The 72,089-nt window shown below is 37.0% G+C and overlaps 1 protein-coding gene and 1 long non-coding RNA gene across 2 annotated transcripts; both read right to left on the reverse strand.

The window, feature by feature from the left end:
- Positions 1 to 466: 466 nt before the first annotated feature.
- Positions 467 to 33,704, reverse strand: LOC5570352 (LIM homeobox transcription factor 1-beta). Its single transcript, XM_021843764.1, has 4 exons — positions 32,997 to 33,704; positions 5,450 to 5,654; positions 2,120 to 2,823; positions 467 to 1,398 (listed from the first exon to the last, which is right to left on the reverse strand). Exons 1-4 carry the CDS (start codon positions 33,100 to 33,102, stop codon positions 1,097 to 1,099), a joined length of 1,317 nt encoding a protein of 438 aa, XP_021699456.1. The 5' UTR covers positions 33,103 to 33,704; the 3' UTR covers positions 467 to 1,096.
- LOC110676324 lies at positions 18,115 to 19,036 on the reverse strand. The gene is made up of 3 exons (XR_002500272.1): positions 18,923 to 19,036; positions 18,596 to 18,844; positions 18,115 to 18,535 (listed from the first exon to the last, which is right to left on the reverse strand). It is a non-coding gene; the product is annotated as an uncharacterized LOC110676324 (long non-coding RNA).
- Positions 33,705 to 72,089: the final 38,385 nt, after the last annotated feature.

The following is a 72,089-nucleotide window of genomic DNA, read 5'->3' on the forward strand; positions in this document are numbered from 1 at the left end:
AAAAATGGCCTAAAGTTTGTCCTTAAAAGCACTCTTATAGAGGTCCGCCAATGGCACCAAGACGCCATGCTACGGCTCTGAATGTGAGGATAATGACCATAAAGTAGGTCCAGCCAAGATTTGCATAGGTCCAATAAACGTCGTAATCCAAGAGCAATAATGTTTGTTGATTGTTTCATAAATTACAATAATAACTCTTTCTACCAATCTCCTATTTAAAAATTTCAAATCTCATATTAATTCCAATAAATTGCTCCGAATTTCGACTATAGGCAGAAACCATTTAAACTAGTCCAACCAAATTATTTACTTTATAAGATTTACAGATCTACAAGCGTAATGAATGTTTTTTTTAATGCAAAACAAAATTTTGATTTTTTCATTAGACAAACAGTATTAAGAGGTAAATCATGATAGTGACAGTCAAGGATGTTCTTTCAAATTTCAATAATAAAACCATGGTGGCTCGGTTGAAATAAGTTTACTTTGCCTAAAATTTTACATTGCTTATTATGGATGTTTTATGTAGTTACTCACTATACCAAATGACTTGTTTCCTGTGTGGGTTTCGGCTTAAATAATGTGTATCTAACAAACAAAAATTTCAATGTAGTAGTCTTTTTTCCACTGAAATTTTGTATCAATCTATTGCAATATTTACAAAAACTTCGTTTGTATCAACATAGTATTTTAATGGTACGGAAAATACTAACCTGTCTTTTAGGGCGTATAACTTAGTTAAGTAGTTGAATTTTCTAAACTATCCATTGCTTAGCATGCAGAAGAATGAAATACAGCCATCTATATGTTCACTTGTTATTGACTAGCTTTAATATTCACGTTAAATAAGGGTATCTAATGGCCCAAACAATATAATCAGATCATGGTGATAAATTTGTCCTAACATGGTTTGGATCATCTGTAAAGAAATATAAGTTTCGCGCATGCCTTCATTGCTTAAAAAAGAACATAACTTTTTTGAACCATTGGGCCTTTAAAAATTATTTTAAGGTTGCCTACGTTTGTTATATCCCAATTTCTGCCGATTACAAAACTTTTTCCTTTACAAAACTCTGCTCATCATTTTCCGCCCACATCATTGTTCAATGGAAGTGCCGTTGAAATACGAGTTTTGCATCAGGTATAGCTTATCTATGTGCGTGATGTTGGTTCCCGGCATGAGACCGTTGATGTTGTTATTGTTGTGATTGACTAAACTTGCACTGGTGTTGGTATTTTTCGTGCTATTGTTGCTATTGCTGCTGCTGTTCAGGCTCGTTTGTAGGTCCAAGTTCTGCAGCGACATGGTGTCCGACGTCGCCTCGTCCAAGTTGTCGAAGCTCTCGTCCAGCGAAATGTCACTGCTGCACATGCTGGCGTCCGAATTTTCCGGGAAATCTGAAGTAAAATGATGAAAAATTATTTTTCAGTGACTAGGAAAAGGTAGATGACGGAAATGTATGGATAAAATATAAATAAACAGTATGTTCAAATTTATTCGTTTGGATAATTTCATGGATCTTGACAAAAAATATTTTTTCTACAAAGCTTGAATTATTTCTTTAATTTAAGAGTAACGTTAGCTGTAAAAGTCATTAGGGACGTTACTTCCTATTCCATTCAATAGTCTGAAAAACAGGTTTCTGGAGAAAAGGCCTCTGCAAACCTGTGCCCCCAGGAACCCACAAATAGTAATTCCGGCAATGAGCTTATTTCAAAACAGTTTTTGTAAGGTTTCGTTTCTTCTCAATTAATTTTGACACATCTTATGAAAAGTTACTTACGTTGAACTGAAAGAGTAATCAAGAATTACTGAAACATTTCAAATGACGCCCTATTCCCCAATCATGTAAAAAAATATTTTGAATGTAACAAAATCCCAAATAAAACCAAAGCAAAACAACATTTAAGATATATATATATATATATATATATATATATATATATATATATATATATATATATATATATATATATATATATATATATATATATATATATATATATATATATATATATATATATATATATATAAAATGCCGATGCAAGTGGTTTTAATGAAGGCATAAATCATAATGCAACAAAAAGTAATATTCATAGACTAGTTGAAAAGTCATACCTGGTGAATAAGGTAGATTTGGATTCAGGGGTTGACTAGTCGATCCAAACGATCCATCCACGCCCAGATAATGACTGTGATCGCTCACCGGCGATTCCAACTTGATGGATTTATCCTCCTTATCCGAATGGCTTTTGTCGCCATCGCTGTTACCGTTGCTTTGTGCCGCTTTGCTCTTCCGGGATATTTTCTTCATTTTGGCTCGTTGATTTTGGAACCACACCTGTACAACTCGGACCGAAAGGCCGGTATCCTTGGCAAGCGCTTCCCGAACTTTCCGGCAGGGTTTGGGCGAAACGTCAAACGATGCCTTGAACTGGCGCCGTTGCACCGACGTCAGTATGGTCCGCGGTCGTTTGGGGCCACGCCGGCCGTCTCGGGACCGCAAACCGTCCTCCAGCAAATAGTCGTCTTCGCTGAACAACGTGTGCTGATTGTGATGTGGATGCATCGGATGCAAGGTACTGTACATGTCTTTCTCCAGGTCATGTTGGCAAATGAGCTTGCCGGCTCGCAATGAGAATGGTTCACCCTTTTGGAGAGGCCGGTTGCAGGTATAGCAGAGAAAGCAATTCAGGTGGTAGACTAGCGCTTTCGCCCGCATAACCATTTCGTTGGGCGCAATTCGTTCACCACATCCATAACAATCGCGAGACACACTTTGTTGCTGCTGTTGGTGCTGCATTGGCGAAAGGCCGTAAATTCTGAAACGAACCGGAATGAGAATAACATCGTTATAGATATCATAGTAGTTAAACCTGTTCCCTGCTTGGATTTACAGGGTATGGCGGTCAGATATCGCGATGCATACAGCGGCAGATCGTTTGATGTGGTGACAAAGAAGGTTGCGAACGTGAACTTGATACCATTCCGATATGATGAAGAGATGTGGATTGTTGTCCGTCATGTTCTGGTCGGTACACGGATACATTCTGGCGGGAATTCTGGTTGCCGATACTCCAATTTGTTCAAAGTGAGCTGACTAAGGCGCAACCTTCTTTGTGCTCCCCTTCCTGGCGTTATCGTACAATTAATAAGTTAATGAGTTTTCATCAACTAGCCGCCAAAATGAACATAATTTGTGAAGGTGTAATATAAAGATATTATCTTGTGAAAGGTCCAAATGCTGCAGAAAATAATTGCCTTTATTTTGATTATTGATTACTGAAGAACTTAATGAATAGTAATTATGAAGCATATTGCGACAGAAAAACAGACATAGGGGAAGACGGGGTAAGACCGCCCGACTAAGCAACTTAATTCATATGTCAAAACTAAGAACCATGAAATACTTTTTCGACGCATCATGTTTTTTGAAGCCTTAGGCATGATTAAAAAATATCACAGGCTTCGTATTTGTAAAAAAATATCTATTGAAGCTTGAAAAAGTGATGTTTTATCACGATTATTTTTACTGACGGGGTAAAACCACCCACCCACGGGGTAAAAGGGACCAACACGATTTTCGTACAAAATTTTGCGAAAAAATATATTAGTTCCCTGTGATTCTAAAAAGCGTAATGTTTTATGAATTCTACATTGATTGACGTGGATATTGGATATTTTTTAGGATAAATTTATTCAAAAAACATAGATATATGTTTATCATAACCTTAATACACCCATATTTTGGAAAACTATGCGGGTTTGGCTTGTAAACAAATGCAAAATTGTGCAAAATTGATCATGTTACTTGAATAGTAATGTACAACGTATTTACAACATTTAAAATGTTTTAGACATTTTTTTTTGGTATAAATTAGGGGTGGCGGTCTTACCCCATCAACAGTGGTCGGTTTTACCCCGCTTGCGCAATCTTCACAACTAGGGCCTTATTTCAAAGTTAAATATTTACAATTCATATTTCACTTTACTGAACCATATTTTACATTTCTGTTAAAGCATAGACGGATAATTTATTATGATTTTCAATAAAAAATCCCTTCCAAAATCCTTAAGTGATCATCTATTAAATTTATATCAAATTCAATATCGACGAGCAGAAACTTTGTTTTTGATATTTGTTATGAAATATTTAATGTAAATATCACCCTAGATGTTTCGGTATGACAAATATCTTGTGTTTATGGAAAGTGCTAGGAGAACCTTTAAGGAAACCGACATTTTCATGCAAAACTTAACTTAACAAAAAATTCAGCAACAAACTGCGGTCCTAAAAAAAATTAACAATGAAAAAAAAAAAAAAAAATTTCACTAAGTGTCAAATTTGTGAAATATTTGAAATGTCATAACTTTTTTGTTTATTGGCTTACCATCACCAAATTTTTATGGTAGATAGCTAATATAATGGACCGTTTTCCCTCAAAAAATTACGTTGGTATTCCGATAGGGTTTTGAGATATTTTTTTGTGACAAAAATGATGTTTTTTAATGCAAAACAAATTTTTTTTTACTGTGTGTATTTTTTTTGGAATCTTTATTTAGTTGTCTAACTTTGTTTCTTTAGTTGTCTAACAATCGAACGAACCGTTTTTGCTGTGCAGCTTTTTGAATATTTTTGAACCATTTTCACATACACCCTTTTGAAAAGTTAGTCGTGACTCAACTTGAAGATTTGATATCGGAAAATGACGATTTAGATGGAACTGAAAAACTGTGCAAAGTTTCAGATATTTTTGAAATGGTCGATCAGAATCGACTTGCATGCCTCCGTGGAATCCCTCCATATTGATAGGTGGTCAGCGCGAATGTATCGACGAGCTGTTGTTGTCCACCAATGTTGGCGCCACCATTAAAGCAACGAGCTGTAAGATTTAATAAAAATATGTTTTACGAGTTCGTTTCGAAGGCGTGGTAAATGGCGGCGGCGTCGGTAGTAAAACGTGATACGACCGTAAAGAGAAGACATAGGAAACCGTCGTCATCCATTCGCGCAACCACCATTCAAGATTATGGGTGTTTATCTTTTGCCTTTTTTCTTACTGGTAAGTTTTGCTTCGGCATTTTTTTGTGTGAGCTGCCATGATAATGGCGATGGGGCAATAAAATAGGGGAAGGCGTGATGTGGTTTTCTGTGTTTTTCTTATTCTTGGAACGGTTGGTTTTGTGGGGGAGAATGGGTAGATATAGTGACGTATCTCGATGATAATCATAATCCTTGGCGCTAAAGTTTTTATCATGGTTGGTTTTCCGTGCCCAAGAAGTTTCCGATGTAGGTACAAGAAGAGTGGACGCGAAGATTTAAGGAAATTGGCTTATACAAGAAAGTTATCCTCTTAGTTGTGCTCGCGTTGTAAGAAAATTGAGATTTAGTAGAGCTTGGAGGGACCCGTGTTTACCGTTAATTCTGTTAAACGCAATCAAGCTTACCGATAGTAATCGTCTTTGCAGTAGAGTTTGGTGTTTTTCATGTAGCAGGACTGGTTGAGCTGGATGTGGCAGATGCAGCAAAGAAGGCACTGTTCGTGCCAGTACTGGTCCGGGGAGAGTTTCATAAAGTATCGGTCTTTGATTTTCTGGCCGCATCCTTCGCAGATTTCCTGCGTCTTTTCGCTTTTGATGGTACCAACAATGTCTGCAAAAGTAAACGAAAACAGAAAGTTGTTAGATTGGATTCATGTAATTTACAGATTTCCAGAAACATATCATTGTACTTATTGAAATATCTTCTTCTTCTTCTGACATTACGTCTCAACTGGGATAGACCGTAGAACGTTAAAGAACACATACCAGTGCAACTGGGATCCAGGGGACCATCGAGTTAGCTATGAAAACCAACTTTTACTATGGTTCTCTACCGGGAGGGAGGCACAGATACTACACAAGAAATATGAAACAATGTTTTTTTTTAAACTGCAAGATAACTCCAACTTGCACACTTAAACAGAGTGTAAGAGTTCGGTAAATAAAAGTACCGAATTCGATTTGTAAAACGCTAAATTACAGATGTATCGGTAATCGAGCAATTTTTGATTGCAATACTACCGAATTTCGGTGAATTCTCGTTGATCTGTCAACTTGTTTTTACTGAAGCGTCTGTGAATTCCCAGCATCAACGACAACGGTAATATACTCCACAGAAGTTTCGGTATTCGATAGACTAGTTTACCGGCAAATCTGCAAGTTGACAACATCTTGCTGTCATGTGTGCTTTTTCTGGTGGTGCGTTGAATCCTTCGGAAGTTGTAAGTAATCCGTGCAAAACCTATTACGATAAAGGTGAGCATGGTCATTTGTGATTTTTTTTATAATGATTATTTGTAGGATCTGCCATATACTAGCCAGATATCAGTTTTTCCTTCTCGTCTGGGAGGTAACACGGCGACTTGTATTCTTTCCATGGTACTTCCAACAAAGATGGCCCTCATCTTCAGGTGTGCTTTTTTTTTCTTTTCGGAACATAAACCACTGTGACCAATTTTTGATCTATTGTAGAATATCCCGTGTCCTTTATTTAGTGCATGTCGTGTTACCTTATCACTATTGAGAAGTGATAAAGTATTCGGTTTTCTTACAGTTGTAATTCCTAACTTGATCGCAGGAAAGGATTCTTATTGAAAATTTCCGTTATTTATACCCTTTGAAGAATGTGGTGGGTACTCTCTCCACAGGTGCGCCCCTTTATCAGTAAAAATCGGATCCCTTGATAAAGCCAAGAAATTACACCGATATTGTCCATGCATCAGAATCAAGTCCTTTCTTCTTCAAACTAGAGAACTAAATAAATAAAAGATTAGAAAACAAATTGTTGTATTCGACTCATTTTTTTTCCTTGTCTCAAGATCATTCTCGGCCATTGGAAAAACCGAGACTTGTCACTTTAAACAAGGTTTAAAAATGTAATAAGGACTAAAACATGTTTCTTTGATTACTATAAAAACCTGCTCTCTTCGTTTGAAGCAGTCAGGACTAGGGTTCACTGGTAGATCTTTACCCCATAACGCACCACAAAAAGGTGTTCTACTCGCGTTATAGGTATTCAGGCGTGCTTGATTCTGGAGGTGTCGTAATACTACTCAAATGCGAATTCAATTAAACGATACAATAAAAATTTTGAGAATGGATATGTAGTAGAGTAATTTTACCTATTTTGTTGGTATTACTATGCCTTGTTATTTTTTGTTGTGTACCTTCGATATTTCCGAAAAAAAAAACATGGAAAAAGGGCTTATGTGTTCTAGATTGTACCCCGTTTGGCATAAGATTGTTTGACATCAACTCGTTTGGCATAATAAGTGATTACAAATGAATATCGGCATTTTTTGAAGATTTTACCGAAATTAACACCATCGAGCCCATAGCAAAAATTTTTGGTAGGTACACAACAAGCGATCTTTACGGAATAACAATTTTCTCTACATCCCAGAACATAGAGAATCTTTGAACTTGTTGTGGTACACATATTTGAAAATAGTAAATTGGCAAAGGAAGTTCGCAGTTAATAAAAAAGGAAACGATCATAGAACATTTCGTTGCGGATCTAGCTCTGTCCTAGTTGGGACATAACACTTTATGAAAATTACTTAGTAAAAGAAGAGAAAATCTTCTCACAGTATAACTCAAATGAACAACTCATTTAAAAAATATGTGATTTTTGGTATCGATTGCAGCCCTTATATCAGTTGGTAACAACAATTTTTTAAAAATATAGCCCCAAATAACAGCCTATGTATTAAAGGATACATTTATTTAAATTTCATTTCAACATATATCTGGTAACATTATATTTAGGAAGAAATTTATCAAAAACTTCAGTGCAAAAAATTATTCCAATAGCGCAACTCAAAAGAAGAAAAATATTACAAACAAATACGGGTAATTTCTGTATAAATAATAAAACACTATTGGCAATAACTTTCCTATGCTTTAGTTTATTCAAGAGCATATGATTGTTGAATAAAGAGTCATTATGCCATAAGACTATTATACCAAACTAGCATTATGCCAAACGACTTTATGCCAAATGACCTATGACCGTTTTTTATGCATTTAATTTTCATTTTTATTGGAAAAATCTTAAATTTGCGTATTTTAATACTTTATATTTAATTAAGGTTTTGATAATTCTCGCGGAACATTACTAAAGGACCTATCTAACATTGAAAGGCTCTCTTTGTTTACTTTCTCTTTCATTAATAACTGTGTCACATTAACCTCTTCTGTTGCGTTTTTTGTATGAAACGCTAGTCAAGGAAATTGACTTTCGATCTATAGTGAAAAACTTTCCAAAATCTTTAGTATTCCACTGTTATAATCGAAAGAGAACGAGAGAGAAGAGAATCTCTCATTTGTACATAGGTCCTTTAGTAATGTTCCGCGAGAATTCTTTTACATAAGCATGAATTGATTCTTATTCGTTTTTTTTGTCATCTTTGATGAGATGCAAAAAATATGTTTAGATCAATTACGCGCTTTTATCATGTTTGTCCATTGGCTCACAGTGACAGTTCATGACCGCAGAATCTTTGCTCACCTTGATGTACAGAAATTTCGTATTGGTTTCTCCCTCCCAGGTTCTCTAACTCGATATCGAGATACGGAATATCTAGTAAGGTAGAGTTGACTGTATTCGTACACAACATATTTATTTCGCAGAGGTCGGCAAAACCAGGCCCATGACAACCATATATCGATACACAGTGTTCTTCGTAGCCAGGATGTCCCGGGCGATAAGTGAATATCGCCCACTGTAAGTTGTAAGAACTGTGAAAATAAGGACCATTGTTTTGTTTAATTGTTTGCTATGGTTTGATTATCAATTTTTGATATTGTTAAATCAGCTAATAATGTGCCAAAAAGTTGAAGCACATTTAACATTTCGATGGTTTTGGAAGGAGAGCAAACATTAAAAGGCATCCTGCAAGCCTCTAAGCAAGCAATCAGTGATTTGATTGCGACACTTGCTCCATTATGGATCATAAACATTAAACAAAACTTCGCATTCTGATTGCACTCTCGATTCAAATTACCCGAAAATGAGTAAACACATGGAGATGTTAACTACGCTAAAAGTCGTCTCGTGCCATGGGCCTGGGCAAAACAAACTAGCGAGAGCATAACAGCTGAGACCTCGGTGTAAATCTCGGTAAAAGTTCAAAATGCCGAGCCAGTCGTGCTGAGCAGAAAGGTACGCGTATCTGTCAAAGGATACAAACTCTAGTGGAATTAAATGGTATAGTAAATTCGGGTTTTCATCTACTTTATAGGTATTCTACTAAATAGCTCGACGATTTATTATCATCATTCTTCTTCTTCTTCTTTCTTCTTTCTGGCGTTACGTCCCCACTGGGACAGAGCCTGCTTCTCAGCTTAGTGTTCTTATGAGCACTTCCACAGTTATCAACTGAGAGCTTACTATGCCAATGACGATTTTTGCATGTGTATATCGTGTGGCAGGTACGAAGATACTCTATGCCCTGGGAAGTCGAGAAAATTTCCAACCCGAAAAGATCCTCGACCGGTGGGATTCGAACCCACGACCCTCAGCTTGGTCTTGCTGAATAGCTGCGCGTTTACCGCTACGGCTATCTGGGCATCATTATGCTATTCCAATTTGTTTAGTTATGTCAATTTTAAGAAATCGTCAACGATTCTATTTAGTTAAACCGTTATTACTTTTAAACTCGTGAGTGGGAAAACATACTTAAAAATATATGCTGATGTTCTGTGAAAATTTCATTCAAATCGCTCCATAAATAACTGAGATCAAATGCATTACTAGAAGTGGTATCCATTTTGAACCCGACAACTATGCCTCTATTCGTCTCAGGTTTGACGATTCAGAGATCGCTTTTCAATCCAAATGCATATTGAAACCCAAGAAATCTCATATTTGAAGGGCGTTAGAGAGCTATTTTCCTTCATTAAATTCAGGCGAATGTTCCGATGTTCCTGAAGATATGTTGGTTCCATTCCGATGGTACTCAGGCACATAGATTACTAGATTTTGTCAATTTATCAATGTTATTTTTGTATAAACATTAGCTTTCCAATTCTTGACTTCTGCTACAACAATTAGTCTATGCCAGTGATTTACAGCCTAGCTGAATAGATGCACCAAAGACAAATTAAAGACCTCCATGTCCCTTGCAGTTTCCCAAAATTTTATGGCTCATAAGGTAATCTAGAATGCTGTGAAAAGTGTACTGCGATCTGTCAAGCTTGGGTACCTTTTGTACTACCGAGGGACGAAATGCAGTACTAGAAGTGGTACCCAATCTGAGCTCGAGTGTGACGGACCTGGATGCACGTTCACCGCTACGGTGATTATTAGAATATATACAATTTTTAATACAGTAATTCCAATAGTACTCTTTTAAATCATCTCCCTGTGTTGCTTTCATCGTTTCAATCACTGATACCGAACGTTATTCCAACAAACCAGATCGTGTTTGTGTGTTCGATGGCAAAACGACGACAAACTCAAATAAACATGTTCAATTTATCCTCCCAAAGCCGAACATCGTGTAGCATTTTGTTTGTTTATGGGTGCATGAAAATTTTGTGGTGGCCTCCTCGAAGCTTTCACTGAATACGTATACTCATCCTATTTCCCCTACTACATTTTCCTACATATTTCACATCCCACTATGTAGAGGTATGAATGAAACGCGTGGGTTTCCATGGGAGCTTAACATGTGCAACATAACGTTTGGCGTCGGATGTTACAGAATGTATCGTCTGTGATAAGCGATACCGTTTGAAATGTGCATTACAATTTTTCTCTCACGGAGTATTGATTTTAGCTGCCGCGGTTCTGATAAGATTTTATTGGAATTGATGTAGTAGGAAATTTACAATCGGCATTTGAATATTACTTAAGTAATCACCATCACGCGGTAACACAAATTGTTGCCATTTTTCGATAAAAAGAAAAAAAAACTTCTTGTTTCTGAAGGTGCCTGGTTTGGATTCCCCGTCGGTCCAGGATCTTTCCATAATGGAAATTTCCTTGACTTCGCTGGGCATGGAGTATCATCGTACCTGCCACACAATATACGAATGCGAAAATGGCAACTCTGGCAAAGAAAGCTCTCAGTTAATAAATAAATAATGTGGAAGTGCTCATTGAAAACTATGCTGAGAATCAGGCTCTGTCCCAGTGAGGAAAAATAATAATACATCTTACTTTTGCTTTTATTTTGACTTACTGAGTAACTTGATTTCATTTAGCTATTTGTAAAAATGATTTTCGCTAAGAGATTCTAAGACCGAATTCCAGGTGTATTATAGCTAAGCTGTCAAGGATAAGTGACGAATTGAAGAATTCAGTCGAAATAAATAATGACCATAGAACAGATTTTCCGCCTCTTTTGCTCCTCCCCTCTCTTAAATTCGGGCCTGATCTAGGGTAGTGCTCATAGTTATTCAAACTAATTGGACATAGCCTCACTCGACAATCTTTATCGATACACATTATCATTACGCTGTTAATCTGGGTTATTTCTTGCAAAGTAGATTTTATGTAGTGAGTTTAATTTAATAAAATGTAAAGTAGTTACATTAAGCTTGGCATCAACCATTATTGAATCTTAAAACCAACTCTTGGATTGTTTACACAATTGATCGCTGTAGCTGTAATTTCACCCGGTTACGAAAAACCACCATCGTCGTAATAGCACTTCTTCTTTCATTCCACTTGGAAGAAGCGCTCGGTAGGTACCTAGTCAGTATGTAAATGAAAGTGCAAAAACATTATCAATATCGTTCCAATCTCGACTTTTAACTTTGCTGAATGCAGCAGGAACATCCTCGGTACAAATATTTGAAACGAAAACACCCTCATTTCCTTTGACAAAAGGCTTTCGTCCGCAAAAGTATCTACACCAGCCATTTCGATAGCGACTCAGAGACCATCCGAATGAGAGCTGCATCCTTCAAAGTTGGGGCGGGAATCACCGCTGCTCCATCCCCATCCGTCCTGATAGTCGAGGTCGCAGTCGTGAGTATCATCGTTGGTTGACAAACAAATTCAACGATGCTGGTTGGCGTCTGTCTTCTGACTAGAGTTGAGAGAGTAGCCAGAATTTTAAACGCTTTCATCTACACGACGGGGATGAGTTGAACGGTGGCGATTCTTACGAATACAGCTAGGTATCTACTAGCGCCAAATTTCCCGTTCATTTAATTGCAAAAACGTTTCAAGCTTCAATCGTTTGGCAGTTGAGCAACACTTGAAGAATCAAAGATCTCAGATTCTAGTTTAGATACTACCGTCGTTGGGGGTGACAATGAGTCAAAAAGAGATATGTGCGATTTATTTTTTGAATAACTATCGCAATTTAACTCCAATTAACTTCAAATTTGAAGTGTATGTACTTTGATGGTACATTAACAACTGTTCAAAAAATGAAAGACAATTATTTATCCACAGCGGCACCACAAGTGAAAGAAAAATGACCCAATCTCACCCCATAGAGGGGGTGTAGTAGGCTGTGGTGAATGTTTCTAAATTAAGTAGGCTTTGACATGACAAAATGACAAAACGACAACCATTAAGAAATAAACCATTGGCAAGAGAACATCGTCTTTCAATCTCTTACAACATCAGAAGTGGGATTACCGGCAAGATGTTTTTACGTAGCCAGAAGACTACTGAAGAAATGCAATCTTCCGGATCCAAACCAGCAGAAATCGTTCTGGAAGACGTGAATGCTGCTCGAACTTTGGGGAACATACCTGCGGAATCCATTCTTGGGGATGGAAGTCTCGCTCAATGTGGAAAAAACAATGAATCAAGACCAACGGAGTTCATTCTAGGGGATGGACACTTCGCTCAACGTCAAGAAACTACTCGTGTGGTTATTTCAAACGGACAACAATTTACATCCGGAAGAGAATCAGAAGATTCAAGAAATATTGGAACGAATTTATCTGAAAATCCAGTCTCGGTTGCAGCCTCGTTACCAGTGTCAAGTATTTCAACTAATATTCTACGCCTTGAAGAAATTTCGTCGATGTTACCGACATTTTCGGGTCAATATCATGAAGATGTGAATCATTTCTTGAAAATTTTATTCAATACTAAACAAGCGCTCAATGTTGGAGACCATACAATGAAGATGGTATTATTCAAGTTATTGAAAGGAAAAGCCCAAAATTGGTTACATTCAAACTCGGATTTCATGATAAGAAGCTATGAAGAACTGACTGCAAATTTACAAGCTATGTTCACGATCAACACCAACGTATACGAACTGCGAAACCAACTTGCTAGGCGAACCTGGTCAGGAAGAGAACCGTTTGAAGAATATTACCAGTCAAAGCGTTTACTTGCACGGAAGCTCAATTTACCGGAGAAAGAACTAGTTGAATACTTGGTAGAAGGCATTGAAGATCAAATTCTCCGAAACCAAGCCAGAATGCAAAATTTCCAAACCGAAAATGAAGTAGTACAAGCATTTCGATTGATACGGTTTAATCCAGCACCAATGAGGAAGACGGCAAAGCTTTGTTTTGCGTGCAACCAACCCGGAAATTTTGCGGCAGATTGCAGAACTGATCGAGGAGCTAAGCCAGTCCAGATGAAATTTATGGAACCACGAAGAAAATTTAGAGAAAAGCCAATCAAATCAACTGACGAGACTATACATGCTTTGGACGACCAGGATTCAAAAAAATATGACGGACAATTCAAATGTGACGGTTTGGTAAAGTTTAGGCTAATCAATAATTGTACTAATCTAAAAGCACTTTTTGACACAGGAAGCCCTATCTCACTGATACGTCGAGGTTTGATAAATGCTAAAGATGTTAAAAAGATAAATTATAACAAAAGTTTTCGAGGTATCGGTGGGGAACGGCTCAAGATTTTAGGAATATTCACCTACAAAATTCTTATTCAAAATATTGTTATCAGCATTGACTTCTATGTAGTTCCGGATAATAGGTCGTATGAATAAACTGAGCAAAAGCTTTTACTTTACTCAAATCCATCTGTCAAATCATTTTCTTGAGCATTTACTCAAGTTGGTATGATAAAACTGAGCATTTGAGCATTTACTTTTCGAACATCCAAATTCGTATGAATAAAGCGGTAAAAGCTGAGTAAATGCTCAGAAATTCCTGAGTCACCTACTGACCATGCTCAGTTGAAAACAAACAAACGTGAAAGTTACTTTTAAATTTGTTAATAGGGTAAAAATAAGAGGTTGTAGGACTTTCAGGGCGAATACTTGAAATCTGTGTAATTTTTCAAACATCCTGGTGGAATTTCAAGAACAACTGGTCGATAATAAATCTTCGAGCTGTTTAGTAGAATACCTATAAGTAGATGAAAAAACCGAATTTAGTACTATACCATTTAATTCCACTAGAGTTTGTATCCTTTGACAGATACGCGTATTTCGACCTCAACTGTAAGGCCGTCTTCAGTGTCGTGTACTAGACTCGTTTTGTACATAGTACATTTGGTGCGAGGGTGAATCTTTCTCGAAGTCGAGTCTAGTACACGACACTGAAGACGGCCTTACAGTTGAGGTCGAAATACGCGTATCTGTCAAAGGATACAAACTCTAGTGGAATTAAATGGTATAGTACTAAATTCGGTTTTTTCATCTACTTAACTGGTCGATGTTATCACACCGGAGCAGGTGCTTTAGTTTGAGTTTTAGAAAACTTACATTAAAACAAGACCCGACACGACGAATTCAAGAGAAGCGCGTGAACAATTATTACTAGTTTTACTATGATCGTTTTTCGCTTGAAGCGAATTGACCACGTATATCAATTGTTAAAAAAATAATCGTTAGAAAGGACTTTTCGAGAAGTTCGGTAATCACTTTTTTTTCCAGAAATTCCATTAAAATTTCACGACTCTCACTTTTTATGTTTTTTCTTCCAAAAAATATTCTAAGAACTGACCAACATTTTAAAAGTGTTCGAATATTTTTACAGAAATTTTCTCTAACGATACTTTAAAGCATTTCCCTGAGGATTTCCCATTGAGTTGCTTTAAGTAGTTCAGTATTCTATCTTGATCAAATTCTAAGGCAACATTACATATAGTTTCGTTGATTTATTCAAGAATTCGTTCAAGCTTTGCTCCTGAGATTTCTAAAGTAGTCTTTTTCCAACTTGATATATTTGTACGAGTTCTTCCAGGTTTTTTTTTCTGGATTTCTCCGAAAATTCAGCTTGTAACTACCCAAACAACATATCTTCGAATTACTTGAGAAATTCAACCAGTGATTAGCCCCTCTATTAACAATAAAATTCTGTGTCTAAAAGAAATCAAATCGTAGTAAAGCTTTTGTTTTTGGATTATATACTTTTGTTATATATTTTATTAAGTAAACTCTGGAAGAATTTCAGAAAAAAAAACGGATCTAAAGTTTTTGTGATTCATCTCTAAAAGAATCTCCATAATGTATGGAAATTTCTTGAGGATGGATAGAGTGGATGGAATCATTCGAAAGTTTATATAAAAATCATTAAGTTATGCTCGCTATATTAAAAAAACCTGATGGAATTATTCTCAAATTAATGTAGAAACTTGTCTAATAGATTCCACCGATCTATTCTTAAATGTTTTCAAGATAAATTACTGCGAAAATTGCGATTCTCACTTGTTATGTCTACCTAACTCAAGCGTTGTTCTTTATTCTACCTCATGATTCTGGTACCATTTACTTGTTCGCACCTATTTGCTTTCTGGGCTATAAATACTGGCTGTCGTAGTGACAGAAGAGACTTCCCGGACTATGGACTGATTAACATATTATTTTATTTTTTATTTGCAGGATATAAAATCACTATAATGAAGTTCCTCAATAAATCTTTGGAAGAATTACTAGCGAAGGCTCTCTAAATAAATTCTGGTGATATCTTTAGGAAAATATCTGGATGGATCAATGAAAAATTTTATTGAATGAATCCTGGAGATTTTCATTGAATAAGTTCTTCATAAAACCTCGAAGAAACCCTCAATTTTATAGAAATTTACAAGCATATGATTTTCAAACTTTTTAAATATTTGGAAAAACCGTTGTACTTTTTGAGAAAGTAGTTTATAAAGTAATATTTGAAATAAATTATGTAGGGTAGAAACACCGGTTTTGGCCAAACGCCAGTTGTAGCCATAGTGGATTATACACCGTTTTACATAGCCAATCAGCATGAAACCTTTAGTGTTCAGTAGATCACATTCACATGATAGAGCTACATTCATTTACTCGTCCAAATTGATCCAAACAAAAGAAAAACAATTCATTCTCCTTTTTTTTTGTATGGTATTCAGTTGGAGCTGCCTGACAGCTTAACTTGTCAAGGCTGAACCCTAGGTCTGGCTTTTGCCAAGTTTCCCCTCTACCAGGACCAATACTCAGACGGACTAGGCAATGGCGCCCACGTGAACACTGTTTTTTATTAGTATTGTGACGTGGTAGTTTTTGAAAAGTACCCATATTCCCTTGCTTCTGAGAAAAGGAAGCATTATGAAAATCAGCAGCTCCATTAGAATTTGTTTGAAATAGTAGTGTAGAATTTGTTTGAAATAGTAGTGCATTACTAATACTGTCTAGTCGAAATGGTTTTGAATAATTTGTCATACAAGTGCTATTCTGATTACTATTGTCTTTTACGTAAGATTAGAGTCTTAAATGTCAAGTGTCGTCAAGTCTTAACAAAATTAGGCTGTTTAGTAGTAGTCCTAGTTAATTTCATTTTTTGTTGTTAAAAGTATTTATTGGTCATTACGTTCATATATCCTTAAAGAAAAAAGTCGCTTTCCTTGTCTGTTCAACAATTTTTCGAAACTAGCAAGTGTACCCTAATGATCGATCTCAGCGTCTTACTTTCCATAGTCATTTTTATAGTGAATATTAAAGAGTAAAGTTACCTTAGGCTTCTATTACAGTCTCCTACAAGATTCACTTTTCGGTGGCAAATGCAATGCTTCACAACGCCTACTTTCTACTTGTAAATTTTGCGAAAATGAAGCTGGAATTAGATTATTTATACCGCTGTTACAAAAGAGGTATTTCTTATTATGGCAATGTAAAAACCATATTAAAATAAGATTGTCGCCACTTATTTCTACTCAATGAATCTACTAGTCATTTTCCTCAGAGTTCCTAAGTATTCCCTACGTCGTATATGATAACGATGTATCTAGCTAGCTAATAGTAAGAGTGGCTACGGATCATTCTGGTTAGCAAAAGGCAAACTGAACGTCACCAATAGTATTAATGTCCACTTCGAATAGATTAATTATTTGAAATGGGCATCAATTCTATCAATGACGCAGAATGTCCGTTGGATCACATCCGAGATTCCGAGATATTATTGCGTCTATGCCATATGAATTATGACGCGGCTTTAAGCAAAAAATGCCAAAATGTGATACCACCACTACAGGTTACGCCTTTGGTTGCCATCATATGGGCTAATGGATTATGCCCTCCCATCGCGGCAAGGTCGCATAACCAAGGGGAGAAGAGAAAAACAATTCATTCTCTTTATAATTTTAACTCCCATACACCTATTTTAGCCAGGGCACTCCTAATTTGGCCACTCTCATAAGAAATCAATGCGATTGGCCAATTTAGGAACCTAAGTTAAATCTCTGGCTGAAACTGGTTCCGTTGGCCTATATTGACCAACGGGATTTTCAAAGCGAAAAAATGGTTTTAGCTCAGTTTCGATATTTTACACAGATAATATGGATTGAAAGCTAGCATTTGACATATTTGTAGTATAAATGCGGCTTCCCATTTAATTTTTATTGACATTTTCTCTTACACTGGCCAAAACCGGTGCTTTTACCCTAACATTTGAAAAATAATCTCTAAGGAAGTATTTTTTGTATCTTTCTTATTATTTTTCCAAGAACTCCTTGTATCATTTCTAAATTGATGGGACTACTGAGAATGTTAAATACTTGTACCATCTTTTTGAAATATCTCGATAGAGGAGGATAAAGTCCCGTAAGTATTTGTGAAGATTACTGAGAAAATCTTGGAAAATCGTCGGTACAACTTATAACAGTCATAATGCTAAAGAGACTTACGGCGAAATATCAATCGATTTTTTCGAAGTTTTGAGAAACACACCCTTTTTAGAAATTTTCACGATTGGTTTTACATTTTAGTTTATATTTTTTTCTTATGTTCTAAATCCTCTCGAGAAAGATCCTCCAGCACCGGACACCATCCGTAGGGATCTCGATCTTCTTACGCCAATGTAGCCCGATGAAGATTTTAACAGCCATCGCAGGAACAACACTGACAGCAACACGTTAGTTTTCCGGGTTGACCGTGGCATGCTCACACTGGTGCCCTTCCGTTCATTGTGCGGTGGGTCTCATGATGGAAACGGTTTTCGTTGGTGTCGACCGGAATTTCCCTCGTTTAGCTGATTCTGAAGATCTTGCTGCTGTTATTCATTCTGCTGGTGCTTTGATTAGCACTTCGGTACCGATTCCACTTGAGGCCACGGTAGCTAACCACTCACCGATTGCTATTTAGAAAGGATAAAAAATAAATATATTATAGAATAATACTAGTGCAAAACACTTACCTTTACGAAAAGACCGATCACGGTCATCGGTAGCGCTGAATTCCGTTTGCGCCGCATCGAATCGGTGTTCTCCCTTCACGTATCCCAGGAGGGAGTGAAACTGGCGGTTGAGTTCCCCCGGGGTTTGTGGCTCCGTCATCAGCCGGCAAAAGACGACACGGCTTTTTCAATTGGTACGGCAAAAAGCGGATGAGATCCGCAAAGGCACTTCCATAGAAAAACACCACTTTGTGCACCGCTGGCTTTCTTCTTCGTGGCAAAATCAGATAAACAAAACAAAACAATAATTTAGACGGAGTAAATGCTATGGTCGAAATTCGAACTTACTCTGAGTAAAGTATCGTTTTATTCATATGGTTTTGAGTAAATGCTCAGAGACTTTACTTTGCTTAAATCGTGTTGAGCATGAGCAAGTACTCGGTTTTATTCATATGACCTAATGTTTTAAACCTCATCGATGCAATTATTGGACGAGATGTCATCATGAAGCCCAGCATTCGGACGATAATACAGAATGATATTAAAATTTACTCAGTTGATCCTGATCATTTGAAACCTGAAAACCCTGAAAATAAGGTACATAGAAATACTTTGTAAGCATAAGCATAAGCATAAGCATAGATGACCGTACAATTCGTAGTTGCTACTCCGTGATTGACCAGAACAATCGAAGTTGCACAGGGAATTAATGAATGGGGCTTGGGATTAGCTTGCCATTCTTCAATGTGCACAAATCGAGAGCTCAAATTTAAAAGTCAATAACGGCGCCGGCCACGTCCTTACGGTCATCGGGGAATGGAAGGAATGTTAGTGTGACTACCGTTGTTACTAGAGACCGAGATCACCTCTGCATCTCCACGGTTGTCATGGAGAGGATATTGGGTTAGTGGGATAAGGTAAAGATCTGGGAGTCACCAATGTTTGGTGATGCGAGCCATGATATAATCACGCCTAACCGGATTCGCGAAATAATTCGATAATCGCATTAAACGCCGAACAAGTGTTCGTCACTCGCCCACGCAAGAGCAAGCGACGCGATCAATAGATCAAACACTACTAGCGATCCGCGGCGCTTTTTCATTTCTCTGAGCGAACGACGCGCGACAAGTTTGATCCTGCCCCCATCGCCCGCCCCCGCAGGAGCAAGCGTCAAGGTCGAAGGATCAAACACTACTAACGAACCGATCACTTTTTCACCGCTTCACTACCGACGCGCGACATGTTTGATCCTGCCCTCATCACCCGCCCCAGCAGGAGCAAGTGTCAAGGTCGAAGGATCAAACACTACTCTATTCAAAAGATGTTTTTTATTAATGACGAAAACTGAAAATTACATGTATATATTTTAAATTATATGAAACAGGAATAATGCCGACACTTGTAGTGACGAACTATACATAGTTTGTTTGAAAATTACATATGAGTATTACTGTGCATTTTGTCTCGATATGGTACAAGTTTTAAAAAATACGTCAACATTCACAATGTCGAACAATTCAAAAGATAATTTTTAATAACGTATAAAAGAGACAAATATATGTATATTGAAATTGTATAAGAAAAAAACATAATGCCGACACTTATAGTGACGAAACATACAAAGTTTGTTTTAAAATTACTTAAAAGTTACGCTTTCAAGAAAATATGTGTTATCACAAGAATGAAACGAACTCACCAGTTGGTAATCCATCCTCGACTGAACACAAAACTGATACTGACAGCAAAACTTCTTGGCGTCCCGAAAACAAACCGTCTTGCTTGTGCCTTCCAAATACCTACCCAGCAAGACGCTCCAAAACAGAAAAAAAAATCTTAGGAGCCGAAAACACGCGCAAAACCGTGAGCCAAATCTATCGGACGACGCAAAACCGAACTGTCCTGCTTGGGCTTCACGAAGCACTACCCAGCAGGACGCTTGGAAACAGGAAAAAAAAAAAAAATCCGGCGACGAAAACATGCGCGAAACCGTGAGCCAAATCTATCGGACGACGCAAAACCGAACTGTCCTGCTTGGGCTTCACGAAGCACTACCCAGCAAGACGCTTGAAAACAGGAAAAAAAAATCTCCGGCGACGAAAACATGCGCGAAACCGTGAGCCAAATTTTTCGGACGACGCAAAACCGAACTGTCCTGCTTGGGCTTCACGAAGCACTCTAAGGTACATAGAAATACTTTGTATAATATTAACTCCAACATAAATGAAAATTTGAAAATAGGTAATATATCAGAAGATCATTTGGCAACATTTTTAGAAATTTTTCGAACCCTGTATGTAGATTATATGAGACCGTCTAAACCAAAAGTTGAATATGAGATGTTAATTGATTTAAAAAAAGGAGAACCTTTTCATTATAAACCTCAAGGTTGTCATTTGAACAAAAACGTAAAGTTGATGAAAAAATCAAAGAACTTTTGGAAGCAGGTATTATTAAAGAGAGCAATTCACCTTTTGCTAGTCCAATAGTTCTAATTCCAAAGAAAAATGATGATTTTAGGCTTTGCGTTGATTACAGAAAATTGAATAAAGATACTGTTCGTGATAATTTTCCGCTTCCTGTTATAGAGGATTTATTTGATAATCTGAAAGACAAAAACTATTTTTCAATCCTTGATCTCAAATCTGGCTTCCATCAAATCAAAATATCAAAAGAGTGCACTAAATTTACTTCTTTTGTAACACCTAGTGGACAATTTGAATATCTACGAGTACCTTTTGGTTTATGCAACGCTCCTGCTGTATTTCAACGTTTTATAAATAAAATTTTTCAAAAACTCATTAAAGAAGGGAAATTATGCGTATACTTAGATGATATTTTAATTGCAACCAAGTCTATTGAAGAACATTTTGAAGTATTACAACAGGTTTTTGAAATATTAAGTCAAAATTTATTAGAACTTAATTTAGGTTGGTTGGTTTGACTTTATTAACGAGATTTTTAGCCCTGGGCTAGTTCATCTCGGGACCAACGGCTTTACTTCCCTTCCGAAGGAAGTCGTCACTATAACTTTTTACGTCGTTAGTGACTATGTCGGGGATGGGATTCGATCCCAGGTCCTCGGCGTGAGAGGCGAGTGTTCTAACCACTACACCAGGTCCGTCCCCAACTTAATTTAGAGAAATGTAAGTTTTTGTTCAATGAAATAGATTACCTTGGTTATACAATCAATAATAAAGGCAGGAAACCCAATAACTCACACATAGAAACAGTCAAAACTTTTCCAATCCCTCAAAATAGTAAACAAGTTCATCGGTTTCTTGGTTTGATGAGTTATTTCAGAAAGTTTATCCAAAATTTTGCTGTTATTGCCAGACCATTATATAGTTTACTTCAAAAAGACTCAGTATTCCATTTTGAAAAAGAACAAATTGCTGCATTCAATCTTTTGGAAGAGAAATTGGTTTCAGCTCCAATTCTGGCTATTTTTGATCCTCATGCTGATACTGAGCTTCACTGTGACGCTAGTTCATTTGGGTTTGGTGCCATTTTACTACAAAAGCAGTCAGATAGTAAATTTCATCCGGTTAGTTTCTTTAGCAAGAAAACTGATGAGTATGAGTCAAAACTTCACAGTTTCGAATTAGAAACCTTAGCTGTGATTCGTGCTATTAAAAGATTCCATGTATATTTAGCTGGAAAGAGCTTCAAAATTTTCACTGACTGTAATGCATTGGTTCAAACTTTGAAGAAAAAAGAAATGAATCCTAAAATAAATAGATGGGCCTTATTTTTAGAAAACTATAATTTTGAATTAGAATACAGAAAGGAGGAAAAAATGAAACACGTTGATGCGTTAAGTCGGATGCATATGACTAAGAAAGGTAATAATAATCAACATAGGGAGAAAATTAGAGAAACAATTATTGGAATAATTGATGAATCTCAAATAGAACGCAATATCATTTTAGCACAAGAGCAAGATTCAAAATTGAAAAATATTAAACAAATATTAGAAACTTCATCTTTTCCAAATTTCTTATTACTAGATGGTATTTTATTTAGGAAAGATAATTGCAAGAATTTATTAGTTATTCCCAAAAATATGATTGATAATATTTTGAGGATGTACCATGATAATTGTGGACATATAGGAATAGAAAAAACAATAGTTGAAATAAAGAAGAATTTTTGGTTTTCATGTATGAGAAAATATGTAAAGAAGCACATTAAGAATTGTTTGTCATGCATTTTCTACAACCCTATAGGAAAAAAGGAAGGCTTTTTGAAAATCATAGAAAAAGGTAATGTTCCGTTTAATATGGTTCATTTAGATCATTATGGGCCTATAAAATTAGAATCAAACAATAGATTCAAATATATTCTTGTTATTACTGATGCCTTTACAAAATTTACGAAATTTTTTCCAACCAAAACTACTAATTCTGATGAAATAATACAACATTTAGTTAATTATATGAGTTTTTACAGTAAACCAGTTAATAACTGTGTGGCTCCGGATTTACTTCTAAAAAATTTCAAGATTTCTTACATTTTAATTATATTGAGCATGTTAAAACTGCAATACGTACTCCACAAGCTAATGGTCAGGTTGAAAGAATGAATAAAACATTGACTCCAATGCTGGCCAAACTAAGTAATGAAACTAATTGTAGTTGGGACAAGCTATTGCCAAAAATAGAGTTTATATTCAATAACACGTTTAATAAATCAATTTGTAATTATCCTAGTATGTTATTGTTTGGTCAATTGCAAAATGAATTAAATAATGCCAATTTTAATTTAGAATCTTTTGTTCGGAATCGACAACCATCGAGTGAAAATGAAAATGTTTTAGAAATACGACAAAAGGCTCAACAAAACAATTTGAAAATGCAAATTTATAACAAGAAAATAACAGATAGAAAGAGAACAAATACAACAAGTTATAAACAGGGAGATTTTGTTGTATTAAAAACTATTGATTCTCAAAAATTATCCCCAAAATTTAAAGGTCCATATAGAATTTCCAAAATTTTGCCAAACGATCGATATGTTGTAGTTGATATTGAAGGGTTTCAGATTTCAAGTGTTCTTTTTAACGCGGTATGTTCACCACAAAATTTGAGGAAATGGATTGATGATGATAGCTCAACTGTAGATTGTCTCGATGAGGACATCGAGAATGTCAGGATGGCCGAGTTGTAGTAGGCTGTGGTGAATGTTTCTAAATTAAGTAGGCTTTGACATGACAAAATGACAAAACGACAACCATTAAGAAATAAACCATTGGCAAGAGAACATCGTCTTTCAATCTCTTACAGGGGGTGACATTGGGTCACTGTAATTAAAATAACTTGTTTTTGAGAATATGATTTCAAAACCATTCACAACTAAAAAATATTGATAAAAAACGATGCAAACAAGACAAAAAGATATCTAAGATGTTTCACAAGTATGATAAACCCACTTAAAAGAAAGATTATACAGAAAATTGAAGAGCTATGTGAAAAAATATGTAAACCCAACATTTATCGTCAAGTTTACATAAATTTTCTTGGTTTTTCCCTCAAATTGTCTTCAAAGTCTCATTCCCATTGCTATAAAGCCCATTCAGTTTCCCCAAAGGTGTACTGAAACAGAGATTATTTTAAACCTTCGCAAATAGTTAAATTTCGGTACGACATTCCACGATCAATAAATTTCAGGCAGAAGTTGACGTCATAATCCCAGTATTTCAGCGATCCAACTCATTTGTACTTCCGTGAGATGTTTCTATTATATGAAAACACTGATAAATAATCATACAGTCGACTCTCCACATCTCGATGTTCTACATCTCGATATCTCTTCCTATGTCGATGATTTCATAAGTCCCTTCAGTCTGCATACGATTTCACTCTCCATATCTCGATATCCTCCTTATCTCGATATCTCCATATCTCGATGTGTGTCTGTTCATTTTTCGTTCTCAATTTTCTCTCCGTATGTCGATATGACCAATATCGAAGGTTACTAGACCAAAGTTTTGGGATTCAAAACAAATTAGGAGCGCGAGATGACGTTTGTTTGTATATTACTTTCTTGGCAACGGTGTATTTTTCAATCTAGTATTCATCAAAATTTTGTTCTTTGTGTCGATCTCTCTCTATCTCGATGGTCCGTTCGATATCGAGATGTGGAGAGGCGACTGTATTAAAAAAAAAACACCCTTTTGATAAAAATTTACGATGTTGCTGCGCACGAAACATAGTTGCTGGTTGAGAAGTTGTCAAAATGCGTTATATTGTTATTCAATGCACGGAATACTCAAGTAGACTTGTTTTATGTTTCAGAGATGCTGTATATAGAAAGAATAAACACATCTCAATGAAAAAAGAGAACACCCGGCACCGTAATATGTCAAAGAAGTGGACTTGGAATTTCATTTACTATCGTTCTTGCTTGACCCAATCTCACCCCCATTTTCAATGTTTTAGACATCGTACCGAAAAAAATGATTTTTCTGTGGGAAAATCAAACAGATTCCGGAAAATACCTGTGATGTGTAATGAAAAGACTTTCAACATTCTACTAATACAACGATAGAGGCTAGAGTACATGCGTGATACTTTGTACAGGAGAAATTTAATGTTGTAAATTTTATCTAGTTTCAACATGCAAGTTTATTGATGTAGTAAACAAAAACTGCTATTTCTAAAAATGTATATTGTTATGAATTATGTGTAATAATATGTTCCCTAACATATGAATTATTAATCTTAGTAATATCAGCGTTATTAGCTGAAATATTTCAAAAAACATATATTTCCGTTTTGACCCAATCTCACCCCCTAGACCCATTGTCACCCCCATCGACGGTACCGAATTTTACTTTCATTTGTCAGTTTTCGTTGATTTGTCACAAGGGTCAATGTTTTATAAACGTTTCAAACACATGTAATAGAAATGTAATTAAGATGTAACTGATCGACCATAGAGCAACAAAGGTGCACACTTAACAGCCAGTTCGCGAGAACCGCAACCCCCTTCCCAAACGAGGTTGTAATGATTGTTCTTCTATATAAAAAAAGAGATTTGGTAAAATTTAAATTTTTATATTTGGGGGAAGTGGAACAAAATTACCTCCAATGATTTCAAAATATGCAAAACCACTAAAACTGCTATAACTATAGTAAAAATGTACGGCTTAAGTTGAATTGAGGCTGAATTAAGGCTCAAAGTTTCTGCCAAATTCTGAAATTTCATTAGCTCGAAGTTGGCTTATATTAAAGTTTCTTACAAACATTTCAACAATCAAACAAATCTTGGGTCAGTGTTGAAGGGAAAATTTGAATTCTGAGAGCATATGAGTCGAATGGAGCGATTCTCTGAATCTACATAAACTTATTGATCATAAAAACTAGCTAAAGACTTTAGGTGATATTCAAACCGTCAGCTGCATAAAACCAGCATTTTTTTTTTTCAAAAATTGCTGATAAAGTTGAAAAGGCGACATATAGAAAATATGCAATGTCACCATGTAGCCTCATATCGATTTTCTAGTGAGGAAGTTCGTCCCACAGTTTTTTCCTGTTTGACCTTTCTGAAAAAAAAGAGAAAAAGTTTCTCTTCCGAACTGTTCATGTGATTGGTTGCTAGAAAGTATGGAAACGAGATGTTTAACTATCGTACTAGCATGGAATAAGGGTATTCTCGTCACTATCCTATTTATTCGTTCCTTGTCACTTCACTATCTAGTCCCATATCCATCGTATCAGATGCTCGCGAATATTGTATGTTTGCTTTCGTTATCACCCATGCACGGCACACGCTCGGGAAACCAAACAGATGATGTGCTTTTGTACGATAAGCTGTGTGGGGAAATTAATTATGATTTATGACCTACATGTCGGTGGCGATAGTGGATTGAATGGCTTGACTTCTGTGGAAAAATCGGTGTGGGCAAATTGAATAGCGTAATGTCAGGAAAAAATGATAGGCAGAGACTGATGTACGGTGGTAACTGTTGAATGTTTACAGTATTGAATAATTTATCTTAGAAGTTTTGATCAAACTCTTAATGCCTTTTTTTGGTAATCAGATTGCATTGTTTTCTGAATATGTACGTGATCCCATATCAGCTTGGCAAAATTTCAGCTAGAACGGTGAAATCATAATTTAGCGCGAGCCATCCCCGAGATAGTCACCAAAAAAATTTCAGTGACGTCTTCCTTCGGAAGGGACGTAAAGCCGTTGGTCCCTAGATGAACTATCCCAGGGCTAAAAATCTCGTTAACAAAGCAGGGCTGGTAGCAGTCAGACAGTAAAATAATAGTGACTTTAGTGACCAAAATGATAAAAATAGTGACCAAAAAGTGACATAGAAGTGACTTCAAAACTACATGTAATAGTAATAAGTGAAAATACGTTCTATGTTGCTATTAATCAATCTTCATTTTGGGTGAATTTAGAGATTTGCACTGCCCATGTTCAAATAGTCGACGTAAGCGCCAATATGATCAAAATTCATTTTTTTGTTGCTATGCATTCTTTGCCTAATAACACACTCGTTGGACATGCGTTGGACATAGGTAGCTGCATAACAGCATATTCAGCGGAAAAGAGGCTGAATAAGCATCATTTTCGCTGAATAAGCTATCATTCAGCTACCAATGTTATTTGGGGTATAAACCAGTCTGCTATGATCATTATTGAAACTTACTGTTTGGTCGCATAAAATACCAATGCAGTAAGGTGTCCATTCAAAATCAGTTTTTCAATTCCCGAATGCCCAAAAAACTAAAAAAAAATGATATTTTATCACTAAATAGTCAAAATCAGAAGACTTGAGATTATAAATTAAATTATTTTTGATTAATACTGTGAGCTGAATATGATTTGAATTTCAAAAGAGTTTTGGACAAAATAATGTGAACCTATTTGTTCAGAGATTTTGTAATTAGGTATATCAACAAATTTGTGCTCTGTGTACTTTATACTGATTTTCCCAAAAAACTGCAAAGTTCAATAACAAACCTTCTAAGACTACCTTAGAAATCATGCGTTAGCGTTAGGCATGACTGATTCCTGGACAAATTCTTAATGTGGTGAAACTTATGTTGGATTTTTTTAACAGAAACGGTATCTTCGAAAACATTTTATTTTTCTCCTTTGAAGCTGGCTATATTTTTGACAGAAATCTAAAATTGCATCTTACAAGCAATCTATCAAAAATTTGGCTAAGAATTTCATCAAAAACTTAACAAAAATCTGACTAAGATTACCTAAAGGACCTCGCTTTTTATTTAATTTAAAAGATTTTTCCATGAATTCATGAACAATTTTACATGATATTTGTTGAGAATGATTGGAAAAATACACTGTAAATATGCAGAAATCTATACAAAATCTCGTCAGGGGTCCCATAAGAACTTTGTCATAGATCAAGGAAAAACTAATAGGTAATCCAGATAAGGCTTTATCAAAAATCAGTTCTGAATTAATCTGTCCAAGATTTCAGTGGATCTCCCAAGAAATTTGTCAAATATTCATTTGGCCCAGGTTTTCGTAAATAACAATATCATTAACCATAAGAACTTTCTACAAATTGTTTTGATGGTTTGTAGATTTCGTGCTTGGAGATGTTCGTTCAAAATTATTTTCCCGGCGACCATCTCAAATTTCCGGTTTTCCCGTCTTTTGCCCCGGTCCAGTGGCCATCCTGGTATTATTGAAAACAATTGTATCACTCAGTGACGACTCGTAATCTAACGTTTTATCTGTTTTACGACCCGTTTTGTATAGAAATAGTTGACCTAAGATGAAGTGATTCCTATCAATATTAGTACTCGCTTTTAAAGTCCTGGACGAGTTTCTAACAAACTCTTTAATTTTTTGTTTGTTATCAAAATCCGTCTTTGGCTTATCTCCGGAAGGAATTTTGATGAGGATTTTTCAAATAATAGGTTAAAGATTCCTTCTATAGTCACATATTCCTGCAGAAAGTTCACCTGTAATTTATTCAGCAGATCTGTCAGATATTGGTCCAGGTATTCGCCAAAATTTATTAAAATATTACGACTACAAAATTCAGTCCAAATGTTTTGCCAGCATATTCTCCAAAACCTTTCCCAGAAATCAGATTTTTTTTTAAATATTTTCCGTTGCAAATGTCTACGAAATATTCAGGAATCCCTATCTTTTTGACTCTTAAATTTCCAAATCACACATATTTGTCTTCATAATCATAAATATCTATTTCTTGCGGTTTGTGTTTGAATTTCAATACCGTTAGATCAAGAAAATAGTGACTTCAGTGACCAATTTTCTGAAAAAAGTGACTTTAGTGACTTTTTGTTGGAAATAGTGACTTTTTAGTGACCAGTAGGTGAATTCTGGCGCGTATTTTCTTCGAAGAAAAGAAAATTTTCTTGCTGGTGAGTTATGGAAGAAAATTTCTTCTCTTCGAAGAAAATGTGCGCCGGAATTCACCTACAGGTCGAAAAAAGTGACAAAGTCACTAAAAAGTGACTTGCTACCAGCCCTGATTAAGACAGAAAACTTACTTTTACAAAGAAAATTTGCCAGAGATTTGTGTAATTTTCGACGTTGGATAACGTCTTACAGCAACATACTGGGGACAATTTCGAAAAACGAAAATCGCTCGCGCCACGAAAAGTGGTTAGATTTTGACTGTTAATAACATACTAACACCCGGATAGATTTTCGAGATTCTTGCACCAATGGATTGGAAATCTTTCTACGAATCGACTCCAATAATGAAAACTATTGCTTTTCATGACTAAACTATTGATAAATGGGTAAATATCGAGGCATTTCTTATTTTCCATAGAAGAACACTTTTTACTTGCTGTTATAAAATTTTGACGTTTTGAAGTTTACATGTACCGTAAAATGGGGTAACTTTGATAGAGCGGGTAACTTTGATACTGCGAGACCAACAACATATTAAACGAAATAACGAAGTTTCTGTCAATCAGTTAAGAAAAACGAATGCAAAAGTAAAAAGTATTAGTATGACACTTAATGTCAAAGCTATTTTCGTTGGAATCAAGTGCATTAGAGGATTTATATGCAAATATTGAAAATTTTAGCATTTTTGGAACGCTTACAAACAATCTGTTCTACGATCACTATTTGATAAAGTCATAATGAGTTCGTCACTTATCCATGACAGCCTAGTTATAGTGGAACATGAATTCGGTCTCAAATTTCTTAGCAAAAACCATTCTTATTAACTGGGACCATTTTTGTAATCTAAGTCAGAAATTTCCATATAGGGTTAAACGCCTAGAGGTATGGAACGCCTTATAAATGTTCCGAAATTCATTCAATCTTGTTCGATTTATACTCCATTATCAAAGTTACCCCAAAACAGAAAACCGACTTTCGATTATATGAAAAATAATATATCCATTCTGAATAAATCTTGTGGCAATCTATCAAGTGCAATCGATAGTTAGGATGTCAGTACTTGTTTTAAAAATATAAATTGTAATTCTCTGATTCAGTTCGCATAATTATTGAAGTTTTCTTCGAAAAAACTATCAAAGTTTCCCCGCCTAAATGTAGGCAATTTTGTAAGAAAATCCCTGATGTTGTAGTTGTTGTTGTTTGTGAGGGACTTTAACCCGAAGGTCATTCGTCCCTCAAAAATCCCTGATATCTAACAGATTTTTTTTTATTTCAACCGTATGAGCTAATTGGTACGAGATAAGAAGATGAAATCGAGCTCGGGAATATATTTTAGGCATCCTTACAAACTTTCAGGTTGATACTATGATCAAATCCTTGTTTAGATCTAGAAGTTTATGGATGTTTGTCAATACTACACCGTACATGATTTATATTTTTTTTTTCCTAGAAATAAACATTCTTTAACTCAAAAAAAAAAAACTTCATAACACACAATTCGACAATATTTACGACAAACACCGCACAGTATTTCGATCGACCGAAATCGTGAACTTAATTCTGTAGCACCATTAAACATGATTTTTTCGGAATGGTGTCTTCGGACGAAAATTTTCTAAAAATATAGCGCATATATTGACGGTAAATGTTAGTTCGCAACTTTGCCACGGGCGGCGCTGCGAAAATATGTTTTTTGAAATGACGATCTTTAAATATGATGTCTTCGGCAAAGTTGTAGATAATTCAAATACAAACAACTTTGCCAAAGACACCTAGTGTGTATTCAGCCGCCGCATTTCCAAAATACGGGAGTATTTTATGAACGACCCCCTAAAACTAGTTTTTCTCGTATATTTTGAAAATACGAAGTTTCCGGTAGCAACAATGTTCTACAAAATTGTGTAAACAGTCAAAATGAATCATTCTCTAGAAGACACTAGTCTTCTAAAGATCAAGGAATAGCAGTTTTAATCGTTTAAGTGCAAAAATCAGTCATTTTTGGGGTCCGTGTATTTATTCGAGTGGCAGCTGGTGGCAGATGAAACCTAGTAGGATTCAAAATACATCATTAGTAGTTGTAAATGTCGATAGTGTCATTAGTATCCACGAGTATCCCTTTTACTTAGAGGAAGTTTCATCAATGACTCTTATTATCCTGTAGTACTTAGTTATATGATGGGTAGAGGGCTATGTGGCTCCATACTTCTTCTTTTTCATCTCCTTGACACATTCTTCATCTTTGGGTAGATGTAGAGGCACATATTCTCGGTTACCACGACGAAGCAGAAGAAGTTCTTTATGGTGTGGAACTTCTTCGAGTATCAAAAGGAGACCATGTCAATCATCGTGACAGGCATCTTCAACATCGATATGAGCAAACAAATGAACATGGAGTTCACGGACTTCATGAAGAAGTACCTCAACCTCAAACTGGCTTCGGAACCCACTAAAGCAACCAATCTTAGTGAATCATTCGTGGACCTTACGTTCAACTGAAATATTTGTTTGGAGAGCAAGAGTTTCCGCTTGCTCATGCTTCTTCTTGCATCGACCAATTCTATCGGTGTTGAAGAGATAACTGAACCAAGCAAATAATAACACACAATGTCTGACCATAATACGTCAAAATCGATATGCAACAAATAGTGTGAAAATTGATTAGATTTTTAGCAGTACAAATCTTTCATAAGTTCGTGACGGTCTTAAAAGAGGCTAACGTTATTCAACGTCAACTTGGCGGTCGTATCTCGGAAACAACCTCTTACTTTTTTAAAATATTGTGTATCAGTTTATATTATGATTAATAATTTTGTATTTCGTTGTACGTATAAATAAGTTAGTGCTTGCAAGCTATTCCAAGAATCAGGATTATATTCTAAAGAAGCAATATTTTCATTGGAAATTAAGATAATTTCAACTACACTACACACTATTAAGCATCCTTATTTATTTATACATTGCAGTGACACGTGAGGTTAACGTCCAAAACGAAAACATGTGTAAAAACTTTTATTTGTAAGCTAGCAACACCACCGGGTTAGTAACAAGCCGCTCGGATGCAATCCTACTCAACGATGTGAAAGTAGACTTCTATCAAAACGATCAGTGAGAAGTGTTTTTTTTTTGACAAGCAATTGTTTTCATTTTTGCACTTTGATCTGGCACGTCTAGCCTTTAGAATAAGACTAACTTGGAGCTGCCTGCCTTATTTACACTATATTTGTAACACTTTTTATAAATCAGCTATCGTTATCCATTTTTTCTAATGCTTTATTAGAACTATCTAAATAATCGAAAACTTATGAAGTTCGATAATTCGCTGGAACTAAAACAAACAGTACTCCTACTACAGATCAATCTTGCAATATGCGACCACACTGCTTATCATAGTGATATCCTTTAGTCTAATCTGGTCTAAGCGTCTATTCATCACTATCAAAACTTCCCCTTGTCCTAGATAGCCGTGGAAAATGCAGAGTTATTCTCGGTGTTCCAGAAGCAATGATTACCTAACTAACACAATCCTTCCTCTGCTCGGTGTAAGGAAGTGAACGGCGCCGTTTTCAGTCTAGAGAAGTTTGTCCTAGTGTGATAGAACACTGATAGTCAATCGCATGATCTGTAAAAAAAACATATGATTCATCGTTGCCTTGATTTGCCTTTTTAAGGTAATAATGCCAATTTCGTATACCATTCAAGATCTATATAGTTGCAATACTAATCATGATTGAAAATGCAGTAGGAATAAGACAACAAAACCTTATCGTTTAAGTATGAAGGTATTAACTTTGACCAATAAAACTCTAATACAGCAGTGGAAGTGTCGTTAGAACACTAAGCTGATAAGCAGGTCCTGCTAGCGGAGTATATGGTCACAAACAAGAGGGCAGCTTGAATCGTTCCGGAAAGCGAACCCCTGAACACCTCTCAGCATGGTCTTGCTTTGTACCGGTGTACTTAACCGCAGAACCAAGAAAAGCCCAATCGGCCTTCATCAATGTGCAATAATTGGCATATCCTCCAACTCCATTAAGTCCTAATGGTTTACCTGTTCGCTCATTACTGTCAGTAGGACAATCTTGCAAATTTGATTCCGTTGTTTGTCCCTGTGTTATTCCTGAATTGAGGCCTATGTTGTGATAGAATTCCAACATTTTCCGGTCACCGTAGTAAATTGTACAACTATCACCGTATCACACTGCTGTTGCCCTTTTCCTCACACGCACTCACTATTAGCACATCATTTGTTTGGATGGGTTTCCCTTGTGGATTAGCATCCAGTATCACTGTAATCCTATGAATTCACCGCTGTGATCTCCGTCAAAACAACTATCACTCACGCACGAGTACCTGCAGAGCCGGTGGATAGCGAAGCAACGACAACGCGCGCGCACAACAATCACGTCCGAACGCTACGAGCGACAATCCGCATGTGGTGGGCTCTTCTTCAAATGAAATGCCAACTATGCAGCAGTCGTAGTCAACATGGAAAGAATAAAAGAATAATAAAAACTAGGGTATGGATATGTGGAATCGAGGAATGTCAACAACATTTACGGCAGTTAGCAGGAGACGCAAGGGCTGACAGTATGCGATACGCATACCTATCTTCTGTAAAGTGAAACGAAGTGAAAAGAGTGGAGGGAGAAGCGCTCCGGATGAAATGAAAGCCTAAAGAGGGTCGGATACTAACACAGAAACGCAGCAATATTTGTTTCACGGCGACGGCAGCCGGTCGGGTGTCACATGTGTTCCGATCGATAACAGTTCTCAGCGTTTCCCGCATCGCAAATTGCATCCATTGTGGACTGAAGAACCAACTGAAACCGTGGAGTTGGAGAAGTAAACCGGTCTGCCATGAAAAGAGGAGCCGCACTCCAGGCATTCTGACGGAAAATCGATAAGAAAGACATGAACCCATCCCATCGCAGTTAACAAAAAATTGTATTTCTAAGTTTGTCCTGCCTACTATTGCGCATGTACACACGATTGTCCAGCGAAAGACTCCATAAAGAAAAGACATGAAGAAATACGTGAAACAAGGCTAGTCGCAGAAGCACGCCTACTGCGCTACGATTGGTTGTTAACCATGAATGTAGTAGTGATATTCGGTTCGCAGGGGAAATCTCTCTTGGAAAAACATCGCATCATGTTGCATGAGTGTTTTATAGCAACTGTGCAACCATATTCAAATCAAGCATTGAACGGTTAGAGCGAGAGAATATCAGTGGGGGTAAAGCACTTTTTTTCGAGCTACAAGAAATCTGTGCCAATTTTAGATTTTTCATACAAAGCAGGCCAACATCATATAGTTAGTAGGACGAAAACTAGTGCTGGGTCGAAAATTGGGGTACTTTTCCTAGTCGTTTAAGCACTGAACCGAACAGCGTTTTGTGGTACTCATTTTACTTCAACTCATTGTTGGTAGACTCATACTGAAATCTCGATCATTGAGTTCTTTTGCGAAAGCAAACTCATTTGCGATCTGCTTCGCAAAACTCACACATGAGATTTTAAAAACACTTACTCACGATCATGCCATCAAAAATGATTCAATCATAAAACCCATCTAAAAGTTTTTATATCCCGATGTTAAGGTTTGCATTAGAAAGGTTTGTTATATTTCTAGCAGAAAACACAAATAAGATGACAAAAGTCTTATTTTGTTCTGGTCACTTGTTATGAAAAAATCAATTTCATAGGTTATGATAATTTACTCATATTTTCAAATTCATTTTATTTTGATTAAGGCCGCACGGGACGTCATTATAATCATCCTATCCATTTGAAGAAGCAGATCTCAAGTACCACTCCATATATGGATGTGAAAAATTTATCACTATATTCTATATATGTGGTGCACAATCGATTAAATTTTCAGCTTCATCGGTTCACTAAAACTCGAGATTTGCTTCGGCAAAGTTTTGATGATAATTGTTAGAGTGAGACAAAAGATAGGGAAAATAACACGGTCTCCCGTGTCCCCTTAACTTTAATCAAGTATAGTAGTTGGATGATCCTCAACTAAACAGTGCATAACGATATTTTTATTCAATTTATTCAATCAGTCTCAAAATTGTCGAGTGCTCATCTTGCCCCGGGTGGCCATCTTGCCCCGTTCTCCCCTAACTAACTGAATTCTCCTGAATAACATTGCAGTATACAATCGCGTGATTGAATAGGTTGTTAGAGATGGCGAGTGAGTGTAAAAAAGTGGGTGTACAGTATGATTTAAAATATAATTAATAAAATTCCAAAGTGAAATATAATCTAATATTTTTCAAAATGTCTTCGCGTCCCCGTTAAACGCTCAGTTTGAACCAATATCAGACCGTTGTTGTACTTCGATTGTTTCCTCATCGAACGGTAGGATCGAAACTTCAATAACCGCACACTTATAACAAATCCGTCCTTGCCCGGTATAGCCTCTACCACACGAGCTACCGGCCAATGGAGTAGCGGGGTTTATTCCTTCAATTGCACTAATTATCCTGGTTAAATATTAGACTGCTGCTACGTTGATGGAACTGACAAGCAAGTCACTTACCAACGTTTCCAAAGGTCCTGTGCCGTCTTTTTCATATCTTGCAAACGGTTCCCTGAGTTGATGTGATCCAAGTCGGGTTCAGGCATGGCGACAAGTGGCTCCCCAACTAAAAAGTAAGAGGTTGTTTCCGAGATACGATCGCCAAATTCACGTTGGATAACGTTAGTTTCTTCTATTTCCTGGATAGAAACCGTCACGAAACTATGAAAGATTTCTATTGCTAAAAATCAAATCAATTTTCACACTATTTGTTGCATGTCAATTCTGACCTATTATGGACGTTTTGTGTTATTATTTGTTTGGTTCGGTTAACACTTCAACAATAGAACTGGTCGATGTAAGAAGAAGCATGAGCGGTAACTTTTGCTCTTGAAACAAATATTCTGGTTGAACGTTAGATCCACGCACATTTTTGGTTTCCGCTTCCCACTACACGGAGCCAAAAATTTCGTACGAATTCCATAAGAGAACGCTTGTGAATCGCTTTCTTGACTGGGTTTCCCTCTTTCATAAGATTCTTATGAAACATAAAACGTCCGATAATCACAAGAAATTCTTGTCGTTGTCATTAGAGATCTTATGAATGTCTCTTTTGACGTTAGGTAACGTCTTACGGCAACATACTGGGGTACAATTTCGAAAAACGAAAATCGCTCGCGTCACGACTGTTGACTGTTGATAACATACTAACGCCCGGATAGATTTTCGAGATTCATGCACCAATCGATTGAAAATCTTTCTACGAATCTACTTAAATAATGAAAACTATTGATTTTCATTACTAAACTATTGAAAAATAGGTGAATATCGAGGCATGTCTTATTTTTCATAGAAAATCACATTTTTTTTTCTTGCTGTCATAAGGTTTTGACGTTCTGAAGTTTACATGTAGGGGGAGATCCCCTAGTACCGGACACTTAAGCCACCAAATTCATAATTCGAAAAATATTGATTTTATGGGCTCGTGTTACCCATTTATGATAAATATTATCATTTTTATAGTGTACAAAAATAAATTTGAAAATATAAATATGAATTTTGACATTGAATTTTGATGATGTATTTTAGTACCATAAAACGGGGTAACTTTGATAGTTTTTTCGAAGAAAACTTGAATATTTATGCATGCTGTTTCAAAGAATTTTAATTCATATTTTTTAAACAAGTACAGGTATCGTAACTATCGATTCCAGTTGATAGATTTCCAAAAGATTTATTCTTAATGGATTTATAATTTTTCATATAATCGAAAGTCGGTTTTCTGTTTTGGGGTAATTTTGATAATGAACACTCGAACAAAATTGAATGAATAACAGAACATTTGTATGGCGTTGCATATCTTTAGGCGTTTAACGTTATATGGAAATTTGTGACTTAGATTACAAAAATGGTCCAAGTTTGTAAAAATAGTATTCGCTAAGAGTTTTGAGACCGAATTCGAGTTCTATGATAACTAGGCTATCAAGTATAAGGGATGAATTCATTATGACTACATCAAATAGTGATCGTAGAACAGATTGTTTGAGAGCATTTCAAAATTGCTAAAATCTTATAAATTTTCCATGTTTGCATATAAATCCTCAAATGTACTTGATTCCAACGGAAATAGCTTTAACATGAAGTGTCATACTAATACTCTTTACTTTTGCATTCGTTTTGCTTAACAGATTAACAGGAACTTTGTTATTTCGTTTAGTATGTTGAGTCTCGCATTATCAAAGTTACCCCGTTTTACGGTACTTACCAAATTGATCGATCTTGAAAGGTGGCACCCAATACCGGACATGATCTGGAAATGCATCGAATTCTGTAAATTTGAACATCATTGAATGTGTACACTATAGAAATAATTTATAACTACCAATTCAATGCAATTGCAACATTTACAAAAATAATTTGAGTTTTTCTTAGTTTGCAAGATGCCTATCAAAAACCTCTTTCATATATGATGAAAAATAGCACTTTTTACGATGGTGTTATGAATGTTCATTCTTCTTAATTTTATTGCATGTTTGATACCATGGTCGACGGAACCCATGAAAAATTAAAGTATTTTGAGACACTGATGCAATAATTACAAAGATATCATATAACAAATTAAGCTGTCCGAAACTGAGGGACAGGAGATGCTTAACCAAAATTGTAATTTGTCCATATTTACTTCAATTATGGTACAAAATACATTCAAACTATCAAATTAGGATTATGTTCGATCATGCTTGCGGGATCCAAAGTATTTTTTCATATTCAAAATAATTACTAAATAGGCTCAAAATTAAGAAGATACGTCATTTTTTAAAAGATTTTCAAACTTTTCTACTTTTTTAAAAAGGGATGCATATTTCAAGGATGTGTTATTCTACGCAAACATTAGTCTACATAATAGCTTTCTTTTCTACTAATACACCATCTTGATTGGACCATGATTTCTCAATGTTTCGGCTTTGTCCGGTATTGGGTGCTGTCCGGCACTGGGGGATCTCCCCCTACCGTAATTTCAGGTGAAATTGATCATTTTTCATGGTTTTTCTTGTCTGTTTTCAATAATGTTGAAAATGCCAAACAACTGAATGCAGAAAAACAAGTACGACGGTCAGCCTCTTTGGCTCATGTGCCAAAATTTTCTAACAAATGTGTTTTTAGTGCTAAAAATCATCCCTAAATCGGGGAATCCCATTTCGGGGTGGAATTGATCACTTGTGAATGCAATTACTGTAATTTTTTTAAACGACTCTACATAATGAATATTAGCTCCCTGAATCCAAACATGCTTGCTAAATTCTTAATAATGCAATATTTAAAGAAATAATGAAATAAAAGAAATAAAAGAGGCTGACGTTATCCAACGTCAACTTGGCGGTCGTATCTCGGAAACAACCTCTTACTTTTTTTCTTAAATTCAAAGAGCGATTCTCCAAATATATAATGGTCCTAAAGAATTTTATAATTGAAATCTATGATCGTTCATAAGAGTATCTTATGATGTTATACTCATTTGTATTATGAACGCAATGATCGATGGATGTTTACAAGCATTTCTTTTGAGTCTCATTAGGTGCTTCTTGTGTCTTTATTCCATTAGAAATTCGTATGAAATTCCTACGTATGATAGGAAGTTTTTCACAAGTGTTACTAATCATTGTCATACGCACACTTATGAATCTCTTTCGATAATATCATGTTATTGACATCGCTCCTCGTAATTCACAAGATTTTCGTATGAAATTTTAACGAATATCGTACTCCATTAGATTGTCTTATGAAAGCCAACGATCAATGCGTATGATTACCAAAAAGAGTTTCTTATGAAATTATATCTATTTATGTTATGAGTATTACAGTCGCCTCTCCACATCTCGATATCGAAGGGACCATCGAGATAGGGAGAGAACAAAGAGACAAATTTTTGATGAAAACTAGATTGAAAAACACTCTGTTGCCAAGAAAGTAATACACAAACAGACGTCATTTTGCGCTCCTAACTTGTTTTGAATCCCAAAACTTTGGTCTAGTAACCTTCGATATTGGTCATATCGACATACGGAGAGAAAATTGAGAACAAAGAATCAACAGAAACACATCGAGATATGGAGATATCGAGATATGGAGAGAGAAAATGTATGCAGACTATGAAATAATCGACATAAGGAGAGATATCGAGATGTAGAACATCGAGATGTGGAGAGTCTACTGTATTCCATAAGCCTTTATGGAATATTATAAGATTCTCGAATGAAAAACAAAATACTTCTTGTGTCGTTATTCCATACGAAAATCTTAAGTACCTAATACATTCCATTTCCTCAGTGAATAACATAATATTATCGATTGGGATTCATAAGTGTGCGTACGACAATGATTAGTAACACTTGTGAAAAAGAGTCAACTTCCTATCAAAAAACACGTAGGAATTTCATACGAAATTCTAATGGAATAAAGACATAAGAAGCCACTAATGAGACTCATAAGAAAAACTTGTGAACTTCCATCGATCTATGCGTTCATAATACAAATGAATATAACATCATAAGATACTTTTATGAAGGATCATAGATTTCAATTATGGAATTCTTTAGGATCATTATGTATTTAAAGAATCGCTCTTTGAATTGAAGAAAAAAGAGACTTTCATAAGACCTCTAATGACAACGACAAGATTTTCTTGTGATTATCGGACGTTTTGTGTTTCATAAGAATCTTATGAAAGAGGGAAACCCAGTCTAGAAAGCAATTCACAAGCGTTCTCTCATGGAATTCGTACGAAATTTTTGGCTCCGTGTAGTGTGAAGCGGAAACCAAAAATGTGCTTGAACGTGATTGGTTTGATAAGAAAGGGGTCAACATTATACGATTTTTTAATAGTTTGTTACTAATAATCAAAAGTGTTCTCCATTTGAATCAACGCGTAGATCAATTTCCGATCGATTGATGGATAAATATCAAAAATTTATCGTTGTTGCGGTCAAAACCTGACCATTTTTCGTTACATGCTCAACTTTTCGTTTTTTTGGAATTGTACCCCTATATGTTGCCGAAGGACGTTATCCAACGTCAAAACACATTTGTTAGAAAATTTTGGCACATTAGAAAAGAGGCTGACCGTCGTACTTGATTTCCTGCATACAGTTGTTTGGCATTTTCAACATTATGGAAAACAGACAAGAAAATAATGAAAAAATGATCAATTTCACCCAAAATTACGGTACCGTAAAACGGGGTAACTTTGATAATGGGGGTAACTTTGATAGTGCGAGACCCACAACATACTAAACGAAATAACAAATTTTCTGTTAATCAGTTAAGCAAAACAAATGCAAAAGTCAAAAGTATTAGTATGACACTTCACTTCAACGCTATTTTCTTTGGAATCAAGTACATTTGAGGATTTAGATTCAAATATTAAAAATTTATAAGATTTTAGCATTTTTTAAAAGCTCACAAACAATCTGTTTTACGATCACTATTTGATGAAGCCATAATGAGCTCGTCACTTATCCTTGATAGCCTAGTTGTAGTAGAACATGAATTCGGTCACAAATCTCTTGGCGAATACCATTTTTACAAACTGGGACCATTTTTGTAATCTAAGTCAGAAATTTCCATATAGCGTTAAACGCCTAGTGGTATGCAACGCCCTATAAATGTTCCAAAATTCATTCAATTTTGTTCGACTATCAAAGTTACCCCAAAACAGACAACCGACTTTCGATTATATGAAAAATTATATATCCCTTCAGAACAAAACTTTTGGCAATCTATCAACTGCAATCGATAGTTAGGATGTCAGTACTTGTTTTAAAAATATAAATTCAAATTCTTTGAAACAGCATGCCTAAATATTCAAGTTTTCTTCGAAAAAACTATCAAAGTTACCCCGTTTTACGGTACATGTAAACTTAAATTCGTTAAAACCTTATAAGAAAAATGTGCTTATCTATGGAACATTATACATGCCTCGATATTTACCCATTAATCAATAGTTAAGTCAAGAAAATCAATAATTTTCATTATTGGAGTCGATTCGTAGAAAGATTTCCAATCGATTTGTGCAAGTATGTTAGTATGTTATTAACATTCAAAATCTAACCACTTTTCGTGACGCGAGCGATTTTTGTTTTTCTAAATTGTACCCCAGTATGTTGCCGTAAGACGTTATCCAACGTCAAAAGGTGTCACAGCAGCTAGGCCATCGGGTAAATCGGTCAACAGAAGGAAAAGGGAATTGAGTATGGTTTCGACTTGAGTAACGACTGTATGTAACTGATCTAATGAAAAGCGTTGAGTCCATTGAGATTGACAAATCAGCTACACCTCTCACAGCTCACTTTGAAAGAATTGAGTTCCTCCGAAGGTTGTCTACAGATTTTTGGGAACACAAAAATTCTCCAACGATGTACACTGCTCACACTGCTATTATGGGTCAATTTGTCACGATTATTACAATTCAAATAGGAATGACCCATGATAGTGTGACCACTGCAGTGCACTGTACTCCACTGCTACCTTGCGAACTAATTTCGCTGGAATCCTGCTATCCGTAGCTGCTGAACGTTTTAGGTCATCACGGAACTTCAGCGGTTCAGCACTTCTTAGGGATCGTAGGGGTTTAATTGATGCAAAAATAAGTGCACCGTTTAGTAAACGATTTTCTCGTAACCACCTCAAACGATCAGTTACGCGTTTATTCCGTAGCATGGCTACAGTTACGGCACCCCCAGTAATGCAAATCCTCGACCTTCATAAACAACATCAGAGATATTTCGGAATCCGTTTCTGAGCTTTATTTTTCTCGCACTTATTTTCAAATTTACGGCTGCTACCAATGATTACCGAACGAAGAAAAATTTAATTTTGCACTTTTACTCGCTATCAATCGCGTATAGAAGAACTATAGAAAATCAAAATGAAATGACTAGTATAGCTTCAACTAAATCATAAAGATGTCGCCTGCTAAGAATAATAAACTTGATCATGAATTTGCACATGAAACAACAAATATTTATAGTCGATGTGCTCGCGGTTGTGTTTGCAAACACAAAATGATGTCTGTTTGTTCTAAATCTTCCCGGTAAAGGAGTGATTTTCAATCTAGTATTCATTAAAATTGTGTTCTTTGTATCGATCTCACCCTATATCAATGGTCCTCGATATCGAGATGTGGAGAGTCGACTGTAGATTTTTTCGGAAATACTTCTCAAAATTCGCGATTATTTACGAAGAAGTGTCGATTTCTATGGAAATTTCAAACGTTGTCCATCCCACATCACATGCATATGTGGATCAGAACACTATAAGTTACTATTAGTGAGTCTCAATGGGAAATCAATGTAAACCACTATTATAGGAACACAAGTTAGCAAATACCACTATTACTGGAACGTGTTCCAGTAATGGAGGAAATGCTTTTTTGATAGATTTAATGATTTTATCATTCTAAGATTATTTTTTACGTGAAATATAATAAAAAAGCTTTCGAATGACGTATTCAGATATAAAAAACGAGTTTCCGTTATTTTTTGGCGATTTTTTATTCCTCAACCCGTTACTATTGCCACTATCACTGGTACAGACGCCCTATTTATATTTTCAAATTTATTTTTGTACTCTATAACAATGATAATATTTATCATAAATGGGTAACACGAGCCCATAAAATCAATATTATTTTCGAATTATGAATTTGGTGGCTTAAGTGTCCGGTACTAGGGGATCTCCAGCTACATGTAAACTTCAGAACGTCAAAACCTTATAACAGCAAGAAAAAAAAAAAGTGATTTTCTATGAAAAATAAGACGTGCCTCGATATTTACCTATTTTTCAATAGTTTAGTAATGAAAATCAATAGTTTTCATTATTTGAGTAGATTCGTAGAAAGATTTCCAATCGATTGGTGCATGAATCTCGAAAATCTATCCGGGCGTTAGTATGTTATTAACAGTCAAAATCTAACCACTTTTCGTGACGCGAGCGATTTTCGTTTTTCGAAATTGTACCCCAGTATGTTGCCGTAAGACGTTACCCAACGTCAAAAAACAAACTGGCTTTCCAGTGTTGTTTTTTTGCTGGATCGAATTTTGGTGAAAGTCTTCTATGGAACTTAATAAACAAAATAAGTGCATATTTGAGAGAGATGGGGACAACTCAAGAGCTTGGAACTTGCCGCTGAAATGAACGCTCGAGAGAAGGGTTTGGAAGATGCAACGAAAGCTTTACAAGAGACTATGCAGACAACTCCTACCTGAGCTTCCAAACTTCGTCAGGCTTGGAAATATATGCAAACAACTCAAAAGCATCGAAAGTTTACCGAAGATGAAGGTTTATCCTTTTTTATTCACGGGGACTTCAGTAAGTATCAATGGATACAGCTTCGGACGACAAGTGCACGTTGTAATGTCCCTTAAATCTATCCAAGCTACAATCGGCTAGTAGATGTACGAAAAAAGTGTATGCCCGGTAGAAATTCTCCGTTATTCTCAGTGTCCACGCCTTCGCGACCAAAAAACAGCATAACTGCTCCAAAACAGCTAAATACTGGGTAGAAACGTACGAATAATGGTTCTATATGACACAATCTGTGCTTTGGATATTGCTCCACGGAGCTGATATCGTTGCATGTTGGATGTCTTTCGGAAGAACCCCAGGCGTGTCGAAACAAGGACCTCAGACGATTTCGAGAAAAACGAGCCCGGAAATGCTCAAGGTAAAAGAAAAATGCATAATCCCATGGAATATAGTGTAGTAGAATTTCAGACTGTATCATTGTTTTTTGGTTAAGAGTGTATACCGCTCAACATTCCGATTTATTCGACGATAACTTGAATATTTATGCATGCTGTTTCATAGAATTATAATTTATATTTTTAAAACAAGTACTGACATCCTAGCTATCAATTGCTTTTGATAGATTGCTAAAAGATTTATTCTGAATGGATGTATAATTTTCCATATATTCGAAAGTCGGTTTTCTGTGTTGGGGTAACTTTGATAGTGAAGTATAAATCAAACAATCATTTATATAAAATCCCAGAGTTGTCTGTCTGTCAGTAACGCTTTGAAATATTTCACCGAAAAGTTTCACTGAGAGCTACAACAGCAATTTTAGAGCACTACATCTGTAAATTTGATGGCTAGAACATTAAGCACTACAACAGTTTTTTGACAGAATATTCTAGAGTTTCATGGAACACATTTCTTCCTCATTCGTAGAATGTTCTAGAATGTTTCATCATTGTTGTTCTCATTTTTGGGAAGTACTCTTTTAAAAAAAAAGTTAAACAAAATCGAGCTCCTCTGGATTAATATATCTATGTGTAATTTATACTGATGCTGCAAAATCAATCGTGTGCTATCGTAATCAATACATGCTTATTTTTAAATAAGTTCATGTTGCATCAAAAAGCTTCATATTACAAAGCGAAACAAATCAACATAAGAGCAGTTTTTCAGAACGTGTTGATATTACACACATGGTGTGTTGGTTGAAACGCTAGATTTTGCTTGAATCGTTCTCAATTTTGTGTGACTTCGATTAAACGTGTTGTTCAGTGATTAAACCGCCTCTAAGCATATTTTAGTTCGGTCGAACTTGGATTGGGTTGAGAGGTTTGACATGTGGAAAAGCAATATACACATGAATCTGATTATTGTTCTCCAAATCGAGATTTTATTTAATTTACAGTGAAACTTAAAACATACTAAAAACAAAATTTCATGTTTACTATGATGGTCCCCCATAACAGCTTTCCAAAGCATTCCTGTTCTATGAGTCGATACTTTCATACGTCAGTACAACTGTGATTTTGAACGACAACTATAAATTATGGAACACTGCAACAGCTATTCAGTAGTATATTCGAGGTTGGGTTAATCTCTCTAATGTCGGTAATTAACACATAAACAAACAAACGTCAAGAAAATTGTAGTTCGATCAAACCTGAATCGGGTTGGGGTTGAAACTGTGATTCAGAATGAGTTGCGCCAGTTCCAACCTAGGTTCAAAAACGAATTCGACATAATTCATAGAATAGGCCTTTTCATGTGACAGATCCGTCTATGCATTTGTTTACATCGGTGGAGGACCGGTGCTAACACGGGCCTGTCATTTTCATAGAAGAACTGTCAAAGTGCTTCCCGATCAGCTGATTTGAGACGTCATGTGAATAGGCCTATGTTCTGGAATTTTCGAAATGTATCACAACTGAAGAAACACTACAACAGCATTAGAGCTGTAATTATTCCAAATTAGAACATTACAACAGCATTAAGGTCACGTGCTCAATAGAGTATGGTCAGAGCATAAATTTAGTCGATTTGGCGGTCATGAGGGGTTGTCCATTAAATACGTATGTGTTTATGGGGGAGGAGTCTGTGTTTAAATTTTTTACGCGTTATATAAATTGTTTTTAATTTTCATACACATAATCTTAATATTGGGGGAGGGGGTTCTAAAAACCGCCAAAATTGTCTTACGTAATTAATGGACCGCCCCTTAGTATCATGCATGTCAATGTCGGGCCATGGTAATAAAATTATAACCATTATCTTCTACTTCTAACGCTACAGCTCCACTGTGACGGAGTGTGTTTCTCAGTTTATGTAATCCAAGTAGCAATCGGCTATTCTGGTCATTCCATCCATGCTGGGTGGCAATGCCTGTTGCATAGCAACCAACCCAACAAGGCATTGGAAGTTGCGACCCATTTTCAAATTGTTCTTCCTCTTTCAATTTTGCACATCGTGCAGTATAGTCGCATTTAAATAAAGCTCCTTAATTGTTCTCGAAGTATCCGCGTTTTTCAAAAAATCGAAATCCCAATAGTTTATTATTTAAAGAGCACGTTCACAGTAATGTACAGAGCAATTTATTAGTTCATATTGTTATTTTGCAGTTAAACATGAACATTATCAATCTTTGAAAGATTATGCATAGCTTTCCGCTTCCAAATTTTGTCAGAGCGTGGCTAGCCACGCTGGGTAAGCTAGTATTGAATGAATTACTTACTTGATACTTGATGGGCTACAATCCGCTACGTTGAATCTACGCCGAATGGATAATTCTTCTCCACTGGGCTCGGTCCTGAGCCAATCGCTTCCAGTCGCCCTGAACGTTAAGTGCCCTTAAGTCCTCTTCAACTGCAAAAAGCCAACGTGTGCGCGGCCTACCACGAAGCCGACGGCCTCGTCCGGGTTCTCTACTGAATATTATTTTTGCTTGTCGTTCTTCCGGCATTCGTACCACGTGACCAGCCCAACGCAGCCTGCCGTGTTTTATGAGCTTGATAATATCCACTTCTTTATATACTTGGTACAACTCATGATTCATGCGACGCCGCCAGATGCCATTTTCTTGTTTACCGCCGAGTATTGTTCGCAGCACTTTACGCTCAAAAACTCCAAACGCTTTCCGGTCGACCTCTTTCAACGTCCAGGATTCATGGCCGTATAGAGCAACCGGAAGGATAAGAGTTTTATATAGCGCGAATTTTGTTTTCGTCTGCAGGCTACGGGACTTAAGCTGGTTACGGAGCCCGTAAAAAGCCCTATTCGCAGCTGCAAGACGCCTTTTCACCTCGCGGGTAACATCATTATCGCAAGTCACTAAAGTACCAAGATACACAAATTCTTCCACTACTTCAAATTTTTCACCACCTAGCACCACTTCACTACCAACGTCACGATTGGAACCACGCTGTCTACCAGCGATCATGTACTTAGTTTTGCTGGTGTTGACGATAAGTCCAATCCTCGCTGTCTCCCTTTGAAAAGGCACGAATGCCTCTTCTACGGCTCGACGATCAATTCCGATTATATCGATATCGTCCGCAAAACCCAGGAGCATATGCGACCGGGTGACGATGGTACCGCTTCTTTGAACGCCCGCTCTCCTTATAGCTCCTTCGAGAGCAATGTTGAACAAAAGGTTCGAAAGCGCATCTCCTTGCTTCAATCCATCTAAGGTTACGAAGGAGGTTGAAGTCTCATCCGCAACCCGCACACTTGATTTCGATCCATCCAACGTTGCACGAATCAGTCTAATCAGTTTCGCCGGAAAACCGTGTTCTATCATTATCTGCCATAACTCATTTCTCTTTACTGAATCGTACGTCGCCTTGAAATCAATGAACAGATGGTGAGTCTGCAAGTTGTATTCCCGGAACTTATCAAGGATTTGTCGCAAGGTAAACATTTGATCCGTCGTTGATCGGCTCTCACGAAAACCAGCTTGGTATTCGCCGACGAAGGACTCCTCCAGCGGTCTCAATCTGTTGAACAGAACACGCGACATTATTTTGTACGCCGAATTGAGGAGCGTTATTCCTCGGTAATTGGCGCACTCCAATCTGTGGCCCTTCTTATACAGAGGGCAGATGAGGCCCTCCAGCCAGCTAGCAGGCAGTTCTTCTTCCTCCCATATCCTTAACAGAGTACGGTGCAGTATTTCGTACAGCTGCTCACTACCGTGCTTGAAAAGTTCGGCTCGTCTTTTCCAGCAGCCTTACAGTTCTTCAACTCCTTAATCGCTCTTCTAACCTCATCTAGCGTCGGGGGCTCCACAGCTTGTCCATCGTTGCTGATATTTAGTCTGTTCTCAGGCGCGCTCGCGTTCTCTCCATTCAACAATTGCTCGAAGTGTTCTTTCCACCTGGCAGCCACTAAGATTTTGTCTGTCAGCAAGTTTCCGTCGCGATCATTGCACATGACGGGAGACGGCGCAGTTTTTCTCCGTACGCCATTGACAGTTTCGTAAAATCTCCGCATATCGTTTTGTTCGATGATGTTTTGCGCCTCAGTAATTATGCCTTCTTCATACTGCCTTTTCTTTCTGCGGTGAATTCGTTTCTCGGCTGCTCTAGCTTCCTTGTACCGGTCTCTATTTTGCCGGGTACCAGACACTAACATCCGGCTTCTGGCAACATTCTTCTCATCCGTCACATTCTGGCACTCCTCATCAAACCAACCGTTTTTGGGCCGTCTCCGAGCAGTACCTATCACCTCTCGCGCTGCTGTGCTCATCGCACTGTGGATAGACTCCCACAGATTGTTGAGGTTGTCGCCTACGTTGTATCCCCTTATCCGCTCATCAAGCTTCCGGCGGTACTCGTCTGCTACACCTTCTGTTGATAAGCGCTGGATATTGAAACGCAACGGTCGCTGTGTTCTTGTGTTCGCCACGGTAGACAACCGTGCACGAATTTTACTAACAACGAGATAGTGATCAGAGTCGATGTTTGGGCCTCTAAAGGTCCTCACATCGATGACATCCGAGAAATGCCGACCGTCCACCAAAACGTGGTCTATTTGGTTGCAGAGCTCGCCATTTGGGTGCATCCAGGTGTGCTTTCGGATGTCTTTGCGTGCAAAGTAGGTGCTGCTGATGGCCATCCCTCTAGCTGCAGCAAAAGTTATTAGCCTTAGGCCGTTGTCATTGGTGGCGGAGTGAAGGCTCTCCGTACCAATTATTGGGCGGAAAAAATCCTCTCTTCCGACCTGAGCGTTACCATCCCCGATAACAACTTTTACGTCATGTTTTGGGCACTCTCCGTAGATTTTGTCGAGACAATCATAAAACGCATCCTTCGTGTCGTCGGGTTTATCGTTTGTCGGCGCATAGATGTTGATCAGACTGTAGTTGAAGAATTTGCCCCGTATCCTCAATACGCAGATTCGTTCATTAATTGGTTTCCACCTCATAACACGCTTCATCTGCTTCCCGATCACTATGAATCCGACGCCATGCTCTGCCTTATCGCTGCCACTATGGTAGATGTTGTATTTGAAAGCTGTGTTGGCGACGGGATCCACCGCCCTGAATTCACGTTCTCCAGTTCTAGGCCATCTTACTTCCTGAATAGCAGCCACGCTCACTCCAACCTTCTGCAATTCACGAGCCAAAAGGCTCACTCGTCCGGGTTCATTTAACGTCCTGACATTCCAGGTACCGAGTTTCCAATCATAGTCCTTATTTCGTTGCCAGGTCGGTTGCCGAAAATATCGTTCGTTATTTCTCCTTTCTCCATTTTTCGTGGTAGGTAAGAAATTCGATATGCTACCTTACCAGGGTCGCGATACCTACATCACGATGGTGGGGCTGCCACCTTAGGTGTAGCTGACGTGATACAGCATTTCATACTCAGCCGCTGGATGCCAGAACAGACGCTGTTTGAGCCGCACCTCCTTGGTGGACAGACGCTCGAGACGCACCTCCTCACTCTAGCTGATGTCAGAAGGACAACAGTGCCCAGGCTGCACTACCAGCTAAGTACGCAACCCTTAGCTGGCGGTCTTTGTCATCATTTGACCCGTGGAAGCGTGAGGTAGGGGCTTGTGAGGACCAGAGCTATGTTGGACGCTCCTTCCTAATTGTCAGCTCACCATTTCACAGCCCATTGAATGAATTACGGAACATTTATAGGGCGTTGCATACTTCTAGGCGTTTTACGTTATATGGAAATTTATGACTTAGATTACAAAAATGGTCCCAGTTTGTAGAAACGGTTTTCGCTAAGAGATTTGAGACTGAATTCATGTTCTACTATTACTAGGCTGTCGTGGATAAATGACGAACTCATTATGACTTGAACAATTAGTGATCATAGAACAGATTGTAAGCGTTTCAAAAATGCAAAAATCTTATAAATTTTTAATATTTGCATATAAATTCTCAAATGTACTTGATTCAAACGAAAATAGCTTCGACATGAAGTGCCATACTAATACTCTTTGGCTTTGCGAAGGCTCAATCTGTCCGATTCATTTTCGCGCGCTCGGAGTTTATTTTCGCTGGCTTCGTTCGTTTGCCCAGGGTTTGAGGTTAGGGCGGTTATTTCCATATAAATTTGCAGTCTGTTTAATATTCCTTGGCATTATAATTCTGCACCTGATTCTTTATTAGGTAGAGCAAAGAACAGTACTTTGAAGTGATTAATATTTCGTTTATCCGTGGGAAGGTTCCGGATAGTAGGGTAATTTGTTCTTAATGATTGACCATGCATGAATAAAAAAACATTCAGGGAAAAGTTAAAGGAGCTCCCGGAAGGGCTGGGCTTTAGAAACTGAAAAACTCGTCAATTTGAGGTAAACAAATATTTTTTGCTGAAAAAATCAGTTCAAAATGTACATTATACTTTACTGACTAAATCGGCTACTATTGACAGCTGGTAAGCATATCGAATTACGGAGTTTTCAGTACGAATATGAATTACCGAGTTAACTCTGCTGTTCAAAAACCCAGTAAAATTTTATCGACTTCGGTAATAAAATCTTAGTGTGTATGCCGTATGTAAGAGTTTGAACTTCATATTCGGCTTCAGGGACCATGATTTTAGTATGTTAATGATTACAGAACGTTGTTTTCATGGGTGTTACCCCATATCAGCTTAATAAAAAAACTCACTTAAAACATTTAAAATTTAAGAACACAAAATACGGTATATAGACACGAGCATTGGGTGTCAGTACTTGTTTTAAAAATATAAAACATGTAACATACGCATTTTCAAATGAAATTTTTATGAAATATAAAAAAAAGATCAATGTTACCCCGGATTACGGTACGGATTCCGTATATATCGAACCAAATCGAACGAATTATGTGTGAATAATGAGCGACACAACATGTGAAGTACCTCTAAACTTTTAACGTTGTTAGTAAGTTTCTGATTTTGGATGTTTAAGTTTATTATCATTTTTTAGGAGCATTTTGATTTTTCAAGATCGACGAAAATTGACTGTACTGTTAAGTGGAACCGCTACCTACATACACATACATTTTGATTTTTTAAGATCTTAAAGATCATGTTGAATTCAGCAGAATTCTTTCCTATGTGCAAAATTCCTAAATAATAAAAAACATATCTGTAATACGCTTAGATGAACATCTGCATTCGTAGAAATCATTCCAAACATGTGCCGCATCATACTCAATCGAAAATGCCTTGATCTCAAGTAGTCTTGGCACATTCAACAAAGCGATCTATCAGGAAACGAGAAATTAATTTTATTTTCCAACTGCAAAATAACCCTCCCTTTTTCGCAGTCATCCGTTGCTACCCGAAGCAGATTGCAAAAGGCATTCGACCAGCTCTCTATCCTCTCGAACTGGAGATCCATTGTTCCCGACTAGATATTTTTCAACCCTTATTAATTTGTTAACACATCACTCATTCATGCGGTAAAAAATATGTGCATTGCTTTTCAGGAGCCATCGTAATTACAATTAGCTCACTTTTATGTATGGAATGGTTGAATGATATCCCTTTGCGTTTGTTCCGAGTGCCTCCTCGCGCGTCAAGAGCCCCGTGAGGATGAAGTTTTGTTTACGCCATGGAAGCCATTGTTTGGACTTTGAAAGTGCCACTATAAATCCTTCAGCAAACATTGTTATGACTCCCGTATATCGTTTTGATATCCTATATCGTGTTGCAGCGCCGACAGCCTAAAGGGAAGATGTACCCAGTCAACATTTGAGTCATCCGCTTTGCTTTCAACGATGCTAATTATTCGGCAAAATCGGTTAGAGAAACCAACAGCCGTTCGAGAGGTGAAACCCCATTGACACACTTGACTGGTTGTTTTGTGGTCGCTTGCATAACAGCCAGTTGTCGTTCAGTGGTGCCTCAGCTGGGTTTCCCGCGTAAATCCGGACGCTTTATTCTGCTATAGTAGTGTAACTAGGACTAGGAAAATTTTGAACTACAAATTTTAAAATATACCGCCGTGCGGGGTGACATTGGGCCTAGGGGGTGACTTTGACCGCCCTTTTCGATGCATCTCATGGCTAGTACGTGAGTCAAAAAACTAATCCATGACTATCCAGTGGCTATTTATAACGTATTCTTGAAGCTTGCCACATTGTTTTCATTACTCTGGCCTTAGTTTGCTGTAAAAATCTTGGCCCAAAGTTACCCTTATGGCCCAATGTCACCCCCCACGACGGTAACTCTTCATAGAATATAAAAATTGAGATGATTTCGGCTCTGTTCTGTTATGCCTTTTGGCGCCCTAACTGACCTCAGGATCCACAGGAATAACTCCGGATTCAGGAAAATTCTCAAAGTTCTTCGGCCACTTTTAGAAACGAGATATGTATACGAGTATTGGCTATCAAAAGTGAGGTGAGGTTGTGAAAGTTTTTGAAATAAATATTCACGGTTTCTTGTAACTTAAATTGCAAAAATCTTGTCAGATAAATGATTGTGGTGATTTTTCTTCCAAAGTTATCACTAGAAATTTTGATTAAGATGCATTAATCCCTATTCTAGAAAAGCGCCATCTACGCATTATCTACAAATTATTTGAAACCGTTAAGTATTCGCTGAGCGGTGAGAGCTTTAGTTTTATTTTCTTTCATTCAGGCCTATACTGCTCCTAACTGCATATTTGTAACATTCGACAAAAGTAAGCATTGAGTAAAAGGAATTCTAAGTGTGCATTTTATGGCAGTATGGGAAGAAACTAAAATTTCTAAAAAATTCCAGGAGCTCATCAATGTTTGTTTGAGGTGATATCGCATTTTTGGTGAAAAGTTAGAAAACGTTTTTGATAGAAATTTTATTGCTACTACATTATGAGCCTCATGTATAATCTCAACGTGACTGTTAAGCGTTACAATTACTAATGTGACAAAACAAATTAGTATTTTTTTTTCTAGATCAATCTCACAGAATTTAGTAAGTTAATCGAAAGTGTTTATCATTAGATGAAACTCCACGGTATTTACTCGAAAATGACAAAAATGTCGAATGTGATACATATGCAGTTACGGCCAGTAAGAGTTAATAGTTTTACCCCTTTATAAATATAATCTTCTTTGTAATCACAAATATATAGACAAAACACTCTTAATATGTATTTGAGATGGTGAACCCAAACTTTTAAACGGGAATATATTTAAAAAAAATCATGTGCGAGAGAAACAACTCGTGGATACGCACCAATGTGTGGAAAAAAAATTGCTTATCGATTCACTAACAAAAAAGTTACAGCCCTTTAAAATTCTCTGGAGTCATATTGTTGAGAAGTAATGCCAGAAAAAAGAAGAATTGTTATACAAAGGATACATATAGGAAGTAGTTAACATTCATGAAAGTCGCAACACCTCAAGATTTTTCTCCTCAGTTAAGTTAAGCTCGTTTAACAAATGCCGGTCAAAATATTCATAACTCTGGAAGCGGCATACGGTTACCAAGCGATCACGTGTCAATAAGCCTCTCAGGATTCAGCGGCACGTGGCCCGTTCCTACGCCTGCATTGTCTTTATTTGTTTTCCCCTGGAAAACCATGACGATTCACCGGTTTTAAAAAGCAATTTTCTAACCATTTTATTATCTCTAATCTTCCTCCTCCGCAGCAGCAAACGGTGTGGCGCTTGTGCGATTCACAGGTTCACAGGTTCCCGGCTATGATTCGTTCTTTTCGATTTTTTGATATACGGCGCTGTTGATCTCTTTGTTAGATATTAGTATTGTATTCTCGCCCCATCTCGAATGGAAATAAACCCCTGCATCGGTTTCTTCCGGTTTCCTACAGTAACGGACATATAAAATGTCTCAAAGTAATAGAAATCGAATTATAGCTCTCTTGACAAACTAGACATGTTGGTACAGGATTGATCAACTTTTCCCCATTGACCAGCTACACCCCGAATAACGGTAAGTCATATTATCATTAATGAATATTAATACAATCTTGAGCAGGGTGTTCAATAGACTGATGCAAATTTTTCAGTTTTTGCTCCCTTAAGCTTAAACGGTGTCAATTATGAAGAAAATTATTCTCCCAAAATTTAAAGTGATGCGGAAAAAGGTTTGTTGTGCACACGCGGAAATTACTATGGAAAAGGCAAACATTTTGTGCTTAGTCTTCTAACAGCTCTTCATAATATTCTATGAAAAACTGAAAAAACTCTTCTCATGTGAAATCTTCTCTGCTACAACTTCGTTGAAGATTACATTTTGATTGGACGTAAAGATAATTTGTTGTTATTGATAACAAAGTCTAAATCATGCTGAGTTGATCATTCAATTACTTTCAGAGCAACCCTGCTATTTTGCTGTAGAGTAGAATATAGTAGCCTGGATTACTTTGATCTATTCACGGTATACACAACAAAGCAGGCTATTCCCACGTGTAAATAACGATTTTGAATCAAAACATGTGTCGTCATTCCTATATCGTCAAGCAAGAGGCCTTGAGGATAGTAAAGAAGAGCAGGCCTTGCTTTCTTTTACACTCGTTCGAGTTTGCAATAGGAATGACGTCACTGTCAAATGTCATTTTTCGGAGTATAATACCTTGCTTCTTTTTATTGTGGGTCTATTTTACCCACCAAGAGCACCACTGTTGCCTGCTGAATAGTTGGTGAAGCATGCATCATGCAAACCCACTTTTTGATGATGAATAAAATTTTTTCCTGTCGTCCAATCAAAATGTGGTCATCGACAAAGTTGTAGCTGGAAGAATTTCACATGAGAAGAGTGTGTTCACTTTTCCATAAAACTTAGTGACGAAGAGATAGAGGGCTGAACACAAAAGGTGTGCGTTCTCCATATAAACTTAAAATGGCGTGTGCACAGTCAAACTTCTTCCGAATCATTTCAAACTTTGGGAGGATGCTGTTTACCATATTAAAAATCATTTAAGCATAGATGAGCGAAAATTTCAGTGCTCAAGCTAGAGATGAATCGAAGGCAAACCTCAAATTTTGAAGAGCACAAATCTAGATTTGAGCTGAAAACATAATCGATCGATCACACGCTGGTGATGACCAACCGATAAAGTTTTCAGATTGAACGACTTTTTAGTTCTCTACATTTGTAGAAATTCAGATGTATTCTGAGATTTGGCTCACTATTCTAAAAAGTTTTGACAGGCCTGCTTTAAGTCTTGAAGCATTTTTTTTCAACCAAAAGTTTTCAGGAAACTTTTCCAATTTTAAGTAATTTGCAATACATCATACGAAAATAAAAGAATTGGTTGTGAAACGGAGTTGACCACTTTGTATGGGAAAACGGCTTTGGTGTATTTTGCATGTCTCATACTGTATATTGATACAGTTATAAAAATATGCTACACATCAAAAGTGAAAGGGAAATCGAGCGCACCAGAGCGGAGCACGAGCGTGTGGCGAAAAGGGGCGGGAGTCGGTGCCTATTATGAGCCGTTTGAGATTTTCCCGGGATGATACAAGCTGGGATGTTTGTAAATTTTGCTCAACCGTTAAACTGTTTGTAGTTTAATATATTAATTCTACTGTTTACAGTCGGTAAGTCACGTGTCAGTGGAGGTAGTTGGCAAATTGTTGATTCTTGCACCGTGGATGTCAGAGGTTCGCTTTTATTGATTGTCTGGGCATTTGGTGGCAGTTTTGATCCGACGTGTCCTGCAAGCTATAGAATATAGAACCCCTCTGGGCTCTATAAAAGGGGGAAAGGTGCAACCATATCTATCGGTTGATCGTTTGAGAACGCTAATAGCCGGCAGCCGACTGGCCGCCGTATCCATTTCCAAAGGCATGGGCTCACAGCGGGTAAGTGATAAAGAGAGGGACTAGGGGAAGTTGAATATTATTAAATGATGAAGTCATGAATGTGTGAAATGAAAAAATCAGGAGCGTGGCTATGTTTACGATTTGTATCGTCCGTTTGGTATGTTTTTATCAGTTAGGTTGAATGCAACAAAGAGAAATTGCAAATAGGTGTTCACTCGTGAGATGTGCTATGCAAAATAAGTGATTTTCTCACGGGATAAAAGTTTTGATTGCATTGCACAATACTTTAATTTTCTGTTTCAGAAAAAGATGAGATTGTGATCGATTTTTGTTCAAAAGAATGGGCGGCTGAGCAATGTTTTTTTTTTTACTAATATGGGGTTGATACACATCCGCTAAACCACTAAAAATAGCCCATGCTCCTCATAAAGGTGTACAGAGAACACAGACATTACATGTTCTTCTGAAACCACCTTACGGCATTACTAATTAAAGTTTTTGAAACTTTAGGTGTTTCCGTTGAAACACAGCTTGGCAAATATACTTTCATAGCTGCCTATTTGTCTTTTCAATGCTCTGGGCAGCAAGTTAGTTTGTTTCAAACTAATTTGCGAAAATCGACTCGCAATACCAAACACCGCTTATGGAATAATTCGCAAATTAATTCCAATTGTATATTTTTATTTGATGAGTGCTCTTCAGGATATTTCTCAATTCACTACCCCGATAGCCCTACTTGTTTTTCCCCTTCTAGAAACCCTTCTACGATTGATTTAGTCCTAACCGACTCTAGTCACCTTTGTAGCCAACTGGTTACTCACACTAATTTTGATTCTGATCATGTCCCTGTTACATTTCAAATATCTCATGAAGGCATTCTCAATCCTATCAGCTACACTTTCAAGTATTATCGAGCTGACTGAGATACATATGAAACATAAATCGATAGTAATCTTGATATTAACATTTATTTACAAACAAAAATTAATATTGACTATGCTCTTTAAACTTTAACACATTGCATTGTTGATGCAAAAGGCATTGCAATACCAAACTGTGAAGTAAATTCGATTAAAGACGATGATCTAAACTCTTTATCCGTCTTAAAAACGTGAGGAGAAGGAAATTACAACGCACTCGCGATCCTGCTATGAAAAATACGTGGCAGGACCTGCAAAAAGAAATTAAAAAACAAAAAATATGTTTTGAAAATAAAATTTCTTAATTGGTCCCTGAATCTAAGCCCTTTTTGAAATTATCAAAAAATTTAAAAAAATCTCAGAAGCCAATTCCGGCATTGAAAGAGGAAAACAAAGTATTACTAACTACAGTAATACCTCGATATAACGTAACTCGATTTTTATTTTCGTTACGTTATATCGAAGCAAAATATCTTTTTTTTTTGTTTTTCAAAATTTCGTTTAACGTGTATTGTTTGATGAGAAAATGGGTCTTAATTTGATATTATTGAATTGGCAGGTTTTTTCAGTTTATCTTACACATATTTTAAATTTTTTTTGGTACCGTAAAAATCTTTGATAATGCGGGTAACTTTGATAGTGCGTAACCCACCACATACTAAACGAAATATCATAATTTCTGTAAATCAGTTAAGCAAAACGAATGCAAAACTAAAGAGTATTAGCATGACACTTCATGTAAGAGCGGTTTTCATTTGAATCAAGAACATTTGAGGCTTTTTATACGAATATTAAAAATTGACACAATTTTAGCATTTTCGAAACGCTTACAAACAATCTGTTCTACGATCACTTTTTGATGTAGTTTTGAATAGTTGGCCACTTATCTTTGACAGCCTAGTTATCATAGAACTTGAATACGGTTTCAAATCTCTTAGCGAAAAGCATTTTCACAAACTGGGACCATTTTTGTAATCTAAGTCAGAAATTTCCATATAACGTTAAACGCCTAGAGGTATGCAATACCCTACAAATGTTCGTTATTTCATTCAATTTTGTTCGATTCACACTCCATTATCAAAGTTACCCCAAAACAGAAAACCAACTTTGGATTATATGAAAAATTATATATCCATTCAAAATAAATCTTTTGGCAATCTATCGACTGCAATCGATAGCTAGGATGCCAGTACTTGTTTTAAAAATATAAATTATAATTCTTTGACACAGCATGCATAAATATTCAAGTTTTCTTCGAAAAAACTATCAAAGTTGCCCCGTTTTACGGTACTTAATTTTTTTATATTTTTTTATACTGTTTTTTATTTTTATTTTTACCTCTTTTGGATTAATCCTTAAATAAGTGTATTCAAATCTTTGAATGAATCCTTCAACATTCGGATACACTATAAAATAAATTCATAATTGAGATCTTTCAGAAATCTTTAAAAAAGTTAATGTTGAGCAGTTTATGAACATTTCTAGCAGGCAATTATGGAACTTTAGAATTTTTTTATGAGGAACTCGTGGTAATACTCCTAAAGTATATGGTTTCGTAATTTCTTGAAAGAATTTTAGATTGAATGTCCCAAAAAATCTTTAAAAAACGTTTTTTTCAGAAATTATAAAGAAATTACTAGAAAACTCTATCAAAAACAAGAATTATCTTTGAGGAATTTCCCATGCAAATGTTTCTGAATGAATACGTGGTGGAATGATCGGCAGTAAGGAGAATTTTCTGGGAAATCTGGGTAACTTGCTCAGTTTTTGGACGATTCCATGAAAATATTTTCGTATTAAAAAAACCTATAGAAAAATTTCTAGACTTATCGTCTTCTGAAATTACTTGAAGAACACAATAAAAAAAATCCCTGATGGAATAAATGAAGAATTACATTTCACATAGAACCCTTGAAGAAACTTAAGTAGTATATAGAATGTTTTTTTGCATAAACATTTGGAGAAAGTTTTGCAGAAAATCATAATGAAATTGCTGGAGAAATGCTAAGAAACTTATTTTTCAGGTTTTTAGACGAATACTTGTACGATTTTTTTTTGATAAATTTGTAAAACATTCCAAGAATTATAACTGGATTGTTCTCTAAACGGGCCGCTGGAAGAGTTCATGAAAAAAAGCTGAAATAATTTATGAATCTCTAGACTCCGGAAAAATATAAGGTATCATATGCGGAATGGTTTGAAGAATTCATAGTTGAACCCACTTCATATCCTGGAGAAATAACTTGGTGAAGTTTGTGTACAAACGCACAGTAGAATTTAAAAAAAACCTTGTATGAGAAATTCAAAATTGTAGTATTGAAATTTCCGGAATATCTTGGATACAGTACTTGGACATACTCCGAATAAATTTTTTGATGAAATTCCTCAGGACGGGAATTCGTGAAGTCAATATTGACGAAATGATCCTAGAAACCCTTAGAGGAATCTCTGAAATCGCTTTAAAATTCTGGTGGAATCCCTGGCATCATTTCTGAAAAAAATCTTCGAAGTTTTTAAATATGAAAATCTGGAGGGTTAACTAGCGGATTTTCTGGAATATTTCTGTCGGAATTATTTTAAGAATATGCATTAAGTTTTATAAATGAATACCAAGAGAGTTTAAGATGAGTCTATGGAGAAATTACTGTCGAAATCTCTGGGGGCATCCTCAGCATGATTTTAGTTGAAATTGGTGGAGAAATTTCAGTAGAAACATCTAATTCTTGGAGAAATCATTTGAAGGATATCTGTTAGAATTCCGAAAGCAATAGCTCAATACTTCCTTAAGCATTTTTAAGAAAAAAAAAAAAGTTTATCAAATATACGTTAAATGGATCGGCGATGGCAGCGTAGCCCGGCGACAAAGTATAAATCAATAATCAATAAAAAAAAATCAGAGAAAATTAAAGTGAGTAGTAGGCTTTGTTACTGTGGGAGCGTAAATGCAACAAAAATGAAGAAGAATGATGTATACAAAAATATAGCAATGACAAAATGTTGGTTTTTACATTAGCTTATAGCTCACTCGATTTTGATTTTTGACTGTATTCGGTGATAGCAAGCGCTTGCATTGCTTTGATTAAGTATTGGTTGGCGTTTGAATCTCGAAAAATATTTATTGCAGTTCATAAACCATGTTTGTAATCAAAACTGGAAAAATAAATGGGACCCAAAAAAAGTAACGTTATATCGAGGTAAAAATTACGTTATATCGAGTTACGTTATATCGAGGTATGACTGTAATTGCGAATAAGTTCAAAAACTTGCTATGTAGTTTGAAAGCGCGTACAATTTGAATTTAGGACTTACTAGTCCAACAGAAAATCAAGTTACTCAGGGAGATCGCAGCAAGCCGTGTGCGCGGGCGACTGCGTTTTTAATTTTCTGTCAAGTTCACTTTGGTTCCGCGATATTCTCAATTCGGCTGATGTTGCTATGGAATTTGTATATGCTTCTTCTTCTTCTTTTTGGCATTACGTTTTCACTGGGACAGAGCCTGCTTCTCAGCTTAGTGTTCAATGAGCATTTCCACAGTTATTAACTGAAAGCTTTCTTTGCCAAAGTTGCCATTTTCGCATTCGTATATCGTATGGCGATCCTATACCACTTCCCCGAATACCCGAAAATCATTGCCCCGAAATCCATTACCCCGAATGAAATGATTCCCCGAATGGCACATTACCCCGAAAACCATTTCCCCGAATGTCACGTTACTCCGAAAACCTGTTTCTCGGAAGAAACAATTCCCCTTTGATGCTATCAAATACATATTTAAAGCTACTAACATTTACAAATCGAAACTTCACATTGATGAATGAAAAGGAAAAGCATACAAATATGTCAGATTACTTCATACAATTTAGACGAATCTCCGTACTCGCACTGCACACAATCAACATGATATTCAGTATGTATGTATGTATGTATGTATGTATGTATGTATGTATGTATGTATGTAGGTAGCCACCATCCTAGCTTGAATCATGCTCTGCATGCGGTTCCACTTAACAGTACAGTCAATTTTCATTATCAATCTGAATTCAACATACATATGAAGGACCAAAATGGGGTGTAGCGGACCCGTAAGCAGAGACACTTACGTGAAACCCGCGGGAAATAGAGAATCTCCTTTCAATACTATGATCCAATAGAAAGTATAATGAAACATGCAATATCTGTCAAGTTATCCACGGCTGTAGGCTGCTTGGGCACGTCAGGAGTTAATCATCAATATTAACCTCCTTTTCCCGAGCAGCCTAGATAGCCGTGTAGTGTCGGTAGCGGTTGTTTCAACTGGCTAAGAATTAACACTACGGATTGCCTGTTCCGGTGGTAAAAGTCCACCTCACAGGTGACCCCTAATTTATGGTGTGATGCGTACCGTGCCTAAGAATGAATGGTTAGGGGGGTCTAAATAAAACCTAACCGCAAACGGAGCCTGTGGGGTACCAGGGCGCCCTCCACAGTATTGAGTCCTTCCTGTGCTACCCGGAGCAATGGTGCAGGTGACCTTGTGTTTCTCCGAGATAATCGGCTGCCCTTCTTCAGTCTCTATCTTGAGGCTTAATAAGGGTGGGATTATGAATATGTTGACATTTAATTTAAATTATCACCTATATGGATTCGCATTATGCGTTTTACACAGTGTATTCTGTGCTCTTTCGCCTTTGGCGACTTTAAATAGATACCGATCTGGTTTTTTCGTTGCTGGTCTTTTTCGTGCTGAGATTGCAAAAAGCTTAATCCTGCCTAGTTTGGGTAGTGGCTACGGTTAGGTTAGCTCAGATCAATCTTCAGCATAAAAGAACAGCAACGATCAATCTTTGCAGACTCATGCAAAATGGTGCAGCCCAAGTGGCGCTAGTTCAAGAACCCTACTTTCGTAGAGGGAACTTCTATCTAGGTAACCTTGTGGACCCAGTTTTTGCTACTTTTAGCAAGCTTGAAATGGCAAACTCGCGCTCCATGCCCCGCGCATGCGTGCTCGTTAATAAAGCAATCGTTGCTACACTCATTTCTGAGTTAACTACCAGAGATGTATGTGCTGTCACAATCGATGTTTCTGTTGGTGACCTCAACAGGAAATACGTCTATTGTTCGGTATATTTACCACATGATGAACCATCCCCAACGGATGACTTCAAACGAGTTGTCGTACACTGCGTAACAAAAGGCCTTCCGCTGATTGTGGGCAGTGATGCCAATGCTCATCACATCATCTGGGGCAGCTCGGGTATCAATTTGAGAGGCTCCAGTCTGATGGAATACTTAAGTAGTACAGACCTTGGATTACTTAACATAGGCAATCGCCCAACCTTCATGGTTTCTAATAGAGAAGAAGTGTTAGACATAACGCTCTGCTCGAATAGAATCAGTCACGAGTTGACGAATTGGCATGTATCCGATGAGGAATCATTATCTGATCATCGCTACATCTTCTTTGAACATTCAAATGTAACTGCGCAGACTTTGTGTTTTAGGAATCCCCGGTCAACAAACTGGGAACTCTACATTGAATTGGTTGCGACCAAATTTCATGGATATTCTCCGTCCATTGAAAATCCAAGTGATCTGGATGATGCCGTTGATACTACAACATCCTACATTATGGAAGCTTTTGAAGAAGCATGTCCTCTGCGGTCTGTAAAGACTACAAGAGGGACCCCATGGTGGAATTCCGATCTGACTAGACTCAGGAAACAATGTAGAAGGAGTTGGAACAGACGCCGTTCAGCTGGATCAGAGTCGTTCAAGTCAGCTCGCAAGGCTTACAAGAAGGCTCTTCGTTCTGCTGAACGATCCGGCTGGAAAAACCTTTGTACAAATGTTTCCAGTTTGAGTGAAGTCAGTCGGTTGAACAAAATTCTTGCAAAATCTAAGGATTTCCAAGTGAACGAAATTCGCTTACCTAATGGTGACTTTACTTCTTCCGATGAAGAAGTTTTAGAATGTTTATTCAATACACACTTCCCCGGATGTGTGGACATAGCATCTACGGATGAACCAAATGTCTTTTCATGTAGTTACGAGTCTCTGGCCTCGGCTCGCAGTATCGTAACTACTGAATCGATTCAATGGGCACTTAACAGTTTTGCTCCTTTCAAATCTCCAGGAGCGGATGGGATTTATCCTGTTCTGCTCCAAAAGGGATTTGAGTCTATCAAACATGTTTTGAAAAAGCTACTTGTAAGCAGTTTTGCTACCGGGTACATTCCCAAATCCTGGCGTGATATTACTGTAAAGTTTATCCCAAAAGGAGGACGTGCTTCGTATGAGGAAGCGAAGAGTTTTAGACCAATCAGTCTGACCTCTTTTCTTCTGAAATGTCTGGAACGCATTATCGATCATCACATCCGTGATGTTTATTTGGCAAACATGCCTCTTCATGTGAATCAACATGCTTACCAATCTGGAAAGTCCACTGTGACTCTTTTACACAAAGTTGTATACGATATCGAGAAAGCATTCGCTCAGAAGCAATCGTGCTTGGGTGTTTTCTTGGATATTGAGGGTGCCTTTGATAACGTGTCTTTCGATGCCATATTGGAAGCCGCACGAAACCATGGGCTACCTACAATGATTACCAATTGGATTCATCAAATGCTCAAAAACCGACATCTCTTCTCGACATTGCGTCAAGCAGCGATTCGAAAATTGAGTGTTTGCGGATGCCCCCAAGGGGGAGTCTTGTCACCACTTTTGTGGAATCTCGTAGCAGATACGCTATTGAGGCAACTCAATAATTGCGGTTTTCCAACTTATGGATTTGCCGACGACTATCTAGCTCTGATAGTTGGTATGTGCATAAGCACCCTATTCGACCTGATGCAAAGTGCTCTTCAGGTAGTCGAGAGTTGGTGTCGCCAATATGGCCTTTCGGTTAACCCGAATAAAACATCTATTGTTCTTTTTTCGGAAAGACGAAACCGCGATGGAATTCGACCTTTACGTCTTTTTGGCACTGAGATTAATGTGACTGATCAAGTAAAGTATGTCGGAGTCATTCTAGATTCCAAACTTTTATGGACAGCTCACATTGATTTCAGAGTCAAAAAAGCTTGTATGGCCTTCGGTCAATGCCGGCGAACCTTTGGCAAAACTTGGGGCCTCAAACCCAAATATATCAAATGGATTTACACAACAGTTGTTCGACCAATATTGGCATATGGATGTCTTGTGTGGTGGCAAAAGGGCGAAGTGAGAACAATCCAATCAAAATTGGGCCATCTCCAAAGGATGTGCTTGATGGCGATGTCTGGTGCGTTCTCTACAACTCCCACAGCAGCGCTCGAGGCCCTTTTCGACGTTGCGCCACTACACATATATCTTAAACAAGAAGCGCTTTCTTGCTCTTACCGTTTATGGGTACTGGATCTACTGGAGAAAAATCCAGTGAATCGTAGATCTACACACACTTCGTTGTTTCCACTTTTGGTGAATTGGGACAAAATTGTCCTTGCTCCAAGTGATCTCACAATTGCTTGTAACTTTCCTTACAGGACATTTACCACACAATTCCCTTCACGGGAAGAGTGGACGTCTGGCTATTTGGAAAGAAGTATATCAAACAATATAGTATGTTACACTGATGGCTCCCTTCTTGAAGGTAGAGCTGGTGCAGGAGTATATTCTCGTGAGCTAAGGCTGAATCAGTTTTACTCACTTGGTAGAAACTGCACCGTTTTTCAGGCGGAAATATTTGCTCTTATGTGTGGAGTGCAATCAGCACTTCAACAGCGCGTAATGGGTAAAGTCATATACTTCTGTTCAGATAGTCAGGCTGCTATAAAAGCTCTCGCTTCGGCCAACTCAAGGTCGAAGCTTGTTGTCGCATGTCGAACTCAAATTGAGGAACTGAATTCAGTCAACTCTGTAAACCTTGTATGGGTACCTGGCCATTCTTCCATCGCTGGAAATGAATTGGCTGATGAGCTAGCTCGCGATGGAGCATCGCATGACTTCATTGGCCCTGAGCCGGCTATTCCAATTTCGAAGTGCTGGGTGAAGCTTCAGATAAACTCTTGGGCGGCAACTCAGCACAAGCAATATTGGAATAGTTTGGAGTCGTGTCGTCAAACAAAATTGTATATTACTGAGCCATCTCCAAAGGTGGCGAAGTATTTAACAAATCTGTCAAAGCAGAATTGCAGTCTCTTGGTCAGAGCGTTGACAGGCCACTGCCGACTCAACTATCACATGGCAAATATTCAGCGTGCTGACTCATGTGTGTGTGATAGTTGTGACTCCGATTATGGAACTTCGTATCACCTGATATGTAACTGTCCAGTTTTTGCGCAAATGCGATTCCAATTACTTGGTAAACACTTATTAAGTGAAACTGAATACAGAAGCCTGAATCTTCAGGACATCCTGTTATTCTTAACCCGCTGTGGTAATGAGCTATAGGCTCTCTTTACGCTCATGCGTTTTGCAGTGCCCTTTTTAGGGCGCTGTTCGAACCCATTGTGGTATGGAGCTACATGCTCTCATTTCGCTTATGCGATCTTCCCTCTTCAAGGGACCCCACTCCTATTTCCTCCCATCTTTCCCTTCCCTTTCCTCTCCCATCGGGTAGATGATGAAATAGGCTCAAATATGGCGATGGCACAAATCTCCCAACTGGTGGGGAACGTGCCTTTGGAGCCGGCCTTCTGATACCTGATGATCCAATAGAAAGTATAATGAAACATGCAATATCTGTCAAGTTATCCACGGGATGGTTTGTTATAAGAAGGGCGCATCAAATTCATTACAACTGTTGGGATAGAAGAACCCATCTACAAGGATGTTACGGTTACTTCAACCCTTGACTCCTGCTGGTACTCCACTCCATAGTCCAGCTGTAACTTCAATGATGCCCTGATGCACCCTCCAAATATCGCCCATGTTACATGATTCAATTAAATGATTGTTATGTAATAAAATTAAATACAATAATTAAAAATATAAAAAGATAAGATATCATGCAATAACCTAGAAGAAGGGCCAAAAGGGGGTGACGGACCCGTAAGCAGCGACACTTACGCGAAATCCTCGGAAAAAGAGAATCTCCTTCAACAAATAGAATAGTGGGAGTCGCAGTGCTTGTCCATCTTTCCACGAGAGGGTTTGTTATTAGAAGGGCGCGTCAAAACCATTGCAACTATTCGAGATATGCACCCATCTACAAGGATGTTACAGCACATTTTCCTAGACTCCTGCTGACACTCTACTCCATTGTCCAGCTGCAACTTCAATAATGCCCTGATGTACCCTCCCATATCCCAACATATTAGAAAATGATATGAATATAATGATACAAATTGGTATAGTGCAATGAATATAATGCTATATAATAAAATTAATATAATGATAAAAATATGTTCATACATGTTCATTCATAAAATGATATTATATGGAAAGTAATTAAAGTAAAAATTTGAAGATGAGGATATTATATTTTTATTATTATTTGTAGGTAAGAACGACTTACTGAAAGATTAAGCAATTAAGTTAGTATTTCCGTCATTCAGACTCCATGATGCTCCTGGAAGCTAAATTGATGAAACAGGACAAATGTTTAATTTACCTGTATTGTAACGATAACTCAATAACTCAATATTCTGTACATCGATACTTAGTTATTGTTAGCGTTAGCGTTTTATCATTAACACATGCACATTTGCAGAAATCCGTTACCTGTGTATTGAGGCACTATGATCACCTAGAACAATCATGCACTTAACAGTATGATGACGAATCACACTCAGATCAGTTCAAACAAATCATATCCCAACGTATAAAACCAGCACTGATGTAACTCACAACACCGGAATTCGATAAGAGTTGAATTATGTCTACCACAATTTAAATACAGTTTGGGAAACACAAATCGTCTCGTCTTCAACAAAATCTCTAAAAATAATTCGGAAGTTGAAAACAGCATTTAAAAAAAATCCGTTGTAGATAAATGTATCTGATCTTGCGTGAACCGATCCAAGCGTGCTGGAAAAAAAATCCCTATACCCTGCACCCCCGCACCAACCAACCATTTGGCGTTGACGGCATCATTGAGTCACGCAAAGAATGACAATTCCTTGTTGGATTTTTAAGTGCAGCATCTGAATTTTTGTGGAGTGCGGTAATTCCCGCAAATAACTATAATGCTTATAGGATTTCGCCATAAGAGTAAAGAATTATAGAGTCACCGTCAATACCAAAATCGATAAAATAATCAGAACTCTCTTACCAGTTTCCTGAGTTGTCTCTGTCTCACGTTTCTCACATGCAGCAAACGGGTTGACAAAAATGGCGTCAATCGAGCAACAACCTAAACCACACTTCATATTACAAAAGCTGTCCACAATAATATGTTATTTGACGAATTTTCACAATACTACAACTATCTGCACTATAATTGATTGATGAACAAACACTTTTTTATTAATAAAATGTGAAGAAATCACTGGAAATTCAATAAAATTGTAGCACGACAAAATGAAAACAACCGAGGGCACGCAGTGCTCTCTCTCTCTCTCTCTCTCTCTCTCTCTCTCTCTCTCTCTCTCTCTCTCTCTCTCTCTCTCTCTCTCTCTCTCTCTCTCTCTCTCTCTCTCTCTCTCTCTCTCTCTCTCTCTCTCTCTCTGACAATCAACATGGTACTCAGTAGATGATAAAAAAGATTTTGGAAGCATCAATACATCAGCAATCTTCCCATGCACACGAGTGCCATGAACGGGCCATTTCTGATTTTTCTCAGTTCTGATACTGCCTTTGGCAGTACCATCGTGCTGATACTGTCTACGAATAGCAAGAATTTTGTTCACATGCGTTGTACCAAACACAACAGCGAAATGAAAGTATGCAATTGATGACATTCACGTAGATGAATGCTTTTTCATCATTAACGAATTTTCTGCTCCGGTTCGAAGCATAAACAACCATTAAAATGTTGCCCCAGTAACGGTTTTGCTGTATGCAAAAATAATCATAGTAGATTTGCACTTATAAGGAGTTTTTCGGCTATTCCACAAGCCCTGGACCAAGCTCGAAAGCAGCGGAAACGAAGGAATTCAAATTCATCCGAACAGCTCGTGGTAAAGAAAAACTACACTACCAAGGATATTTTTACCACTTGAACAAAAAGATAACGTCATTGTGAATATAAATATTTGATAGAATTACAAAATCAAATTTTTAATTTCAGAGTGAAGGTGTAACCTACTGGGACAGTGCATTCTGGAGAACTCCTGAAGCAGCAGGATCATGCTCAGAGCTGACAAACTCAGCATGAAATACAATTACAGAAGTCTCCGAGTATCGGTCTGAGCTATATACAAGAGCAGCAGAGAGCAACGAAAAGCCAGAAAAGGTTATCCGAGCAGTATCCGCAGGAACATCAGCAGAGGTAAGTTGATTTTATGTAGTTTCGCTATTTTTTCGATAACATTTGATTTTTTTATCGCACTGAAAAACGATGTAGAAGCATTTCTATAGCAACTGTTCTTCTGAACTAACTGAAATGTTTTTATACTATGAATTCAAGGACTACGTTTCTGAATTCTACGTGATCGGATGTAGAGTGCAGAACAAAAACTCGAACCGTGCACCCATATTTCCGCCAAAGCTGTGGTCTGTGTTTGACAATGTCAATCATAATCTGCCTCGGACTTCGAATAATATCGAAGGCTGGCATTCGAATTGGAATTCGGCAATCCACCGTTTTATTCCGTTCTTCAACAATTTCAGCTAGGAGAGAGAAACGCAAGTACAGAAATCCTACGTATTGTACAAGGACAGCCAGCTCCTAAAAAAGTAAGAACAAATGTAGAAAAAGATGAGAAGTTACTAATTATGATAGTGCCAATAAGATGGATTTCATCACTGGAATTGCTTTAGTGTTGATTAACACATAATTTAGTGGTATTATTAATGTAAATGTATACGTAATGTAAATGAATTCGAATAGAAAACAAATAAAAATGAATTGGAATTGAAATAAATACAACTTTTATTTTTTAGAAAAACAATATACTATCAACCTTTGAGCATTCTTAGGAAATGAACCGTTGAATGATGTTGGTCTAATTAATTTGTATATTTGGCATAGTATTTTCAACGAGAACAACGACATTAAGATGTATTCCGAAAATTATATTACCACGTAGGTATATGTAGCAGGAAACAACTGCCGTTTTATTTACGTGACCATAACGAACAACGAGTGAATTCGGCACCGCTCAAACGTCAGATAGTGAACACGTGTATCAGTCCATGGGTAAGGAATTATTTGAAAGTTTGTTTGGAGAATAGCAAAAGAATAACAAAATTTACTATTAAAATAGAATGTTTGAATAGCAAAACTTGTTCTTTGTTTGTCTGAAATAAGAGATAAAATAACAAAAATAATAACTGAGTTTGTATGGCATAAAAACTAAATCATAACATATTTTGCCATTGTAATAACAAAATAATAGCAAAAATATAGGCAACCGTAAATAACAAAATATGTTATTATTTTAATATTGATAACAAAATAAAAACTAAATAAGCTATTCACGAGTAGATCATAATAACGGTAATTTTAGTTCTTTAACTTTAACATTGAAATTTAGCATGAATAAAATATAAACTTATAGCTTTCCTGCTAACAAACTTTTTGCTTTTTGAATCTTTAATGAATATCATAAAAATAGTAAAATAAGCTATTATAGCAAAATTTGATATTGGTTTGTTCTCATGAATGATTTGAATAAAGTTTTCAAATATCAAAATAATGACATATTTTACTATGATGGCGATGTGTGTTATTCTTTAGATATTTAACGTTTTTAAGTGTTTTTGTACAAATAACAAGTTTTACCATGATAGTGTATTTTGTTATTGATTAGTTATAACATTAATTTTAAGTATAACATATAAATGACAAATTTTGCTATGATAGTATGTTTTGCTATTGATGAGATATTTTATTTCATATGTTAATAACATAATAATGGTTAAACTAGATATGATTGCAAAATTTGTTCTTATTTTACCATTATTTTGTTATTCACCTCTACCCGGGTTTGTTTTCAATTATAGCTGTTACGACAACAAACGCGTACTTTGATCGATCATAAATAAATAAATAAATAAATGTGATGAATTCTGACAGTTTTAAATATTCCAAACACAGTTTACACAATGTCGTGAAAGATTTAAAATAATCAGTTTACCGTGTCTTACGCAGCATTTTACGCTGTTAAGTGAATACCCCTATAGAAAATTTTCTATAAAAACTGTATCTACAGTAGAAGTGCTCATCAAACAATAAGCAGAGATGCAGAGCCTATTCCAGTCAGAACGTAATGCCAAGAAGAAGAAACATTTGATTTTAGATTATTCTGCTTTAATTTTCTTATTAATCTGGTGCACCCGATTTCCCATTGATTGATAGATAAAGCTAATTTGTCACATTAGTCGATCGTTTATGCGCTACCCTTCTGATCCGATTTGCACGCTTACCACACTGTCTGCCAGCGTTGCATCGGCACCTCCATCCAGCTTATCCGATTTAGTGATAAATGGTCTGTGTAAAACAATCAGCAGTGCTTCAAACGGAGGGGTTCCTCCTTGTCGCCGATAATATCTAGTTCCACTGTGCGTAGCCGGTAACCCCTGTCGGATTTGTACACGTCGCGACTTTTGCTGTTAACCGGATAAACATAATCACTTGAAATGGTTATTTGAGTAGCATAAAATTTACCGGAACCAATCGTCGCTTTCGAGCCGAGTCGAACATATTGTTGCGTCTGATTCAAGGAGTGACAGACAGAGTGCTACTAAAGTTTTTCTCTACAGAAGAAGGAAGAATTTCCTCTCGGAACTTGACGACAACGTAGATAACCAGAAAGTTTGTTGGGTGAATGGCTTTTCGCTTGGCTTACGATGTGGGTCGGTTAGACATTTTGCTCTGCTTAGTGTGCTTTTACGCGGGAAACCAACGCATCTTAGGGAAGGGAACACTGATGGCAAAGCAAAGAATCGCAGGGTGCCAAATTATGCACGTATAGTTTGTATTTTTACGACCTGCGTTTTATCCAACACTTGCTACAATAGAACGTGTTTCCCTCTTTTATATTTATGTTTTTGGGGTACAGGACAGCATTGATCGTGTTTGCCCAGTCACGACTCACGAGCTACTGTTGTATGGGGTGAAATTGATATCGATTTTTGGTTGAAAGAAATGATAGATCACCTTATATATAACTTTTACAGTTTTTTGGAAAATAATCTGAATATTTCTGCATTCATTTTAAAAGTTGTATTTTATATTTTCAATCTTAGTATTGATTGCAGTTGAAGATTGCAAAACGATTGATTTTGAATGGCAGCTGGTTCTGGTTGAACCAGATATTGAAGTCATCCAACCCGAAAAAAACTGTCTGCTGGGGTCATTTCTCCAATTGTTCAAATTTGTTCTTGTTCGAGTGGAAATTACCATGGGCGGTAGGAAATGCCCAGTAGCCGAGACACACATACATGCCGTGGAAAGAATGCCTCGATTCGACGACGTAATACAACTTAATACTAAACCAATCAATATGATTTCAGGACTTATTTCAAACTCATCTAGCAGTTACATGCTCTTTATTGTAGACATTTTGAATGCGACTCGCAAGCAACTTGACCGAAACCAGCTAATAATTTGAATTATTCTCTAGCAGTAAAAACAATTTACTGACACTCCATTGAATCCTTTTGCTCGAGCAGTGGATGTCGCCTATGGCAAGCTGGATAATTCAAGGTTAAGCACTAACAACGTTTAGACAACGTTCTTAATGAAGTATGTTTGGAGCATTTCGCTTCTGTAGGAACGTGGCGAACCACTTTGCGTAAGCTGAATTTTATTTAAAATCCCAGAGTTGTCTGTCTGTTAGTAACGCTCCAAAATGTTTCACGAGATGTTTCAATTTCAGGCAAGACACGATAAAAGCAGTTTAGATTTAAAAACACTACAACAGCGTTTCAAAGCAGTGCAACTTGCAAGATCATACAGCAATGCAAGATCATACATAATTTTGTATCATTTTGTATCTCAAATCCTTTGGCACGTAATTAGCCACGTTGGGTTAACTAGTTGAAAATAATTTAGCAAGCATATTAGGATTCAGGGAGCATGTAGGAGGCATGTAGAGGCGTTTCGGGGCCTTCCTTAGTCGATTGGTTAGAGGCAGCGGCTATAAAGCAAAGCCCAGCTGAAGGTGTCTGGGATCGATTCCCGGTCGGTCCAGGATCTTTTCGCAATAGAAATTTCCTTGACTTCCCTGGGTATAAAGTATCATCTTACTTGCCACACGATATACGAATACGAAAATGGCTACTTTGTGAGGAAATTACAAGAATTGTAAGCTCAGAGGTTTCATGCATTTCGGAGGTTATTATGTTCTTCGCAACCCTTAAACTTTTCCTGAAAAAGCCGAGCAGCGAACATAAGGGAATTGAACTAACAGGAGAAATAACACCTAAGAGTTGTAAATCCAGGCTCAAGAATGTTTATAATGTAATAACTTTTGTCACAGTGTTGGATCCACGATTCAAGCTAAATTTCATTCCGAAAGACTACCAACAACTGATCAAACCGAAAACCTCGATCGAATTGAAGATCAACTAACGACCATGAAAAGCAAAATCACTCCGCATCCGACTTCTGGATATGCTTCAAGG

The sequence above is a fragment of the Aedes aegypti genome, chromosome 2 (genome assembly GCF_002204515.2).
Source record: "Aedes aegypti strain LVP_AGWG chromosome 2, AaegL5.0 Primary Assembly, whole genome shotgun sequence".
Classification (NCBI taxonomy): domain Eukaryota; kingdom Metazoa; phylum Arthropoda; class Insecta; order Diptera; family Culicidae; genus Aedes; species Aedes aegypti.

Bases quoted from the DNA above. Each gene is read 5' to 3' on its own strand.
- LOC5570352 (XM_021843764.1), bottom strand. From the start codon at position 33,102: ATGTTGGAATTCTATCACAACATAGGCCTCAATTCAGGAATAACACAG. The intron at 5,655-32,996 runs GTAAACCATTAG...TTACTTTTGCAG, and splicing joins TGACAGTAATGAGCGAACAG to ACATTGTTGGTACCATCAAA. The intron at 2,824-5,449 runs GTAAGCTTGATT...GGTTCGTTTCAG, and splicing joins TGCAAAGACGATTACTATCG to AATTTACGGCCTTTCGCCAA.